Here is a 60,948-nt window from a genome sequence, read left to right on the forward strand (position 1 = left end):
ATGCAGAAATGGTGGATCAAGAATTTTGGGGGATTGGAAAGCTGCATTTCATTGACTCTATAACTTCCTGAGGAAACAATCTACATCTTCCTCACAAGTGTCAGTGGAGGGGCCGTTGCTGATTTCTGCTCTCTGGTTACAGTGACAGGATCTTCCCCCAGAGGGTGCAGGCACTGCCCAGGCTCCCCACGGAAAGGTCACAGCCCCAAGGCTGCCAGAGCTCCAGGAGCATTTGGACAATGTTGTCAGGCACAGGGTGGGATTGTTGGGGTGTCTATGTAGGTCCAGGGGTTGGACTCCATGATCCCTGTGGGTCCCTTCCAGCTCAGGACATTCTGTGATTGCCTAATTCTGTTACTCTTGTTTGCTAATTGAAAAATTTGACTTTGTCATTTGGCTTTGCCTCACTTTGCTACTTTGCTGTCTAGTCTAGGAGCTCTGGGATTCTCTGCAGCTGGAGAAGAAATGTGGATCCCTCCAAATGGAAGGTTCTTTCAGTTCCTTTCAGTACTTTAGATGCTTTTTCAGAGTGGGATGCACTCTCTCTGCCAAGCCCATGATGCCCTTCCAAGAATGCAAACATTGGACTACCTGTGATGCTTCCTAAAACATTCTCATTTTAGAAATAGCTAACTTAATGCCATAGAAATCGCCTGGTCTGTACTGCAAAGGGATGTCATGGATTTTCTTTCTCTCTTGGAGGCAACTGGTATGCTGCAAGAACAAGAACATCATGGGAAAAGCTTGTTTATGGGATTACTGACAGCACAGAATGGTTGTCTGGGATGGGATAAAACCTTATCTAAAGAAAAACACAGACAGATACTTGGTGGTACAGGAAGAAATCAAGCTGGAGGGATGAGGGGTTCACAGGGACTGGAATACAGAAAATCAGGGACACTTCAGTCAACATTTAACGATGGCTTGATATGAGACGTGCAGGCCACTCTGCCAGGATGGAACAGGGAGAATGGGGACTCCTATGAGGGTCCTGGCTTCAGCTGAAACCCAAGAACAGACAGTCACACTGCCACTAGGCTAGACAGGACCTTGACATGCACAAATGGAATATCATGGAGGTGGCACAGCTCCTGTATGTGATTTTAGTGACATCATCAGCAAAATGGCACATTCAGGTCTACTGCTTATGCTTGAGAGTGACACTGAAAACTTGGAAAAGACTCAGGAAAGAATGAGAAAATTATCCTAGGGCTAGAAATCATTCTCAGTGAGAGACAAATGGAACATGATCTGTTTATTTTATCTAGTTTTTAAGAGGTGATTTAATTGTGGTCGGTGAGAACTGATGTGGGGGAACACTTTGAATGCAAAGACTCTTTAAGAGGGCAGACAAAGACAGAAAAAGATCCAGGGATTGGAAAGCAAAGCTGGTGGTTGTTGGGCTTGAAACAAAGGAACTCTTTTTAACAGTGGGAATAACTGACCATTGGAACAAGGAGCTGAGAGATGTGGTAAACCCTTCATTGCATACAGCCTTGGAATGCAGACTGGCCAGTTTTCTGTGGATGTGAACTGAATCATAAGCTGTTGGTCTTGGTGAAGTTAAAAATGTAAATTTTCAGCTAAGAAAACCTGAAATGACCCATGGTGGTATGAGAGAGATATTCTATCTCCATCAGGCTGAGATGGTAGCAGGGCCAGGCTTACCTCCTGCCGACATTGGCAAAGATAAACAAGCACAAAGCTGCTCTTCCTGTGCACCAAAGTCCTGCCTGGTACTGCAAGATGTCTGCTATTGAACCTTCCTTGTAATACTTCCTTCTTTTCCATTAATGCAATGTTCCTGGGTGCTTGTTCAAAACCTGGCAAATGTGAATGAATACCTTTCTGCAGCTGACTGGTATTTTGAGAATATATTTTGGAAATCTATTTTCATTAGGAGAAAACTCCTGGGAAGTTGTATAGAACAAAACTTGGTGAAACAGGAATGCTGTGGCTGGGACTTGTGGCAGTTCAGTTGCTCCTTCTTGCACTCAGCCCAGCTTACAGGAGTGAATTAGTGTTACAAGTCTCAGCCCAGTCTGACAAGGCTGATAACAGGAAGGTATCAAGGGCAGGATTTAATGAATGTACAGAGTGTCACCTTTGGAGAGGATCCTGGCTAATGACACTTGGAAGGGAGAGTTCTCCTTTCCCTCAGCATGCAATACAATTAATTTCCCCAGGCACTTCTGCAAGGCTGCCCCCAGGTTTCATTACTCCCAAACTCCCAGAATTACTCCATTATTCCCAAAGTTGGGTTGCCTCATTAGAAAATGTCTGTAATTCTCCTAAAAGGCAGATCTAGAACAACAGAACCATACCTCATTCTAGGAACACAATAAGTTGGGCTTCTCAGAACAAAACTGAAAATAAATTTTCTTAATGAAAATATTAAATTACTTCAGCCTGAATTTCTCTTCACATTGTCTGCTCAAGGGTCAGCAGAGGGATGTTGGGTCCTGCAGATGCCCAGGACACACTTTGTTCAGGAATTCCCTCTTCCCAGTTTTATTAGAAGGGTTAGTGATATTTTCATTTGGGGACTATGTCCTCCTACCCTTAGAAAGGAAAAATATATCTTTCATGAGTGTGGTGATAAAAACTGCTGGGCTGCAACTGGCACAGCAGAAGCCTTTTATGAGCTGCTTTGGCCCTGGAGGAGTCAGTGAACTCATCACTACTCCAGGCACCTTCTGTGGCATCACAACAAATCAGAGTTTCTGAAATAGGGAGACTGGGAGATACTACAGGAGGTCTCATGCATTACTGGATGATATTACAACAATTACAGCATACAAATAATGTAGCTCTGCTCAGTGGGGATGGGGTCCCTTCTCTGTATCTTATGGTTCTAAGAAGGTTACAGCACTGCCACAAAAAGATATCTTCTGGTCAGTCAGATGAAGGTTTGTATAGGTAATCTTTGCATCTCAGACACCCTTTCTCTGCTGTGGGAGGATTCAGAGAAGCACCATGGCAGGAATGTGGCATCTGACATTAATGTGACTTTATTGCAGGCTCCCCACACAGCAGCCAAGCTGGCCACTTTTCTGGGGCTCTGCCCAGCGTGAAGGCTGATGCAAACAGTAACCGTGGATGCTGGCACTGGCTGGAGGACAGCACAAACACACATCTGTGCTGGCTGCACCCACCCTCCTTCTGTTTGTGAGGATTCAGGCCCATCCAATCCTTGACCAGAAGCCACCGCACGTGGCCAAGCAGCCCAGTCAGGCAGTGTGGTGAATGAACAGTAAATAAGCAACAAATATTCTCACAATAGTTTGAGGCTAGATATTGTTTGTCCAAGTTACTTGACCAAGACTCCTGACTGAGGGAGTCACTGCCAGGAACCGAGATCACCTGGGAAGGATTCAGAAGAGAGGGAAATTCATCAGCAGCTTTGTCTCCCTGAACAGTGGCAGCTTTTATCCCTGACCAATCACGTTTTGAAATGCATCTCATGCCTGAAACCAGAGTGGATGCTTTGGTCAAACTGAAATCCTGGGCTTGAACTGCACCCCTCTGCTCACTGCTGCAGACAAGTTTCACCTAAACATCTTACTGAGGCTGTGAGGAATCCTGAATCCTGATGCAGATGTGAAGAAACACAGCTGTGTCCTTACATACAAGTTTCTGTGGCCTGGGAAGGACTTAAAATCTTCTAAATTTCTCATCTGTGAAACTAGGAATATGCTGGAAACTGAGAGATGAAGACAGAACCTTCTTCCTAATCAAACCAAACCAATAATACCCACCCCTAGTTGCTTCCTACACAACCTTATGAGCACTTTCTTGTCATGGAGCACTTGGAGTGAGACAGGCTTTTGCTTGGCTGGGAAGATGGTTCATTATTATGATGTCCTAGGTCTGTCTGAACATCACACCATGCCTCCTGTTCAGGAGACTCACAAAATCACAGAATGGTGTATGCTGGATGGGACTTTAAAGACCCTCTTATTTCAACCCTCTGCCATGGGCAGGGACAACTTCTACAGACCAGGTTGCTCCAAGTCCCATCCTAAGTAGTCCAAATAATTTAGGAGAAATATATTTGAAAAACAGATTAGTTATTTGCCTCTTCAAAGACCCTGAAGAGAAGAAACTAAAACTGCATAGCCTGCTTGAGTCTGTATGGTATGTGGCACACAGCTCTGCTGGTGGGTGTGCAGGATTTGTGCAACAATGGTATGTCTCCATTGGACCCATACTGGTACAGATCTTGTCTGGACCAGGACAACTTTAACCAGTGCCTGCATTTTCTTTTTCAGGACATGCTTGAGGCTCACCCTGGGCTTAAATCTCCAGAACAGAAGCACAGCAAGGCTCTGGCTCCAGCACAAGGCACAGGCAGTTCAGGGCTGTGCAGGCAAGGTTCGAGCTGCCAAGGGCGTTACGTGTTTTTAGCTGAGTGTGGATGGTCTCACTGCCTGGACACAGGCACAGCACATGCTTCCCATCTGTTCCATCCCTATCAATAGGAGCTTGTCCTCACCATGATGAGGGTGGAGATTATCCCCATAGGCTGGGTCTTGTTGCTGAGATGCCACATTAGCTGAGTGCTAACTAATGGAAAAATCCTGCAAAGAAAGTTGGAACAGGAAAGGGAAGAGGAACCTCGCTGGGTCAGAGCTACAGCTGGTGTTGCCTGCAACTAGCAAAGGCAATAGGAGATGCTGTTTTGGGGGAGCCTTCTGCTGGCCTAAGCACCTCCTACTTCAGCATTCATGGTCACTGGGCTTGGGACAGCAGAAGGCATATGTCTGACTGTTCCCTCTGATATTCCCTTATGGACCAGCTCTTCCTTAGCTGGTCTAATCTCTTTCCACTCGTGCTGACAGTCTCTCATGGCAGCAAATCTTGAAGATTTTACTCACTGCATGAACAAATCTTTCCTTTTCTCTGTTTCAGAGTGATATCCTACCAGTGCCACTGACTGCCCCTAGCTCTTGGCCTTGGGATTGATTTCAATCTCACCCAATTCACTCCCTTTGGTCACTTCAGTCACATCCCTCCCAGTTTTCTTCTCTTCAGATTGATGAATCCCGACCTTTCAGTACTTTTCCCAAGACAACCCCTCCAGCCTCTTGATCATTTAAATTATTAATTAACCACCCTTAGTATATGAAACTTAGAGCCTTCAGGTTTGTTTCTATCCTCTGTTTAACTTCAGAGGTGATCTGGAGGATCTTCTCTTGGGCTCCAACTCTGGTGAGGTGTCTCAGTTTGGAAAGACAGAAGTCTGCTGAGGAAGGCAGGATCCTCCCCTGAAATGGAGAATGTAAACCCTTCCCACGCCTACGAATTCCTATAAATTTTAAATTAAGGGGCTCTCAGAAAAAAATATGGGAGCAGAAAATAACAGTTCTTTAACAGGGAAGAAAAATAAAAAGATAAAATAAACAATGCAGGACTCTAGAACAACACTGACAGAGTCAGAACCCAACCTGACACCCTATGGGTCAGGGTGTTGGCAGCAGTCCCATTGGAATTGTGGCTCAGCCCTCCTGCAGTGTCAGGTGTGGTTCTCTTGGAGCAGGGGTCCTATAGAAAAGGGTGTAGTCTTCTTCTGAAAATCCAGTGGAAGAAGAGACAGCTGCTGTTCCTCTGGGAAATCCAGTGGAGAAGCTGTGCAGTTATTCCAGAACCTCAAGATTATATCTGGGTAGCAATGCTTGGCTCCTCCTTCTGGGCGGAGCATCTCACAATGGGATGTTATAGTTCTTATCAGTCATGCAGTGACATTCAATAGTCTGTTATCAGCAGATGTCCCCTCCCCAGGGAGGAGTGATTGTGATCACTCAGAGAGAGAGATAAGGAAAACTGCCCACTTGACAAAAGACAACTGCCATACAGATGGTAATAGAAAACACCTTGGCTTGCAATCTGGAACATGAATGGACATTCAGCTGCTTGAAAATATTCCTAAAAATATCAAATGTTTGTAGGGTTGGCTATAGTCATTCTGAATTTATAGTTTCTTTATAGGGTATTGCTCTTGCTCCAGAAACCTGCATTAGTAGTTGCAGATGCAAGTGACCCACTGCTACAGCAAATGTCAGGAATTTTCTCAGCTCTGCAGAAAGAAAAGGCTTTTGTGGTTTAACCTCAAGGTGAGAAACAACAAAATTGTGACAGCAACCTTAGATCAAATATCTCACAGGCCAATGTCCCTGATGGTTTACCATAAACATGCATTTATTTAACACTGGGCTGCATGTGGTCTTGGAGCATTTGCAGGAGAATGGTTATATGTCTCACTCTACTTCCAGAGTTGTCTGAAGATCCCAAGACTTTGCTCTGCAGAAGCACTGCTGCAGTTAGGATTCTCAAGGCTCACTACAAAGGTTAAGCTGTATAAAAGGAAGATGCTTTTTCAGGGTCAGGGTTAAAGGACAGAGCTCTGGTTCACCAGCACACTGTAAGTGTGGTTGTGATGGTCCATAAGAAGGGCTTTGGGACAGAGAGGGTGGGCATTTATTTGTAAAGTTTCTCTTCTCCTGAAATGCTCAGTGCCAAGAGAATGAATGAAAACCAGTTCTCTGCCATGTAACATCTGCTTCAGCTTCTGCAAAAGCACAGATGATGGGGTACGGTCATCTTGAGAATGACATCAAGCTAAGCATCTCACTGGCTGTATGTTCATCCCACAGCCCCTACTCTCTCCTGGTCTCATGCCAGTATGGTCCCTCCCCTGTCAAAACCAAGGAGAACTTGCACTTGGCTCCTGAGCCTGGTGTCCACAGTGGCAGCTCTCCAGTGCAGGTTCTGTGGCTGGACACAGATATCCATCAGGCACCTGTCCATTGCACCCACCAGGATACATGCAGGACACCATGGGGCAGGAGGGGGCAGATCAGCTGGCCTGCTCTTTGGAAAAAAACAGGTGTGCAAGCAGCAGAGAGGAACCACTGCAGAGTGCAGGGACCATGGCACAGGGACTGCCATGAAGGGACTCTTCCAATCAAGTGCTCTGTCCTGCAGGCTCCGCTATGGCAGGTAAGCACAGACCTGGTGCTCTCCCCTTCCAGGGCAGAATCACAGAATCACAGAAATTCTAGGCTGGAAGAGACCTTTAAGATCATCGAGTCCAACCCATGTTCTAACACCTCAACTAGATCATGGCACCAAGTGCCACATCCAGTCTTTAAACTCTTCGAGGGATGGTGACTCTACCACCTCCCTTGGTAGATGATTCCAGTATGTCTTGCTCACCAGGGTCACTCCTGCAAAGCCCTTTTGCCACGGCCACTGACCCCATGGAGCACGGCAGCTGAAGAGGTACCCACCTGGCCTGTTCCCCTCCTTGGAGGCTTGTGTGTCCCCTGTGGATAGAGCCAGGCCTGCCCTTGCTGTCCCCATGCAGACCCTGTGCAGCAAAAGCAGTATTCTGGCCTCTCCTTACACAAGGCTGGGCGCAGCCTGTGCTCTGGGACCTGCTGAGTCATGTATCTGACTCACTCCAAGGCTGAATTTCCACTGCCACGAGTTAGTCTGTTCTGCCAACTCAAAAGACCCCCACCCATGGGGATCCTCTCCCTGGGGCAAGGACGCTCAGCCCTGCACAGGTGATCAGCAGGTGCACAAAGGATTACAAAAGTGTCTGACAAATTACAATGAGTTCATGGTTTGGCTGCTGTGTGCTCTGCACACAGGTATAGCCTCTACTGACTACCTGTTCCCTGGGCAGGGCAGGGGAGCTCAAGAGCCCCACTTCAGCCTCCAGTGATGGCTTCCAGGAGGAAGCTGCCTGGGACAGGTGCTGTCTGACTGTTCCCACTTGCAGATGCACAGCCTCAGCCCAGGGCTCCAGTCTGATGTGTGCTCTGCTCCAGGCTGGCCACACACATCAGCAGTGGAGCACCTGGCTGGTTCTGCCTGGTGCTGCAGACTGGCCTTTCTGCTCTCCCCTCTGGAATGGGGCATATGGGGACACAGAGCAACTTGCCTTCCTCCTCAGAGCCTTGCCCAGGTGGTGAAAGGGGCAGAGCTCAGGAATAAAGGAGTGACCAGGATAGGTGTGTGCCAGCCCGGAACTTGCTCTGGCTGCCTGGTAAGTGTGGCTCACCTTGCCTTAGGATTTCCAGTGCACCCTGTGCTCCAAAGTGCATCTCTTGAGAGATCTCTCACCACTTAAGAGATGCACAGTTATCCAGGAAGGTGTCCTTCCAACAGGTTCCTGTGCTTGTTGTGAGAAACAGTTCTTCCCTTGGGATGAAAGAAAAGGATCCACTCCAAGCCAAGAGAATGCAGGATTGGCCTTTCATTTGTCCCTACTGGTCTCAGGAATGGGGTCTCTTCAGCCTATCTGTGTTCTCAGCATTGTTGGAGCGGCAAACCCACTATGCTGAGGAGGGAGGACAGGCTGGCTCATACCGAGCTGATTTGAGTTCAGCAGTGGAATCTCTGGGATGCATGTAGTCCCCTGAGCCCCTTGTGCTGTCCTGGCACCAGCCAGCCCATACTGCCTGTCCTGGATTGCCAAGCAAATTGTATTCTATTTGCCATCTGTATAGCAGTTTTCTTCTGTTCAGTGGGCAGTTTTCCTTATCTCTTCCACAACCGCTCCTCTCTCAGGGGAGACATCTGCTGATAACAGCTATTGAATGTCACTGCATGGCTGATAAGAACTACAGCATCCCATTGGATGCTCCAACCAGAAGGAGGAGCCAAGCATTCCTACCCAGATATAATCTTGAGGTTCTGGAACACCAACAGGGCTTTCTCCACTGGATTTCCCAGAGGAACAGTCGCTGCATCTTCCACTGGTTCTTCAGAGGAAGACTACACCCTTCTCTACAGATCCCTGCTCCAGCAGAACCACCCCTGAGAGGGGTGCAGAGGGAGCCCAGGAGGGCTGCAGCCACAATTCCAATGGGACTGCCACCAACACCCTGACCCACAGGGTGTCAGGTTGAGTTCTGACTCTATCAGTGTTGTTCTAGAGTACTGCATTGTTTATTTTATCTTTTTATTTTCTTTCCTAATAAAGAACTGTTATTCCTGCTCCCATATTTTTGCCTGAGAACCTCTTAATTTCAAATTTATAACAATTCAGAGGGAGGGGATTTACATTTTTCCATTTCAGGGGAGGCTCCTGACTTCCTCAGCAGACACCTGTCTTTCCAAACCAAGACACTGCCTGACACTTTACTGCTCAAAATCCTCACCAGACTGCAGTAACATTGAGAAGCTTGGCACTGCTCCTGGGGACTGGCTAGGCCAGAGGCTCTCCTGGGAGGATGATCAAATGCTCACCATCCATCTGGTCTGTTGTCCCTATGCCTGTCCTCTCCTACAGGTCAGTCCCAGGAAGAAATATCCTCAGCTGCTAGGTCAGGGCAAACAGCAAAACATCTCTCAAAACAAAACATATGTAGAGAGGATGACCTCTGGTTCATAGCACACTCCCAAGCTGGCAAGATAAATGAGCACAGGTTTGGTTTCTTCTTCTGAACCATTATGGTTATCTCTCTAATCTCTATTGTACCCCCAGACAGGGCAGTCTTACCCACATATTTAAGCAATTGATGCTAGAGACATGTCCACTACTGCTTGCTGAGGGATTACATTAATTTGAAATTTTGAAATTGAGTTGAATTTGAAACCATTTTACCATGACTGAACCACTTTCTCTTTCTGGAGGTTCCCATCCCAGGAGATCAAGCTAAATCTAGGTCTCTGCTTTTCACCTGTCACATCCAAGAGCAGTATTCCAGCCTACCAAAACATGTGCCATTCTTCATTCTGGAGTAAAAGACCTGCAGAGGTTGATCCACAGGCTTGATAAGAAATGCTTAATCCACATAACCTGAAGCCTTGCAAGCTTGCTGTAAACCTTTCACCATCCTGAGTCTCCCCTCCATTTTTCCTGGTGCAGGTGCCTGTGAAGTAGAGAGGAGGTGCCAATGGAATTTTTGCCAGAGGATGACTGTTGCTGGGTCTCGCATATTAGAAGACAGCACAGCATACAGCTGGCACATTGTTAGCACTGCCCTGGGCCAGCTGTGCAGGGGTGGGTGGTCATGCACAACCTGTCCCCAATGCATGGGGACAGAGCTAAAACAGCCAGAGGCCTATAAAACTTCCCTTGCAAAGAGCTCTGTGACAGACAGACCTTTTCCACGTCTGCCCTGCTGGGAGAGATCCCAAAATAAATAACTCCGAGGCCTGAAGGCCCAAGGGAGACAAGCAGGAGTAGGGAGTGGGCCCAGACCAGAGCGGACTCAGCCCCACACACAGGGCAGCCATACAAATCTGTGCTGTTGACAGAGCCAAGAATAATTCCAGCATCTCTATTTAATGCTATTTAGAAAAACCTCCACTCCAAAATGGTGAACTTCCCCAAAGACAGGATCAATATTTATAAATGTGGCGACTTCCATGCCCTGGTGATCCATCTCAGACCCAGCTTGGGCAGGGTTGCTGCAGCCCCGACTGGGCCTGTGGGCAGGGACAGTGTCCATCATTTTGGCTGTTCCCAGGGGAGCAGGATGCACTGGGGCAGCCTGAGGAGGAGGTTTGGACTGTTCAGGGAGACTGCTGGGCAGCAGCAGCTCACAGAATTTCCCATATGAAAACATAATGAACTTTTGAAGGAATTCAGTGCCAACCCAGTCAGGATAAAGTTGCCCTGTGAGACTGGCTGGTTTCCCACATCAGAAGGAGCTGGGGGCTCCTCTGTGATAACAGAAGGAGTGGGTGGTAACCGTGGACACAAGAGACTGACTTCATCCTCCCACGTCCAGATTTCAGGTCAGCTTTCCCCTAAACAGGAGCATGTTTTCTTGGGGGACGAAGATGATTTTACTAATTTCTCTCCTCTCTCTCATGCCTTGCCATCCCTGGCACTGCTCCAATCTAGCTGACTGTGACTGCTGTAGAAAGCAGCCAGGGGTTATATTTACTCCTTCCCTGCCCTTAAGTCATCTCTAGGACTCAATCTTTAGCTCAAACAAAGGAGTCATTAGATGGCAGGGACAGCACACTGTGGTTGAGGATGGAGAGATGATCATCAGCAACCCCATAAACTGATTTTTAAATAAAGCTTCCTCTGCAACACCACTTCCCAAAATGTCCAGCCTGGCATTGGGACTGGGATAGGCAAGGGACAATATATGGGGTGCATGTTGCTCTGCCTGCGTCAGTTAGGGATGGATCTCACTTTGCTAGATGCCACCCATCAGGGCCTCTCCCACTTGGCCTCCATTCATCCTATAACAGGACAGTTCCTGGTCCACAAGAAAGGACCCTTGCGAAGTGTTTGAGGCACTACTCCTCTGTGATGGAGGCCTGGAGGCTTAATCTCCCCAAGCAGGTGCACAGGGCACAGATTCACCTGCATGGCTGAGTGACGGAGAACATCTCCCTCGACAGAACAAGAGGGAATGGCTTTAAGCTGAAGGAGCCTAGATTTAGGTTGGACGATAGGAAGAGATTCTTCACTGTAAGAGTGGTGAGGCCCTGGCACTGGGTGCCCAGAGAAGCTGTGGCTGTTCCATCCCTGGAAGTGTTCAAGGCAAGGCTAGACAGAGCCTGAAGCAATGTGGGATAGCTCCCACCCTTGGAAGACAGGTGGAACAGAATGAGATTTAAGGTCCCTTCCAAACCAAACCATTCTGTGATTCCATGATCAAGCCCTTCTGTGTTCTGCAGCTCAACACTGCTTCCAAGAGGAGCTTCTGATCTCAGTCATGGCACTATCTTGGAACCATCAGGGGATTGCAGATGATTCCATCCTCTGCTCCTCCAGCAGAAAAAGCAAAGCATGGTCACAGGCAAGCTGAGCATGCTCTCCACTCCCAGCCAGCAGCCGGCACTGGTGTGTAGCTGCCTCCCTGTGCTGAGGGCCAAAAAGGGGTTGGCAGTGCTCTGTCCCAGTAGGAACATGGTCCATGCAACAACTAAGTTGGGACGTGCAGAGGGACATGTGCCATGGGGGGTAGTTTGGAGGGAGAGCAACTAAATCAGCAAGGGAATGCATGGCTGGAGCCCTGCCAGCACCTGCCACCTCTGGAAATAGCTCTTACAGAGTCCCAGGGTGCAGGCATGAAGTCCCCTTCCCTTGGGTTATTACGCAGGCACAGGATACATGAAATATGTTGGCAGCAGTCAGTCTAGGGAGAGCTAAGCAAGGGAGGGAGGGAGATTATTAGGAAAACAAATCAGCACCTAGAAACAAAGCAAATGAACAACACATAGGGACCCAGACCACCAGGGATGCTGGATCACAGACAAACCCAGGCACATGCATGGAAGGAAACACCGGCTGTGAGAAGAGCTGGCCACCCAGAGCAAAGGCAGGAAAATGAAAACACTTTATTATCTAAATGGGGATATGATTTCTGGAAGAACAGACTCTTCAGTCCAGGAATGATGTTTGAAGCACTAGAACAGCTGAGAGAGGTGTTGATGGGGGCTGTCACCAGAAAAAATGAGTGTACAGAGATACTGTTTTTTACCTAAAGCCAAGGCACGGGAGAAGAAATACATACTTGGTTCTGAAGCAGGGAGTTCTGCAGCAGCAAGGGCCTGCAAAGGGAATAAAGCAGTGGAAGAAGTGCACATGCTCAATGCCCAGGGCAGTCTAAGTCTGCAGCTTGCAGACCTTGGAGCAGGGATCCTGCCAAGCTAGGAGTTTGCTGCTCTACTAACAGCAGCGACAGAGAGGAGGGAGGTTGTGCTCACATAGAACAGGAGCTGTTGACTGCAGCCTCTGGCAGGGGAGAACTGCCCAGCTCATTGCAGCACAGATGCTGAGCCATCCCTGCTCACCATGAAGCCCCTTGTGAGGAGTCTTGGAAAGAGGAAAGAGTTCAAGTTGAGCTGGACATCCCTTTCACCACACACAGACGGATCTTCAGTCTGTTAGCTTGGGATAATAATGGTGTGGCTGGCAGGAGAGGCCCAAGGGATATTTCAAAGATCCAAACAGACACGGGTACTGAGGCAGGACAATAATTCGTACAGCAAGGTTGGGAAGATCACAAAAAAATCAATGTGACAGGTATCAACAGCTGCCAGTAGCAGGTAAGAGGTGAACTCAGTGCCACATTTAAGGTGGGATCTTGCTTAGAAGAGGCCAGGCACTAATAGCACGGGACTGGAGAGCTGACATCATGGACGGATGCCTAAGCATGCTGAGTGGAGGATGAAGGCATGCCTGGAGTGGTGCCAGGACTGGATATTGATGCTTAGCTGAAGACAAGTGCTGTGCCCCATCCTGAAAGAAATCTCTGCAACCTCCTGAAACTCCAACCTGTCTGTGGAAAGACTGGAAGAAACCTGATCGCATTTAGTAATGGACCACTGATATGTGATAGCTGCAATAGCAACCACAGAGCCTGGGAACTAGACTTTCTAGAGGCGAGAGAAGTCAGAATCTGGTGGAGAAGCAGATGATGGCCTTTAGAAAGCCTGATCTCAACTCAAAGCCTGATGTTCTGCTTAAACTGGACCACCACACTCAGCAACAGAGTGAACACAGTTCAGCATCCCGTGGGAAGCTGGACATAAGACTTCTTTCCCCACAGAAAGAAGCAGGAATGGCAAATGCCATGGAGATGCTCTCTCCTCGGAAGCACTGCAATAAAAAGTAATCAAATCAAAATCCAAGGTAGTTGATGGACCAGGAACTACAAGAAGGCATTACAAAGTCAGTCTGGGTGCCAGCAGTCCATCTCTTCAGGGAAACTTCACTTTGGCTGGAGAAACACTGAAGTGAAAAATTTCAAACCCATATACAGACTCTGCTTCTTAATGGGAGCAGGGGCTTCCCTTCCCTAAGACACCATCCAACCCAGTTTTGAGGGCAATTTAGATAGAATAACAGGGCAACACAGTCTCTGAGTGCAAGCCTGGAATGTGCTGGCAAAGGCAAGAGGATGGTGCAAAGGGGGTAGAAACTCCTCTGCCATGAACCAGCTGCTCCAGTGGCAGGAAGGAGGAGGACTGTGGTGGAAGGAAATCTGGTTTGGTACTTGGAGAGTGTGCTTTGCTTGGTAACTCTGAGTGTGTCCTCTGGGACAACTCGAAGGGGTCGAGCATGGTGTTCCGCTCCATTAGCAATTCCTTTATGCCAGCACATGTAAATAATTATTCTGGCACAGGCTCCCAGCAGAGAGCTGTATGAAACCCTTCAGAGCCAGTGCAGCCCTGACCCCCAGCACAGCCTGTGCTGTTGCCTTTCATGGAGACCGGCACCAGGAGAGAGGAGATTTGTGTTCACACATGGACAGGCGGCATGTCCTTGTATCAACAGTGCTTTTGAAAATCAAACCTTCTGTGCAGGTGAAGTATAATTCCATGTGATCAAACTCTCTGCTTCCCCTCAAGAACTCATTGTGCAGCCCAGCCTTTTCCCTGAGATCTGACCCTCATGAGAGAAAGCTTAGGGTTAAAAAGATGGGAGAAATATGTACAGAAAAAAAAAGAAGACAAAAGAAGTCCACAGGACTTGATATTTTCTGTGAAAGGTTTTGCCCAAGATGGAGCATTCAGGGCAAAGCTACAAACCCCTGAGAACAGAAGTCACAAAACTGATGTGCCTCTGCATGGTACCTCACGAAACAAATCTCTCACCCCAGGAATCTGCCTCTTTCCAAACTCCAACAGTGCCCTCAAGTGCTCAAAGGAGAAGCCGCAAGCCAGAGATGGAGCTTGCTACCACCCAGGCTGCGGCACAGAGGAGACTAATGAATGTGGAGGGGAGAGATGAGGTTGCATGACCTCAAGCGTGGCTGACTGCTGTCCCTGCCTGAGCTACGGTGAAATGTCTGTGTCTTTTCCTACTTCTTTTCCTCGAATGGGCAGATCTGTGCTGATAGCCCATCTGTCACCAAGAGATGCTCCAAGAGCATGAGAAACAGATTTAATGTCTGTGTTGCCTGGAAAAGATGCACATGTCATAAGCTTGTGGAAACAGCAGAGTTTGAATTTGGCCACTGGAGTGATACCCCCCAGCCAGACCTCCTGGATCCATTCCTTCAGAAGACATGACCTCTAGAGAGGAGAGGAAGGCATCTCAATGTCCCAGCTCCAGAGGGGAGGTTGGGTTTCACCCCATCTGACTCCCTGCCGTGAGCTTTCCAAGCTGTGTGGAGGCTGTTTTGGCAGAGCTATGCAGGGCTGTTCTCACTTCTTCAGTGAGCTGGGTGTCTCAGCAAGAGGGGCTCTTTCAAGGAACAGGAAATAAGGTCTGTTTGGATCTGTGAGACTTCTGTCTGTGAGAATGGTAGCTGGAGACATGGTACATGGTCACCTGCACTCCTTTGTGGGGGACACACACGTGATTGCTGGCAGGATGCTGAACTCAAAACCAGCTCACCTTGCTCAGGTCTTTTCCTGTGGGTTCCTTGGAGAGTCACCTGGTAGAGCTTTATCCTACAGTCCTACACTTTGGGGAAAGGAAGCACTCAATGGTACAGGTCCACTCACCAGGACTTGCTGTACAACAACTAAGATGTTTTCAAGGGACAACTGAATGTTACTGTGCCAGGAATTGACAAAGCTACACTGGGAACCTCTTCAGGTCCCCTGCTTCCTCACCCTTTTTCATATTTGGGGAGACTTCTGGATCGTGGCATAAGTTTGATTTACGTGGCATGGACACAAATCCCATTGAGTTAAGCAGCAGAGGGCACAGAAACAGGGAGATGTGGACAGGAACTTTGGAGTCTGTTTTTGTCCCTGTAGCCAGAGTGTCATGGTGCCTCTGACCACCTTACCCCAGCCTTTGGAGAAAAGTCTGTGTGGCTTCTGTGAAGGCATGTGTGTTCTCTTCCATTCCTGCTCATGTCACTGTCCTGTCACCTTCACACATCATCATCCATCCCCTCCAAGGTAGAAGACCACAGGTGCTCTTCCAGCAGGCTGCTGTCATCCCATTAGGCCCCTGTGAATCACAGACACCAACCAACAAACACCAATTTCAGTTCCAGAGCTGGTTTGAGCAAAGAGCCATCTTTTTATGACCTTTCGCTGCATTGCCTTGATCTGAGCAGGGACTCTCATCTTTTCTCTAATTTGGGCAACAAGCTGTTCCCACACATGCCTGCTCTAGGTGCTTGTAGGAAGTAGTGTCACAATGCCAGACAGGCAGGCTCACAAACTTGTAGTGAATACTTTACCCATTTCAGTGCCAGAGCCGCAAGTTGCTTGCATAAGAAACAATTCTCAAGGTTTTAGAGACATCAGGACTCTGACATCAAGGATGGCCTTGCAGGAAAAGTCTTGCTTCTGCAGAGAAAGCACCTACTGCCACACAGAGTTCCTGATCTGCTGTGGCTCAGTGTGCCTCACACAGCATGAGAGGCCCTGCAGCAAGTGTAGATCTGACAGTGATGTGAATGCCGCTTCTATTGTAGCAGCAACTGCTCTTAATCTCATCAATACTCTTTGGCAAATGCCAGCCTCTCCCCCTGCAGCCTGGAGCAAGTCATTCTCACAGCTGGGGTGTCATCTCCAGGTCAGCTGCTTTCAGCAGCCATAGAGCACGAGCCACTGGTGACTTCTCAAGCTATCACCTTGCTGGTGATATCACTGGTGACTTCAAGGTATCACCTTGCTTTGATCACCAGCCTGGGGATAAAAGAAAACAGATCTGGGTCCAGATCTCTCACAGGGATCTCTTCAATACATAGAATAGGAGCACTCAGGAGAAAACTCGTGGAGCAGCAATTGACAGCTGTAGTAAAGACAACTCAGTGCAGGAGACTGGCAAAGGACCATAATCTGAGCAGGTCCCCATGAACCTCTCTCCACACCTCCACAAGAAAACAGCATGCCCTGCTTTTTTTGCATTCACCAAAAGTGACCTTGAAACCTGCTGCTGTGATGCCATTTCTATTGTAACAGCAGAATAGCTGCCATGCCACTCTCGGCTGACAGGGTCACCAAGAGGCATTTTCCTGGAAGAGCATAGAGGGCCCAGAGCAGAACAGGTCTCACCATGAAATTGTGGGTTTCTAATTAATACCCATTTGTCTGCAAGCTGACCTGCTTGACTACATGCCAGCCTCAGGATTTCATCTTCTTCCCTGAGGACAGGGCTTGGCAATTGCCAGGAGCCACAGTCCTAGGCCCTACTGCCTGCCTGCTGCTGGTTACAAGGTCACACACAGACCAGGATATCACTCTTCACACGTCTGCACACTTATCTTGCAATTAACACTTGTTTATGCAAATGAGTCCGTTCATTTGCTCTCCTCTGCAATCTATCAATAGATAGAGCAGATCCCTTTCAGGCCTGGGAATGTGAATAGAAACTACCTTGCTACTCCATGGACTGCCTGGTGAGATAGCATGGGTTGGGGTTTTTTTTATTTTTCATATAAATTTCAGCCAAAATCTTTCTGCTTCTCCAATGACACGAGTCAGATAAAACTTCCCCAGAGCTCTGTTAGAGCCAAGCAGAGAGGGACCAGCAGCTTTCAGGTGTGCAACCATACAGAGAGCAGAGAATGCCTGCTCAGCTTTAGCATGTGGGAGAGGGAGTCTCTCTGAGCCGGCCAGGGCACGGTCCCCATGCAATTGCGGCCTAGTAAGGCCACCGGGAACACTCGGTGACCTTCGCTGCACTGGCTGCTGGTAGCAGAGCCAGTCCCACTCACTGGGGCCATCTGGAAGCTCTCAGAGCTGCTGAAAAAATGCCGTCGGAGGCCCTTTGTGAGTCACGGGCTGGGTCAGGTTACCGACAGAGGGACGGGGAACAGAAACACAACAAGTCTCCGGGAGGAGCAAGAAGCTCTCCTGCAACGGTAGAAATACAGATAGGGGTCTCAGAGAGGAACAAGGAGTACCTCTGCCACGGCAGAAATACAGGCTGGGGTCTCGGGGAGGAACAAGGAGCACCCCTGCTATGGCAGAAATATAGACTAGGGTCTTGGGAAGGAACAAGGAGCATCCCTGCTTTGACAGAAATATGGATCAGGGTCTTTTCACCCCTGCCCCAAGAGCAGGATGCCGGCACATGGGCTATGAGAACAGCCTGGTCCTACCGTGCATCCTGTTGCACACAGACTGACACACAGCTGACATGCACAAAACATGGGTAAGCATTCAACATCGGGGAGCTTCTTAGCTATCTGCGTATCCTAGGGGCAGCTACACACCGCAGGGTCCCTGCCTGTGACACACACACCCTTCAGCACCCCAATTCTAGACCTGCTGCCCCAGGTGACCCTGGTGCCTCAGGTGTCCTCCCCAGCACACCATGGTGAGATGCTTGCCAGAAGGCACAGGGAGCTGTGCCTGCAGCATGCAGAGGGAGCCAAAGGCTGGAAACTGGGCAAGCAGGTAATAAAGCAGATCAGGACCAACAGCCAGGGCTGTGTCCACCTTCCCCATGTCCTACAGCCAGCACCCCAAAGTACATTCAGAGTGTGTGCTGTACATTCAGAGTGTGTGCTGGAAGGTCCAGCACTGCTCAAGCATTCCCTTGGCCCAGGCCAAGGGCAGGTGACCCTGAGGTAGACATGTCTCCTGCCACCTCAGCCCCACACGCCCCTCACTGCTGGCTGCTTGCACACAGCCTGCACCCGGCCACGACTACCACCTCCCTCAGGGAATGAACCTCCGCTCTAACACAGGAAGGTGATGTTTTATTACAGAATCACATGCCTCAGAGACCGAGTCCAACCTATGATCTAACACCACCTTGTCAACTAGACCATGACACTAAGCACGATGTCCAGTGTTCCCTTAAATAGCTCCAGAAACAGTGACTCCACCGCCTCCTTGGGCAGCCCCTTCCAGAGTCCGACGGCGGCAGAGTCGTGCGGCCACGAGGTGGGGGTGCGACAGCAGTCACCTTAGCCAGTGGGTCCCTCAGGGCTGCCCGGGGACGGGGTGCCAGTGTTACCGGTTCAAGGAGCTCCCGAAACACAGACACACCGTCTAGTTCAGAAAGGAGACGTCGTTTAATTTGCACATGGTGTAAAGTGGAGGTTTCCACAAATCAAGTACACCAAGGGGTGAAAAGCTGTATCTTTTATGCAGTAACATTCACACGAACCTGCCTATCTAACACATATTCTCCGCCTACCTAATGCATATTTAATTTCGGTGATGTGACCTTGCGCAATGCTCGAAACAAAGTGTTACATTCTTCATTAAGCAACCTCTGTTGTAGAAGCTATCTGACTACATCAGTCACGTTACAAAAGATGAGAAAATTCAGCCAGGGGACATAAAATTCGACTGGAAGACAGCAGGACGGAGGCGGCGAGAGGCGCTGCCGCGGCCCTAAGATGGCGGCGCCGTGAGGGGGGAGCGGGCTGGACAGGGACGGCTGTTGTTAAAGCTTTATTGTTCCCGCTGCCGCCCCCGACCGCCGTGTCCGCCGCGCCGTGCCCAGTAAAGGTAAAACCATGGCGGAGCCGGCCGGGCCCGCTCGACACCGGGGGGTCGGGGCGGCTCGGCTTCCCCCTGACGCCGCCTGACTGGCCCGGCTGCAGCCACCGCTCGCTGCCCCGCCTCGGTGCCAGAGCCGCGGCGGGGATGGGGCGTTTCGCCTCGTGCCGGGGATCCGGGGGACGGGACGGGTGGGTGGCTCCCCCACCCGGCAGAGAGGGACCAGCCCCTACGGAGCCTCTCAGGCGGATGAGGAGGTTGAGGGGGGCCGAAGGATGCCTCTGCCTTCAGCCTGGCCGGGTGCGGGGACCCCCACACTCCAGCCATGTTAAACCGAAGTCAGCCTTGTAGGAGCTCCTCGAGTGCCCATAAAACGCCGTCCTCATTTTAAACACTCCCCATGTCCCGTCTGCCATGGTTGCCTTGTGGCAGGGGCCTTTCCTTTTGCGACCTACACATAAAAGTTGTTTCCTCTGAAATTTTGTCTCTACCAGTGAGCCAAAGCCTGTCTGCTGGGTTCCATTACCCTCCAAAGGTGTTATATTACCTGTGCATTAGGGTTGTGCCCCTGCTTAGGCAGATGTGACCCTCCAGGAAGTTTTTTAAAGGTATGCATGGAAGGAGTTTATCTTGTTCTTTGGTCACAGTAGATTCCTCTCCTTGCTTTGGACCACTAATCACATCTGTTCTTTGAGATGATCCATCAAGACTGACCCATCAAGAGACAAAGGAACAGTTCTTCACTACACCAAAAAAATGAGGAGTCTCATTTGGTTTCCTCTGTGATCTCCAGCTCGATTGAGCTGCTGCAGGGGAGCAGGGAGAAGAGAGCCTCAGGGCTGTCCCTGTCCCCAGGCCAGGTGAGATATGTTACAGAGCTGCTGTGGGGGGTCCTGACCAGGAGCCACCTCCTCCATGCAGAGGGAGAAGCTGCAGTGAGGTGAGGCTTGGGGACAGTTTCCTCTACTGTGCTGGTCAGGAAGGCTGACACACCTGATTTATGGGCTATACATAGCATAAGGCAGAAGGTTTCTGCAGGGTTCTGGTTAAGATATGCCAAGTGTCTCGTGTTGGAAGAGGAATTTGAGTTTACACTCTGGTTCAAAGACAGGATGGTGCAGGAACAACCTGTTGAAATATGGACCAGAACAGAGAGGTCCTTCCCCAGCCTCCGTGCCCTACTTATTCACTCTTGTTTTCTCTCTTTCCATTATATTGTAACTGCCTGGACATACCACTTAAAGAAGGTGCCCAAAATATCCATGTTATCCCTCAAAAATCAGCTCAGCAGTTATAAAATTATTCCAGGAGATGGAAGAGGCATGTTGGCTTTGTGGGCAAACCCTGCTTGGCTTTCACAATGCTACATCTTCCTCTGCTGTTTTGGAGCAGCTGCACTCATGTTTGAAGAGTTGTTGAAAGTCCTTTTGTCTTAGTGGAGTTTTGGGGCTGAGGAGGTGCCTCTCTGACAGCCTCATGCAGGAGGTGACAGTGGTGGAAGTCCCGGTATCTTGATAGACTCAGCTCCCAGTAATTCTGTGTACTTACAGAGAAGTCTGAGGGAATCAGATCCATTTTGGGGTAACCATGCCTGAGAAGTATAATTTTAAAGGTCTTTGCATCAAGGCACCTTAGGGATGACGGAGAGCCATGTCTGCCCTTGGCTGTGGGAGCAAATGGCTCCTGTACTTCTGCTGATGCAAAATGGGTCACAAAAAACTGGTCAAAAACTTTGTTTTTCTTAATAAGTCACAAAGCAATTGCAACACACCATCATCTGTGATGTAAACCTACCTTACAAAAAGCAGTTCAGATGTCCAGCTTTTGTTTTTTTGGGGATGTTAAGAGAACCTGCAAAATATAATTAGCACTTTTGGTGTTCTTGGGCACAATGATCCATGGCTGAGCAGTGACTGGAGCAAACTGGTGGTTTCTTTGGGTTTGTGCAGATTTCCCACTGCATGATTTTGCTTGCTTTTTGGGGCAGCTCTTGGTTTGAAGAAAACTTGCCTTTAAGAGTTGTAGCAGAGCTGTTTGTTTTTTGATCTATTGTATTTCTATTCAGAGCATCAGTGCAGACAGACAACCAAAATGTGTGGGGGTTGAGTGGTATATTCTGCTGCCTTTAGAGACTGTGGAGGGCTGAATTTAGTCAAAATGTTGCTTATTTTCCTCTGTTACTAGTCTGCACTGATGCTCTGAACTGCATCAAAATAGATTGAAAAACAAATTGGTGTGCCCTGGTTCCTTGTGCTGGATTTCACATTATCCTCTGGGTGAGCTGCCTGCTCTGCCCCTTTGGAGCACCCCAGAGACAAGTAATGACCCCTCAGCCTCTTTCAGCACTTCAAAGGCTGAATTACTTTTTGTGGGAGAGGTAAGAAAATTGAATTGCAGTCCTTGATTTTCTGGCTTTCCAATAACCCTCAGTGTAAGATCATCATCTTGGTAACAAGAAAACAGGAAACTGGTAAACAGCCGCAGAAAGTATTCAGATCGTGATTTAAGGCTGTCTCTGCTCTTAACTCCCCAGAGCTAAAAATAGAACATTGCCCCCTCACTCAGAGGCCACTGTCATTCCCAAGGGACTGCGGGCCTGAGCAACACAAGAGATGTATCCCAGCTTTCTATCCTACTTCGTTCACTGATTTCCGTGAAATGAGCCTTTGATTGAGTGCAAATGGGCTGGGATGTGGTGAGCTCTTCTCACCGGGCAGGGAGCCTTCCTGGGCTGGCAACCACTCTCCTGCAACGACCACTTCGGATTGTAGCTCCCCAAGCAGAGAGCTGAGTGTGGGGAACAGGAGGGTTGTGAGAGTGCTCCTGTAAGCCCCTCTGATCAGCTCCGACAGAAAAGCTGGATACTTCATTTTGCTTATCTCTTTCTGTCCACTTTTTTCCCCTGCCTTCTTAGTTGTAGCTTTTTAGATCTTGCATAGGACTCCCTGTCTTATAGTTTTGCACTGGGTGTGCAGGATGATTTTATATAGCTTCATTACCCATGTGAGCACTGCAGGTTCCCTGTCTCTGCATGGCTGCAGCAGAGCAGTAAGCTGTGGGTCTGTGCCACACAGAACTGGTATGCTTGGAGAGCTTCACCATTTGGCAGTGAGGCAATAGGTGTTGGGTTTTTAACCTCCTTTTTTTTCTTTTTTTTTCTTTTCTTTTTTTTTTTTTTTTTTTAAGCTACAAAAAGCCTACTCCATGTGCATCTCTGGTGAGAATTTCAGGCATAGAATACATCCTCAAGCTAGTCACTGAGATGGATACAGGAAGAGCTTTTGTTATGTTACTAATGACAGCAGCTGTGTTGACCACACCTTGTAAAAGTCCTTAATTATATAGCAAGGGATATACAGAATCCTTTTGCTTAAACTTTAGAGGCATTACAATTCTTTCTGTGCCTTGTGATGGATGTTCTGAAGGAGTGGGTAAAGTGGCAGTAGAAACTGTGAGGGAGGGATGGTCTCATCCGTGCACCTTTGGAGCACCTGTCTCTGTAGAGTCTGATTGCTAAAGTGCTTGGTCCTAAATTTCAGTTATCTTTTGATGAACCTGGTGATGTGCATGGCTTTTGAGTCTGTTGGATCTAGATGCAAGTAATTATATGAATAATGAAGAGAAGTGATTTAATTTGGGCACACTTTTCAGTTGTGGATAGAATTTCCTCTTTCATTCTTCCTTCAACTTCCCCCAAGAAAGAAAGGTCATTGATATTGAGAGATCTTTTTCCTGTTCTAATGTAGTTTAAAGAAAACAACATGATAGCCTCAAACTGTGGAGGTGTGGAGGACAAAAATAAGTGGAAAAAAGGCATAAAGAGCTGAAACTGGGCAGTAGAGGGTGATGTTTTCTGCAGACACGTTCTGGACCTCCAGTACTTCTGTGGTTCAGAAGGAAAAGGGTCATCTTTGCTGAAGTGAGTGTCCTGAGAGCAGTCGCAGATGACAACTGTTGCTTAAGGGTGTCAAGGGGATATTTATCAACATGTTGTCAAGTAAAGCCTTAGAAATTGTAGGCACTGTTGAAAATTTGGCTTAAATGGATTGATGTTGCAGTTTCATTGGAAGTCAGTGGAAGGAAAACTCCTAAGCCACCTTGGTGCTTCCCCTGGAAAGCTGACAGGAATGAGGCTTAAGATGTCCCCTCAAAGGATTAACTTTGCAAGGCCTGTTGTGCAGCTCGATTGGGCAAATGCCCTGTCTCCTTTGTCCCCCATCTGACTCCAGTGAGTGGTATTTTGGAAGAGGGCAGTTACCGTGTGGCTAATGTGTGAGACAACCCAGGAACAGTCTGCTTAAGCCATGTTTTACCTTAAGTTTGAAGTCCACAGTGGGGCTGACTCCCAAGAGGAGTCAGAGAAGCAGCTTTAAGCTGAAGAAGTGACAATTGGCTTTTTCCTACCAGTGGAAGGAAGGCAGAGGAAGACAATGCAGGCTCTGTCAGCACTCATCGCTGCTGACGTACCAGTTACCTGCTCTCAGAGAGAGATTCCCAGTTCTGCCCAGTTCCCCAGCCAAATCTCCCAAAAGTAATCTAGAGGATGGCTGGGAGACATAGTCACACAGAATTTAACTGTATGATGGTGGAGGATACTCCACTTAAAAACCAGTTGTCATGACTGGGCTTTTTACTGGAAGAGAGACATTAGTCAAACCCAAGTTACTGAGCCTGGAAATCTGTGAGGCAGTGATGGATGAGCAATCAAATTGCTGATGGTGGTCCCCTCTGGCTCTTGGGTCCTCTGAATAGGGTGCAAATGCCTTGGGGCTGGTCTTGGCCAACACCCCTTGTTATAATGCCTGTTCTTTTTGATGGTACTGGATGATTTGGGTTCCTATAAATAAAGAAATAAAATGTATTTAAACAAATATGTCTGTGCTAATTACTCAGGACACATTTTCCAGTACTCTGAGTTGCTGTAATGAAGAAGGGGACATGCTGGTAGGCTGCTTAGAGCTTTACTGTTTTGAGCTCTCATGAGCAAATATGTCTTCTATATTCCTGCCAGGAATAGAGGGAGCAGACGGTGCTGCTTCTTCCTCCAGCTTGCCACAGTGCAAGCAGTAAGTTTCATGCAGGAGGCTGTTCATGGCAAAGTGAGCAGACGTCTCTTCCAGGACATCGATTTCTCCTGCTTATCATTTTGTAGGAAGAGCCATAGCTATTATTATTTAACCAGCAGACTCAATTTCAACTCAGCTGAAGGACTTCCAGTTGAAATCCTCTGAGGAAGGAGTGGGTGGACTAAAACTGCTATTACATGGAGTCTGGCAAAAGAATCGGTTTTGTCTCTTCTCCCACGACCAGCAGCAACGCTGCTGATGGCAGCTTGGTTCCTTGTGGTTTAAAATGGTGTGGGAGGAAAGCAGAGCCTGCATGTTGGATCGACTGGAAGTACAGGTGGTTGGCCCTGTGCATGGGGGAGGGCGTGGATCTGGTGCTTGGAAAGATGAGCTGCAGATCAGCCAGCCTTTGGCAGTGATGTGCCTGAAGAAGCTGTGGCTTGTTGGGGCGCGGTGGGGCAGGAGGGTGGGCTATCAGCCCCCACAGTTTTTTCTGCCTTACAGAGAAGGACTCACCAGCCCTGTGCTCTTGCTTCAGAAGTACTGAGGAGCATAACACCTCTGCATTGAGGTGATGTCAAAACCATCTGTGATCTTCTCCCGGTGCTTGTAAAACAAGTTTCATAGCACTTCATCTTTAAAGCCTGAGGGAGCTCTTGGCTGCACAGGAGAGCTCTCCTGCATTTCTGGTATCTACCAACATTGTTGTTCAGCCTTCTGTAGCTCTGGGATGAGGTGATGTCTACTCTCTTCTATTCTTCTGTTCTCTGTCTTTCCACAGCCACCAAAGGCAGTGCCGTGCAGAAGGACAGCTGGGGTCCTGCCTGCCTGTGGACAGCTCAAAAGCTGAGCTCCAGAGGAGCTGGTGCTTTCAAGAAGTGAGATGTCAGCTCAGCCTGCCCCCAGCATCTGCTTAGGATGTGATTTGGTACAATCTGAGCCTGATTTCATGCGAGGCAGAGCTTTGAGATTGGTGTATGTCCATTGGCTGTTAAAGCTCGTACCCTGGTGAATGGCTATACTAGTCCTGTTATCTGCAAGAAAGCAGGAAGCTGAGTGCAAAGATGTTAAACGTTGAAGATCATGTAATTCGTGTCCATCCAAGTGCTCTTTCTCTAATGCTCATACTGTTCCTTTTTGCCTAACATGCCACTGTTAGGCATCCTAGTGTGTGGACAAGGCAGTAATATCTTTATCTTGTCTATCTTAGATAAAAATTCCAGATGACCCAATGAAAAAAATTCTGTTAGCAGATGTCCTATCTGCCCTCCATCCTGCAGTGGGGTGGGGAGGCATAGAGGTTAAAGAGGGGCTTTTGGTAGATGGGATTAGGTTTATGGACTTCTACCAAAAATTACATTTTAGGGGAAGAGACTCATAAATCAATGAGCTGAGACCATGGTGTGCTGAGAAAGGGATGCTGAAGGCCCTGGGCTGTGAGCAGAGTCCTGTCTCTAATGTTCACATGGCCCTGCTCATCTTACCTGTGACTTGGGGGAGAAAATGAACTGGGTCCCAAATCACTTAGTGCTTTGCAGGTTCAAACTAACACCTCAGATTCCACTCTGTGGTCTGAACAGGTGTTCATGCCCTGCTTCCTATTGCGGCACATGTCCGACCACCAGTGATCTCTCTGACCCGGCTGGCAGCAGAGTGGCTGGAGACGGGCTGCAACACGTGCTGGAGGATGCAGGCACCCAGTGTGGGGCACTGAGGAGCGCCAGCCCCCCAGTGAACGTGGGGTACTGAGGACAGCTCAGAGAGACCACCCATGGGAGGCCCTAGAACACCGCGGGCTTTGGTACTCGGGAGCGAGGTTTCGCGAGGAGCAGCAGAGAAGAGAGGGGATCTAAGCTTTCATTTTTAAGTCTTGCTTTCATTTAAAAGCTGCCAAAGAAGAACCTAAAACCATTACATAAACACTTTAAGATAAAAATAATCAACCCCCACTCCCCTCTAGAATTTTTCTTAAATTTAATTGATTTCTTTTGAGATGCATTTATTGTGTTGTTGTTTTGTTACACGATCGGGATGCTAAGAGATTATTTTTCATTTCAATAAGGTAATCATTTAAATTTTAGTTTTGATTGTGCAATATTTAACAGACTTCCTTTCCTGGTTTTTGCATTATGCCCCCCATGTCCCTGAACCCACTGACCCTGAGAACAGAATGGGAGGTGGAATCTGCCATCTCCCCTCCTTTTTGTTGCCTACCCAGGACAGCACTGGCCATGCTGTCCTGGGTAGGGGACAGAAAAGGAGGGGAAATTGGCCATTCTACCCTAACCGCTTTCCATCAGCCCTCAACCCTACCCCCATTTTCCTATTATATTTAATTGGCAGTTCCTGATTTTTGTTATAATTCATTTGCAGAGATTGCTGTTATTTCCTGTTTAGTTATGTGGGTGACCCTCGGAGTTAGACCAGTTGACCCATTTGTTTATTTATTTAACTTTGCAGCATGAGCCCACCTGTTTAGTTGTAAACTTTATTTACAGTATTCTATGTATTTTTGTTCTTGATTTAGTTAAATTGATTATATAGCCCATTAAGTAGACAGTCATTTTAGTTCAAATAAGACTGTTATACTTTTTATTTTAAATGAAAGAAGAGGGGGGAGTTGTGTAAGTTTGTCCTGGAAGGGATGGGCTAGGGACTGGCCACACAGCCCCAACCCAACATCTGGCCTCAAGAAAGAAGAAACCACAACTGATGACATCCAAGCAGCTTATGGTGAGGAGAAAAGGACTTGCAAAGGACTCTGGGACCAGTTGGGAGTGGCCATGCAGATCAACAGCCCATGACTGGCCAGAAGGCTTCTAGAACATTCTGAGAGACTACATTCTATGAGAGACTATACATATACATGTTGGCCTCACTTCGATGTCTTCTGAAGTAGCCCTTTTATGTTTTGTTTTGCACCCATGTTTCCGCCCTTTTATTTATTTAATAAATATCTTCAGTTTTGGCATTTCAGCTGTACCTGTTCCTTCCTTGTTGCTGTGCCACTTGACCACACCATCGTCGAGCTCCTGGGACCAGAGGGTTTCCCCACATGCCCCACAGATCCCTGGGGGAGTTGTTGCCAGCCCGTCTCCAGCCGCTCCTCTGCTAGCTGGGTCAGGGAACACTGGCGGTCTGACACGCACCACAACAGCTTCCCTGCCTGCCCTTTCAGAAACCAGATGTTGAATTCAGCATCAGCTCCAGCCCCTGGCTGTAGGCACAGCCTGGCACTGCAGTGCCTGCTCTGATGGGCACTCACACCTCCATGAGATGTATGGCACATCAGGGAGTCTCTACTCCTTTTTTATAGCTCCTGGGACTCAGTGCTCAGTCCATATCTGCTCATTTAGTTTTGAACACTATCTAGACTCTTCATGTGTCAGAGTAAGTTGCTGAATTTGAGGAGTGTGAGTTCAGAATGAGGATCTTGCCGTAATCAAAGAATTGAAGCATCGTAAACTACTAAAATGTGTAAACTGAAAAGTAATTTTCTTACTCTGTCTTGTAGAGAGAAATGCTACCAGGATCCATTTCCTTTTCATTATTTGAGCTTTGTAAAAGCAGTGTGGAGACCAAGACAAGAGGAGGCCAGTAGGAGCTTCCCAGTTATGGCTGGAGTTGCTGCCCTGGTTGTACACTCTCTGCAAGGAGCAGTCCTTCTGTGACTGCACCATCTTCATTGGTAATGTGCATTTTAGAATGCACAAGGTGGTTTTGGCTCCTGCCAGCCTGCTGTTTAAATCCATGTTGGACAGCACAGACACCATCTCCAATTGATGCTTCCGTGGTAACACCTTAGGAGTTTCCACTCTTACTTGAGATTATGTACAATGGCAAACTCCCACTGAGGAAACACAATTTCACCAAAGTAATCTCTGTGGCAGATAGTCTGCAGATGTTTGATGTGGCTGTTAGTTGCAAAAACCTCCTTAGGGATCTCATAAGTTCTGCTCAGGACCAGCCAGGAAGCAGATTCATCTGGAAACCAAGCTGAAGCTAATTACCTGCCCCAGTCTGGAAGACCTGATGAAGAAAGAACATTTATCATCCTCATTCAGAGAGTTTCTCCTTTACCCTGTAGAAGCAGAAATGGAAGCAGGTGTTTCTCCTCCTGGCTAGGAACTTACCGTGAATCACACCTGGGTTCATCAGGACACAATGTCAAGTGAGTCCAGGTCCCTGCGGAGGATTCAGGCTCTGGCCCTGACCAGCCTGCCCAAGCTGAGTGCAGTGGCTCTATGGAACAGGAGCTTGCTGAGCTGCCAGAGGGGAAAGGGCGATCGAGGGATTTAGGTGAGATGTCATGGGTCTGGACACACCATTGCCTCTTATTTGCAACACATTGGCTCACATTTGCCTGTTTTGGGGTAATTTTTACTCTCTGTTTAATATTTTTAGTTTGTCCTGGGTTGGGAGCTACAGCAACATATCCTGTTCTGCAGAGATTTTCTTCCTTTGGCTTTTGTAGTTGCTTCATGCTCATTGTTTTGCCACAGCTGTAGTGAGCAAAACTTTTATTGGCCAGACAAGTGATTGCCACACAGTGGGATCTGTGTTACTGCAGGACATAGGGCTGATTAGACAATCTGTCTAACAGCAAGTGAACAGAGTTGCTTGCTAATGCTACCTTATCCTTTAAACTCCTATTCAGAATGGGAGGAAAACAGAGGCTGTACTGGGTTTAAAATAAATGTTCCATTTATAACTGGTGTTAAATAAACTGTTGGTTTTCCCTCCAGGCTGTGTCATGTCTTCAGAAGGGATTTATAAGTCACAGTTTTCCTTTTATAGCCAATGTGCTGGTTACAAACTGATGCCTTTCAATCACATCATGCTTTCTGTGAATCCATTCAATTAGCAAATAACTAATCTTGTTTCTCTCGCACAGCAGCAGAAAGCAAAAGCTGTAAAATGGATTTCTTTGTTTGATCTGAAAATGTTTTCTCTGATGCTCCTTCTGATGCCCAGGCTGTGCTGAAAAGACTCCAAGAGTGCAGAGAAATTGATGCCTCTCAAAAGGAGGTAGGTGTGTTTACTCCAAAAATCATGCAAGTTTTTTCTTCACCCTGTGAAGGGCTGTAATATTTTGTGCCTTGTTTAGGAAATTGTTTCATGGGAAACTGCTGCCTGGTTGTTTGAAGGGCAACATGTGCTCACCTGAGAGAAGCATCTGTAAATGCAAGTTGCTCAGGCATGCAGGTAAAGAAGTATGTCCTGCCCTGAAGACATCCTTGTCTTGTAGGAGAGCTCCAGCACACATTTCTCTTCTCCCGTTTTTGGCATATGCTTCAGGAATTGTATCGACTTGTAAGTGGCTGACATATGAGATCCTAAAATAGATTTCCTGAGCCCTCGGCACTGTCTTGCTGTAAAGCATCTGCTGCTCTCTGCACGGCAGAGCTGCTGAGGGAGGAGTGGGACAGGGTGTGACAGGGGGAGCTGGGAGCTGCCCCGTGGTGCTTCTCCTGCCAGTGTGCTGATTTAAGAGCAGTCAGAGTTGGTAAACCCTGCTTGATTCCTGTTGGAGGGGTTAACTGAGCTGGGCGTATGCTGAGGGGTTCTCTGGGCTCTGAGCTATGGTAGCCAGGTGCCACTCATTGTCCCAGCTCCAGGGCAGCACAGAAGCAGAACGTGATGTCTGTATTGGTGTGACAGTGGAGCAGGAGGACACAGAGCTTGTGAATGATTGTGGTGAGTCTAGGGGGGCACTTGTGCTGGCTGCACACTGCTGTGCAGTGGCAGGGGCTGCAGAAAAGCTGTGGCCAGTGTAGAGCGAGGATGGGACTGTGCTTGCTGTTCTCAACCCAGCCATTTCTGGTAGTGCGTTTTTCTACCAAGCTGCATGAACTGTCCTGCACACCTTTCTGAAGGGGAAAAAGTATTCCTGTTTCACTTTACCATGGTTCCCTGGTTATTCAGCCTTTGGAACAGTGCTGTTCTGTAGGCTGGGGGTTGCCATGCTCTCTGGGTTCCCATGTGGTTGCTGGCTGGAAGCTGTCTGGATTCAAGTCCCTCCAGCAGCAGTGTGTGATCACAGGACATGATATGTTTTTACCATTGTGCATTCTGCTTATAAAAGCCCAAGATCACATCTTTATTAGAAAAAAACCCCAAACTTGTGACAGCAGGGAGGAAAATCCCCTTGAGTTGGGGAGTGCAGGATTGTTTTCTGCTGAGCCCTTAAATGTTCATGAAGGGAATCTCGTGTTCCCTACACAGCTGGTTCTCCTGATTACATATTAGGGGCTTTAGGAGAGAGGTGTGGGTCCTAATCCATATTTGTAGTAGCAAGCACAAGCCCAGCTGGGCAGACAAGCACCTCCGAGTGCCTTCGAAGAGAAGGATTAGATTTTGGTATGTTTGTTTTCCACCATGATCAGATAAGTGTGTCAGGTTTAGAGTTTTACCTGTTGTGCACTTTTATGAATGGACCGAACTGGGGTGGGTGCTGTGGATCAGTGCTGCCAGAAAGGATCTGGCAGCTCCATGCCCCCATGCCAGCTGGCCCGGGCCCTGTTCCTGCCTCCCCTTTCTGCTGGTGCCAGGGCAGAGCTGTGCTGGCAGAGTGCCCGGGCAGGTGTGCTGCAGCTTCTGCACTGCACAACAGTCCTGTTTGCTATTGCTTTGTCGCTGCAGTTTCGTGTTCCTTCACCACTTCAGATCCATTAGGGAAGGTTTACAGATCCATTCCTGGCCTTTTGTGCTCCCAAATGAGCTGTTACAGCAGAAGCCAAGGGAGAGGTTGTGAAGCTCAGAGCCAGTTTGGATGTCTGACTGCAGAGTGGTAGCTGGACAATTTTTCTGCAGCTATAAATAAGTGTTGAATAAATGAAAAATGGATTTTCTTTAAGGCTTCCTGAAAAATCACTTTTCAACTGTGACAAGCATGAAGTGTCAGCCCCAGGGCAGTGGGAGAACAGGCTGCAGCCTGTTATAAGCAAGGGCTCAGCCAGACCTGTCCCTCTCTGAGCTTCCCTCTGGGACCAGCAGGACCTATGGACCTTAGCACTGAGTCTGTTTCCAGCGCACAGAGCAGCTTTTCCCCACAAGTGCCTGGTTTATCCTTTGGGGGAAATCACAGCAGTGTATTTTTAAAGTCATGCTTGAAGTGCAAGTTCAGCTCCAAAGAGCTGAACTGGGATGTGTAACTCAGGCCGAGGTTGTGCCAGGGGTAGATTTTTCTTCTCTCATTTTTTCCCCCCTCTCTTTCTTTGTATTCTTTTGCTAGTCATTTGTTTGAAGTGTGAGTGCCTTGGGGCAAGTAAAAGTGTGTCTGGAAGCCGGTGAGACACTGTTTCTGTGTAGAAGGCATTCTTGCTGGGTGTGCTTGCCCTCCTGCAGGGGAGATCTCCCGTTCCGCCGCAGTATTCTCTCGGGAGCCTTTTGAAAGCAGCTGATCTCTATGAAAGCACCAGTTATTTTGGGCAGTAAAGCCTGGGCAGCACCGAATTTTAGGGGAGTTTTGTCAGACTGCCTGTTGGCACCAAGGCTGTCCTGGTGTTCAGGCTCCTGTGGTTTTAGTGGAATTTGGCCTTGGATGCTTCTTTATTTATTGTCCTTTGCTGGTGAACTCATCCCTACATGGTATCTTGTTCTGTGCAGCACTCTGGTCTGCTCCCCTCTACTGTTCCTGCCTATTTCCTCCTACCTCCAATGGAGACTCATTTGGTTGTGAGGTTTTTCCCCAACAAAGTTTGTGGTGCGGGGCTGGCTTTTGTGAGAACTATTGCTTCTCTCTGAGTTTGATATTCTGTTCTGCTCCCCAGACTGAAAAATGCAGATGAATTGCTTTTCAGTTTAGGGAGATGTGATTTTTGGGGTTGTTTCTGTTTTATACTTTCTCTGTATATTTCACATAAACTATTCCTATCTAATTTGGTTTTGGCTTGGATGAAACCTGCTTGGAAACGAGAACAAGACTGAAATTGCAGTAATTTAGGGAAGCGTAGAAGAGCTTTGCTGATGTCAAGTCTTATCTTCCTGTGCTCTCTTAGAGAAACTCAATTCAAATTATTGCACAGCTCATTTGTTCCCTCTACTACCAGGTTTAGATGAAGAGGGGAGCGTTGATTCTCCCAGGTAGAATAAATGTCACTGTGTTTGTGGATCATTTCCATTGCCTGTGGGACTGTCCAGTCATTGTCGCCCTTCATTTGCAGCTGCAGAGATTTCTGGATGAGGCAGAAGAAAGAAGTTTCCTGTTACCTTCTGCATCCTGATTAGGGGAGAGAGCTTGTGATGATTTGGTGGTTTTTTTCATGGTGGCAGAGCTAGAGAACTTATTTTTCCTGTTTTATGGTATATTTTTGTAGAAGTTTGGGCTGAGCTTTTGTTCTTGTTGTGTGGATCAAGCAGGGGGTCAGTGTTTTCCACAGAGCCTTCCTGGGATCTCCCTCATGAGTCATGTACAGATGCAGGCCTGAAAAAAATCCCTTTAGGTTTCTGAAGGAAAAACATGAACATAGTTTTTCTCTGATTATTGTATGCACAATACAATAGTTGATTGATGGTTGACTGACTTAATGGTGGGGTCGCAGCCAGGGGGCTTCTCTGAGGGTGAGGTGTGTGGAGCCAGTCCTGAAGTTGTCCATGCTACTGACCCTGTGAGCAGCAGCAGCCTATGGAACAGGGCTGCTCAACTTCCAAAGGTTGGATAACCATGGAGCCACAGAAGAGCCAGCAGTGAAACAGTCCCTAACCCTGCAGATTTCCAATCGCTTTTTTATATTTTCATCACCACCTGTACATCAAAACCCAAAGCAGTGTGCATTTACAGAGGAGTGATGATTATGGCTATGGAAGTTTCCCCACAGTGCCTGACCTCCTGCAGTGTACCTGAGTGTCCCTCAGGTCTGAAGGGAGTCAGCTTTTTCTGCCACCCTGAGCTGGTGCTTCCCAATCTGTCTCTTGCAGATCCCTACCCACCATCCTCTGGATGCTTGCATTCACTCTAAAGCTGATGTTTGAAGGAGATCACTCAGAAATAGTCAATAAAGTGGCTTTTTGCTGGGATGTGCTCTCATGGTGGGAGCAGGAGCATGGATAAGACATGAAAAGCCATAACTGTGCTCACCCACCTGCAGAGAAGAGTTAATGGCCAGCTGGGCTAATGACTGCTGCATGTCCTCCCTCTCTCCTCACATCCCTCTTTAGTCTCAGTTATGGGCCACTGCACATTGCTCAGGGGGGGTGTACATTATTTGCACATGTGGTTGAGATCTCTGGAAAAACATGGAAGAGTAGGAGACCTATCTCCTGGATCCTTAACCTGCAGAGGTTAACCTGTTCAGAGCTTGCCATGGGGCTGCTGGGGTCATGGGCATGTTTGAGATGAGCTGGGAAGGCTGTTGCATGGTGTGTGATGTGTTCCATGGTGCTGAGGTGGGAGTGTTTTGGCCACCAGAACTGATATCCTCAATGGGGACCAAACCTCTGGAGTGCCATGGAATCTGTCTGGTGGCACAGCTCTGACCATGCTTAAGCCAGGTCTTGGTGATGCATTTTCCTGGTGCAGAAGGCAGTCTCTTCCTCCCAAGTGGAAGCTGGATGTTTGTTAATTTGTGCCAACTTGGCCCTGAAGAGTTTTGCAGTGTCCCAGGCAGTGAAAGCCTGGTGGATCAGGCTGTAATGTGGAGGCACATCACTAAGTGGATTCCTGCTGGTATCAGTATTTCTCCATTTTTTCCCAGGATCTTTGGGAATTGTTCGTGCTTCGATGTAATTCTGAAGTAAACTGTGTGCTCTTTCATAACAATGCTAACAGGCTGTTGTTCCCACTGAGCAACTTGTCTAAGGAAATGTCTTCTGGCAAGACCCTAAGAACAGCAGAATATTTCAGTTACTGAAAACTCATTTCTATTAACCAAATCCATGCGCTGAGGAAGGGATGTTACCTGGGGCTCGGGGTAGCAATGCTGTGCTGATTTTAATTAAAAATCCCTAAAATTGAAAAATATATTGCAACAATGCAAGTTACTTTTCATCCATATTAGTGCAAACATGGATTTGGCAGGATATGAACACCTTTAAGGTGGTGAGAACGGAGATACTTTGTGTTTTACATGCTCATTTTGATCTGGAAGGGGCCAGGCACGCTAACCTTGAGAACAAACATGATCTGGTTATCAAGTCTTATTACAAATTAATGTTGCATTTAAAAAATAACTTTACGTTTGTTCTTCAGCACATCTGTGTTTTCTTTACACCAGAGCCCTTCACGTCCACACTCTGTTTGGCAGGCAGGCAAGCTGCTGTGTGTGGGAAGAGCTGGGACTGCTGCAGTTTCGCCTCTGTGGAATCATTGCAATAGGTCATTGCACTGCCACACTGCCCTAATGTGTGACCATTTACACCTGCTAGGAAAAGCCAGCCCACCGGCCCTGGTGTGGCCACAAGCAGTTGCATACAGGCTTTTTATCATCAGAATAAAAATGACAATGACAGCAGAAAATGGCCATTCTCCCTGGAGCGGAGCTGAACTTCCCACTTCAAAGGTACCTTTATCGAATCCCTGGAGTCTCCAATAAAGGCTGCCTGCTCCAAAAGGCTGGCATCTCTCCTGGAGAGCTGGGGAGCGTGAGTCTTCGGGGGCAATATTTACAGCATTAAAGGACTCTGGGGAAATGGGAGTAAGAGTTCCAGCTTATTTCTTTGCCTTCTATTTCCGTAGCTGTACAAGCACGTCTGCCTCTGATTGCTGTTTCAGGTCACTGAAGTAGATTTTGGAGCTCTGGGTTTGATTGCCAGGTGTGCTGAGAGCCCACAGCACTCAGAGTTTATGTGCCTCCTCTCCAGAGTTTTCTCTAGGAGACAGAATTCCATTGTGCTTGAGAATGGAGATTCCTGAAAGTTCTGCTTTAAATGGCCTCTGCTTTCTGTCCTAGCTTTGCCTTCCAAAGTGGCAGTGTTAAATTCATGCTTTATCAGGTCTTTTGCACTTAGTGGTCTTTGGCTAGTTGGACATGAAGAAACGTTTGGTGCTGGAACCAGCTCCGGTTTATGTGATTTTCTATATGGATAAGGGCTGGCAGCAGGGCTTGTTGCCCTGCTTCCCAGGGTGAGTGGCCACAGGCCAGAGTTTGCATTCAGTGGTATGTGTGTGTGGTTATTTTTTGTTCTGTTTAATTTTTTGTCCCCTGACCTAAACTCCAGGGTTCTGCCTGTTGTGTCTGTCTGTATAGGGCAGTTGACTCTGCTCTCTAAATCTTCCTGCATTTCTGTTCTGCTGTAGGCTCTGGCTGCTCTGGCCAAGGCAGAGGATCATTCAGTGTTCAGGAAGCTGCTGGGCAAAGTTAAGGATGCTTACACCCAGGATAGTGACACTTGGGATGCTCAGCCCCTGGACACTCAGACCCTTTTGTCTTTTCTGAATCTGTTTCAAGATACAAATCCTGAGCTGAGGGTGGCTTTGCTGGAGAGGGAACAGGGCAGTGCAGAAGCCCCACAGTAAGCAGGTAGGAAACTGGGTGCAGGTAACACCCAAGCAGGTAGGAAATTGTGAAAGTGAGGAGGTAACATTACAGAGAAACCCTGTATCTGGATGTGGGAGGTTTATTATGTGCTGGCCAAGATCCTGGAGCATTTCTGCCTGTAGCAGGAGGTGTAGCTGCGCAGGGCTCTCCCCACTGCTGCCTGGAGTGCTGGATCAATGGCTGGCAGCCAGTGTGAGTACAGCTGAGGCTTGGGGTTGGAAACTTCTTTTTTACTCGAGTTTGACACAAAACAGTGGCCTTGCAAACCTGGTGTTAACTTCCAGCTTGCTTTATGGCTTTGTGCTCTGTTAGATAAATGAGACATTTTCCTTTCACAGAGTTTAAAGAGAATAGTAAAGTGATTTTCCTCTGCTGCTTGTGCTTGGGATGAGCTTTGCTATTCACTTAGATCTTTCAGAAAGTCTCCCTTGCTTCAGGAACCTGTCAGTTTCTTCAGACAGACTTATTTCTTCTCTTGTGTTTCTGAATCTTTTTCCCCCCAGAGAGCATAGCTGATGAAGAGACGCTGACCGCTCGCTTGCTGTGCTGCAGGGAGGAGCTGATCTGGAGCGTGGCACAGCTGAGCCCCATCAGAGAGTTTTGGAGACAGTAGAAGAGGATTTCTGACTACCTCAGAGAAGCAGGTAAAAAAATCTGAAATAGGCAAACTGTGTGGACAGGGTGGGCTGTGTGTGTCTTCAAGGTAGCATCATACACATAGTTTACCAGATGATGGGCAAGCCTCACCTGGCACTTCTCCCTGCCTTCTGCACAGCATGGACTGCATGTGTGTGTTCTCAGGTCCTTCTGTGCTGGACTGTGGGAATAGTGACAACTGAGTGGTGAAGGCAACCTGGAGAGCAGGATGAGTGTCAGACTACCCCTGCAAGGGGAGCCAGGGCCAGAGGAGGTACCTAGTACTCCTCATACCCTGAAAAAGCCTTTTTGGGAGCAAGGACAAGGTTCTATAGGGGAGTTTGACCAGAACCACTAACCACCTCTCTGCTACCTGCTTGTCAGTTCCTGGTCATCAGCTTCCCTTTCAGCTGTCTCCCAGCTTTCTGTCATTTTTGCAACTCTTACCACACAGTTGCCTGTAACATCTACTAGAGCATCTACTAAATAATTTGGTTTTATTTCTTATGTGTTGCAGGCAGCAGTTGGTGGGGAGGACTGTTGCTTTCCTTTTCTGTAAGCAACTGCACTCTGTATGCTGATTTCCAGAAGTCATAAAGGACAAAATGCTGTTTATAACCTGTTCTCCTTTGTATTTGAGGGGAGCTAGCTGTACCCTGTGCAGCTGGAAATTACAGGTTGCCCTCACAAGCTGTGATCAGGATGCAGCTTGACCTCCTGTCCTAGTTTGTCACATCATTCAGCTCCCCTGACACAGGATTATAGTAAGTGGAAACTTGTGCTCAGTGGCATGAATGATCTCTGCTTTCTGTCTGAGTAAGCCTGACCAGAGCCACAACAGGTGGGCTGAGAACTTCGGCCCAGCTCATAAGCCCCTCAATTAAGGTCTCATGGTCCCTCACTACATCCAGCATGGAGAATCCCTGAGAAAAGGCACAGATTGGAATAGGGTACCTAAAAAGGTATTGCCAACAGAGGCACCTGTCCTATCTTTGTGGGCTGGGGTATGACTGGTGTGACTGGGATGTGACCGGTGTCTGATGAACTTTTGCCTCTGAAAGCACACAGCTGAGTTTGGAATGGAGATGTTAGAAGAGAGAGCAGGGTGTAAGTATAGCAAAGGAGTTGGCATCTGCTGGGGGCATTGTGGCTGTCAGCAGAGACCCGTGTTGGGGGCCTGGAGCTGAAGCTTCATCGGCAGTGGGGAGATTAGGATCTTCATATATGCCTGTTCCTGTTGCAGTGCAGCCTTTCTTTTAAAGGCTTCACTTTTTCCCTGCTCACTTCTCTTTGTCTTCATAGAATTAGGTGGTTAAAATTCAGCAATTCTTTTTCTCCCTTCACATTGAAAAAACCAAACACAACACCCCAATAGTAAATCAAAACCATTCTGCAATCATAATTCTGCTTCTTGGGAACAGGATACAGCCTGTAACTGCATCATCATGTACTGCTGAGCTCCTGCTTCGTTTGGTGGAGCAGCAGTGTTTCTTTTCCTTCTCACCAGTCGCTGTCTGCTCCGTTTGCTACAGAGTGCCCAAACCCTGCTCCGAATATGAAATTCTGCTCCTCTCTATGGGATCCCTTCATGCTCTTGTTTCAGCCCACAGTTTCCATGAAATGACAGATCTGTTTGGGAAGCACTCCAGTGAGGCTGTGGGCAGAGCTCCGTCCTGCTGCAGCACAAGAAAACAAGGCAGAAATTGCCAAGCGTAGACTGACCTTGGGGGGTTTATTTGTTTAATTCCACCCCTTCTTCCCCAGACAAGTGGGAAAGTGTTTAATTATTCCAGAAGTTAAACTGATAAAAAAAATGGGCCCGTGGCATGTATGCAAGTGGAATCCCCAGTGTCTCAGATGTAGGACTGGGAAAGCAAACATGGAATTAGCAGCCACCTCTGAAGGTTTTGTCTTATCTGGTTCATCCAGTGTTGCACTGGAGCTCTGGGCTGGCAGGGATGGGGTCTAGTTCTCCAGAGGTTCATAAAGATGAGGCTTTCCTTTTTCTTCTCACTATCACTGTGTCATTAGCTACACACTTACTCAGCAAGACAAGTAGAGTTTCTCATGGAACAGCCTTTTTCATAGCAACAGGGTTCTTTCTGTACCTGGTCCGAGCTGTGCAATGGAGCAAGTTTGATTTTCTTTGCTGGAAAACCAGTACATGATATTTTATGAAGCATCTTTGTAAATCTCTGGTTTTTTTCTGGATAACTTTTGAATTTAGCCTTTCTCTTTTTTGAGTGCTTAACTTCTGTGGCTTTTTTGATGTTTCTGTAATTGGGAAGGGACAGACGATTTGGATACAGGTTATCACTTAAGAGAAATGAAGCGGATACAGAGTGGGTAACTTCTCCTGCATGGTGCACCCCACCACTTAGTTTGTTTCAGAATTCAGTGATCATTCCACAATACAGCACTGAACCCAGAAAATCAGAGTAGGTAGTAGAAACATCAGCCTTTTCCTTCTGTTTAGGCTGTCTTCTAGAAGGCACCTGGGTATTCTGAGCTATGTGGTTTCTCTCCCTTTTGACTCCAGGGCCTGCAGACCTTGATGCTCAAACCAAGCTGCTTCAGAGCTCAGACAGGTATTAGGGATAGTGCAAGCAGGTTGTTGGCCACTGCAGGAATTTTAACTAGTTACACTGGGAATGGAAAAATCCTACTGCAAGCAGAATTGGGGGCTGTTTTCTAATTGTCTCACCTGGTGGTGTCAAAATAAGTCTTAAAATGTCACTGCTGCATCACCCACTGCCAGGGACATTTCTTCTGCTTGGGAGCAGTGGTAGGTTACTGCAGGAGCTCCCTGAAGGATGCTGCTCTTGTACCTCTTCTTGTGTTTTCTCAGAAGAGGACTTCAGACTAAGGGATCTAGAGGCAGGTCAGTGTGAATTAAAGAGGAAAATACATCAGCAGGTTCACTAGCAGAGTTTGGTCTATAAAAGGACAGATCTTTAGAAATGAGAGAAACTAATTAAGGAGTTCAGGTGCTCATTAGAGCGCAGGAGGAGCTGTTGGATTAGTTTCTTTTATGTTTAAGGTAGGGGAACTGTCTGAAGTTTGCATCCTGAATGAGAGAGAAGATCTTATATGAGAGGTTATATACCTGAGTGAGTGAATAACTTGAGGAAGAGCTTTAGGAAGTTCAGGGAATGGCTGAAATGTCTGACAGGCAAACAAATGTACTGTGGAGCTATAGAGAAGCTTGTGGCACATCAGGCTGCTGGACATCACAGCAGATATTGTCTGACCAAGAAAAAAATAAAGAGAGGAGATGACCTTGGAAATTCATGGTTTAGCTTGGAGCCTGATCTAGGAGAAACACAGAAACACAAATTTCCTGCAGGTAAAGGAAAATCACAACTCAAATGACATCCCTCAACAATCCATTAGGACCAATCTGAAAGCCTTCTATGATGGCAAGGCAGGATGGGTTGACGAGGGGAGAACAGCGGATGGTGTCTACCTCAGCTTCATCAAGGCTTTTGATACTACAACATCCTCATAGGTATGCTCAGGCAATGTGGGTTAGGTAAATGGACTGTGAGATGGATCAAGAACTGGCTGAATGGCAGAGAGTTGTGAACAGTGGAATAGAATCCAGCTGGGGGTCTCTAGTGAGTGGCATTCCCCAGGGATCAATACTTATTCAACTTATTTATCAATGCCCTGGATGAAGGGATAGCCTGAGCAGGTTTGGTGATGATACAGAACTGGAGGGAGTGACTGATATACCTGAAGGCTGAGCTGCCATTTGGCAGGACCTTAATAGGCTGGAGAACTGGGTGGAGAGAAACTGAACGAGGTTCAGTAAGGGCAGTGCAGCGTCCGGCACCCGGGGAGGGATAATCCCTAGTACCCAGAACAGCTTGGGAGCTGAGTAACTGGAGAGCATCTCTGCTGAAAAGGCCCTGGGATCTTGGTGCGTGACAAGCTGTCCATGAGCTGGCAGTGTGTCCTCTCAGCCAGGAGGGTCAGTTGGATCCTGGGGGGCACTGGGAAGACTGTGACCAGGTCAAGGGAGGTCGTCCTGCCCTTCCACTTGTTCCTGGTGAGGAGCACCTGGAATGCTGTGTCTGGTTCTGCCCAAGAAGGACAAGGGCTACTGGAGAGGGTCCAGCAGAAGCTACAAAGGTGATGAGTGGCCTGCAGCATTTCTCTTTTGAGGAGAGACTGTAGGAGATGGACCTGGATAGTCTGGAGAAGACTGAGAATGGATCATTAATGCATACAAATATCTCAAAGGAAGATGCCAAGAGGATGGTGCCAGACTGTTCAGTGCTGCCCAGTGACAGAGCAAGTAGCAATGGCCAGAAAATAAAACATAAGAAGCTCCACCTCAACATGAGGAAGAACTTCTTTTCATTGAGGGTGGCAGACAACTGGAACGGGCTGCCCAGGGAGGGTGTGGAGTCTCCCTCTCTCTGGAGACAGTCCAAATCCCCCTGGACGAGTTCCTGTGTCACCTACTGTGGGTGATCCTGCCATGACAGGGGCATTGAACTAAATGATCTCCAGAGGTCACTTCCAACAATAACTATTCTGTGATTCTGTGAACAGATGGGAAGAACTGACACCTGTGCTATGCAAGTGACAGAAGGCTTCTTATTGTTCTCCAAGCTCAGAGTGGTCCCAACAGTTGATGAGCAGGACCAGACATTTTGGAGAGAAAGGCAGTGATCTGAGCTCTTTGGTACAGGCAGGAGAGCACATGTAGGTGAAACTTGTAAGGAAAAAAAGAAAAAAAAAAGAAGGAGAAAATGCAGTAAAGGATATCGTCCTGTTCTGCTATAAAAGCGGGAGGATTCTTCTGATAGATTTCTTGGACTAAAATAAAGTACAAATGCAACAGTATATCTGAGAACTGTTTATTGATAAAAAAGGTTTAGTGTTCCTACTGAGGGGGATAGGAAAAGGAGCAGAGAGAGGAAAAGAGAGAAGGAGAAAGAAACAGAAGACAGGGACAGCATTACCACAAGAACCCAGGTGGTCTGTCGGCATCAGCTTAGCAGGCAGAGCGTGTGTGCTGTGAACCGCGTTGCGTCTCCGCAGCTCCTCTGGTGGGCCCGGCACGATTTCCAAACAGTAGCAGACTGCGTGTTCCTTCCCTCGGGGAGAGCGGGCTGCCGCGGCCACGGGCGCGGCCCTGGAGCAGCCGCGGTTGTTGGGGGTCGGGACGCGGCGGCTGTGGGCGATGGTTGCGGCCGAGTGCAGGCGCCAGGCCGGGCACCGGCCACAAGCACAGCCGGGCTGGCGCTGCAGGGCAGGTCTGTGCGGCGGCGCCAGGCCGGGCACCGGGCACTGGCACAGCCGGGCTGAAGCTGAGGCAGGGCAGGTCCGTGCGGCGGCGCCAGGCCGGGCACCGGGCACTGGCACAGCCGGGCTGGCGCTGCAGGACAGGTCTGTGCGGCGGCAGCGCCCCAAACACAGCGGCAAGCAATCTGGGGCTGCGGGCGCGGCTGGTCAGGCTGGCGGCGGCCGTGCCTGGGAAGCATGAAGGCCGGCTGGCTGCAGCAGCGCCTGCTTCACTGGGGAGGCAGCAGAGCACCAGGTCGTCGCGATGGCGAGCTGGGTTTTCGGGAACGGTGAAGCAGGGAATCAGGACCGCAGGGAGGAAAAGGCCAGAAGGAGGGAGAAGGCTGGGCAGACCGTACAGGCAAACCCCCCTCCCTCCAAGGTACCCAAAGCAAATGGGAGCTGAATAACTGGAGAGCATCTCCAGTTGTGTCTGGGGGAGGGCCTGTTGTGCTGCATTTAGCTGCTTTCGTGTGCTAACGTTCCTCCCACGGTCTCATTTCCTGGGCATTCGTCGCCGGCACCCGGGCATTTGCCTCACTGGCAAAATGGCGGAGGGTGTGTGTGGGTCTGTGTGTGTGTGTGCGTGTGCGCGTGTGGGTGTGTCTGTGGGTGTGTGTATGTGTGCGTGTGTGTGTGCGTGTGGGTGCGCGTGTTTCTGTGGGCCTGTGTATGGGTGTGTGTGGGTGTGTATCTGTGCATGTGTGTGGGTGTGCGTGTGTGTGTCTGTGTGTGGGTGTGTGGGTCTGTGTGTGTGTATGTGCATGTGTGTGTCTGTGTGGTTGTGGGTGTGTCTGTGTGCGTGTATGGGGTGGGTGGGTGGGGGTGTGCGTGTGGATGTTTATGTGTATGTGTGGGTGTGTGTGTGTGTGTGGGTGTGTGTGTGTGTGTGATTCACAGCCCTACCGTGGAGGCTTTCTCTGCCTTGATTGGCTGCCAGGCGAAGCCTTCCTGGGGTCAGGGTTGCCAGCACATGTACAGCCCCTATAAGAACATAATATATGTTGTGGCATAAGTAAAAATCAGATTGGTCCCTCTCAGGTGTTAATTAAATTGCTTCTGCTTGACCTGGGTTCTTTATTTCATGAGATAAAAATGGGGGTTTTTTCCTGCCTTCGTCTAGATCTAGAGCAAAGCATTTGAATTTCATGTAAGGAAGTTGTTAAACTAGGAGAAACAGGGATACTAAAAAGGATGCATTTCTTTGGGAGACAACCACAGATTGTGTTGAAGGCAGGACTCACAACTTGTAGCAAGGTCACTAGTGGGATTCTTGGTACTTACTTAATATTAATTAATATTATTACTTACTTCATATTAACATTACGATGTTATGGACACAAAAACACCAAGGCATGTTTAGCAAATCTTGATGATGAGCACAATCAAAATCTTTTGTCCACACAGAGGAGGATCTGCAAGAGAGAGAAGAATGAACTGTGTTCAGTTTTGAGCCCCTTATGACAAAAAAGTCACTGAAGAGCTGAAGTGTCCAGAGAAGGAGCACAAGGAGTGGCCGAGGGAGCTGGGGCAACTCAGCCTGGAGAAAAGGAGGCTCAGGAGGGACCTTCTCTCTATAGCTCCCTGAAAGGAGGTCCAAGCCAGGTGTGAGTTGGCTTTTTCTCCTATGTAAAAAGTAACAGGATAAGATGAAACAGCCTCAAGTTGTGCCAGGAGAGGTTTACATTGGATATTAGGAAAAATTTCTTCACTGTGAAGGTTATTAAGCGCTGGCATAGGCTGCCCAAGGCAGGGATGGTGGAGTCATCATCCCTGGAGAGGTTTAAAAGATATGTGGATGTGGTACTTAAGGACATGGGTTAGTGGTGAACATGGTGGTGGTGCTAGTTGATGGGTGATCTTGATGATCCTAGAGGGCTTTTCCAGCCTAAATGATTCTATGGTTCTATATTCCATGAATTCAGTTCTTCAGTTCTGTGGTGGGAGAACCGAGTACTGGGAACTGACTGATGTGGCAGTATGAAGGGAAGGGTGGGCGTTGGGTGCGGTAATGAGAACTAAGAGTAAAGACCTCATCCAGAATTTCTCTTCCAGTCTGGTTCAAAAAAGGTGAATTCATACTGGAACTTGACAGATATGCAGTGGGAAGGCTAGGGGAGTGTAGAAGCTGCTTTATAAGAGGACTTGCCTAATTTAGATAAGGGGAATGAAGACTGAGAGGGAATATGATCATGCTCTTATAATGAAATCAAAGAGGAAGGGTAGGGTAAACACCTCAGAGAGTTTAAAAGGCTTTTAAAACTAAAAGATAGTATTGGCACATGAACAAACAGACAAACACTGGCCATGAATAAATTTCAGCTGAAAATTAGAAAAATCAGTGGGGGAGTGAGGCTGTGGAAGATCTTACCAACCAGGGAAAAGGGAGCAAAAATGTTTTAGGACAGATATTAATAATTTTATAATTTAATTGATAGGACTCTGTAGTGCTTATTGACATCAGGGAGCTGGGCTGGTGCCCTGCAAAGGTTCTGCTCAGGAGCACAGTGCTGGTGGAAAGGAGGTCACTTGTATTTGCCAAGTGCCTCTCCCTCGTAGGAGCCTTAGAGGTATTTTGCTGGCATCCTAGAGCTTTTCCAAACTACCGCGGTTGCATCTCACATAAGAGATGTTTCACGTGGCCTTGTCACAGAAATAATATTTCAGTTAATAGCTAGCTGCTTATTTAAATAATCAGAGTATTTTCTTCTGGCTATCAATTTTTTGATGGCAAGCAGAAAAATTGCGGAGACAAGCGAAACGAGACTGACAGTTTTAAAAAGTACTCACTAAAAACATTACATGAAATGTTGCTTTGAACACTCTCTTTAGGTCTACTTTTGTTTTTTTTTTTTAAAGTAGTTTTTTTGCTCGTCAGCCACTTCCAAGAGCTGGACTTGGTGGAAGATCCCACCAGGTTTGTTTTCAAGGTGACATATCTGTTACACCTCGGCCACGTTTGGGTGTTCCTGTAACTGCTCCCCTATAACCCATTTCAGTTAAATTGTGTAAGCAGTGGGTAGGGATCTAGTGCAGTTTTGTGGTACTGTTGCTGTTTTTCTGATCTCTGTCCAGATCCAGGAGGTTGTAGGAAGTTGTCACAGTTTTGTGGCTGTTTCTTTGTTACAGGTAGCTTTAGATTGCTGTGAAGGCAGCTCTCAGAGGGAAGCCATGGACAATCTGATCAGGAAGGTGGATGAAGAGAAAAACCTGAAAGTGGAAACTTCTGGAGGCTGTAAAAGCATCCTTCCCTGGACTCCAGCTTCTGCCAGACAACTTGGTGGCAAGAGCAAACATCTCTGATGGTAAAGGTATGAGTAAACTAAAGTTCCATTGGTGACTTTACTCTATGGTAGTGACTGCCTTTGAAAACAAATACCTAAAACTTCCCCTAAGCTGGAGATGTCTTGACATTAAATACAGTGTCTTACTTGGAATTCCATGTGATTGGGGAAGATGGGGGGGGGGGGGAAATTTATTTGGGCTGTGCTTCTTTCCTTGATCCAGGTGGCATTTCTGCTTATGTTGGTCACTGACTCGTGGTCTCCTGTGTGGTGCAGAGTGTGCTGATGGGAATCCTACACTTAGTGTCCCCATCATACATCATTCTGTTGGGTGGCCAGGCCACTCCTCTTACTCATTTTGGTGGGAATTCATCATTTGCTGCCTGCCTGTGATGGTTCAGGGATTCAGGAGCCCCTATCTTTTGCCTGGTGGGACAACCTTCCAAGTTTAGGTGGGTTTAGGCACACTCTGAACAATTCAAATCGAGAGACTCTGAAGTCATATAAAATTTAAAACTAAATTAACATGCAGTGAAATGTAAATGAAGAATTAATAGAAAGCAAAACTGCACTCATAGTGCTGATAATTTCCTCTGTAGCAAACATTCCCAACAGGCGCTTGGCTTTGTCATTTGTTAAGCATGACTGCTTTCTCAAAACACCAGATTCCCAGCATGGTTAATTATCTCATGGTAATACCCATTCCAAGGAGGGGCATTACTTAATTACACAGAACTGAATTTCCTCAAATTGCAGCTTGAACAAACAGAAGCACAGATATTTCTTACGATGAAAATGAAGAGGGAGGGGATGATTTGAGTCTGCTGGCAACTGATGAATTAACTGGTGGTACCTTTGGTGTCCCATGCTGTACAGCTAATAGGGAGCAGGAGGTCCTGCACTGTGGCACATGGCATGTGCTGGTTCTCAAGATCACCCTGGCATGGTGGCAGAGCAGTGAGTGCATTCATAACAACTCAATTTTATGTCATAAAATCAGAAACATTCTGATGGGAGCAGAAGGAAAATATTGCATCTGTGAATTTCCCTTTGCTTTCCTGGGGATCAGATTGATGTCTCCAAGAAGTCTTTTTTCAGGGAGCTGTTCATAGTAGCTCAGAATCTTCCACTGCATATCCCCCCAGCTGTTGCTGTTGCTTCCTTCCTATCCCAGAGAGTTTTCTCTTCTTACACAGCACTGTGTATTTTCTGGGTCCCAGAGACTTTACCTTTTTTTCCCAAGCTGTGCTTCCTGCTTTTCTACCAGGTAGTGCTGTGGGAATGATGGATTGTTCTTATTGATACTGAACCAGAATGATTAAAAGACACAAGCACAAAAATCATGCATGGATGTCTGGGATAAACTGCAGGTTTTGGGTTTGATTTCTCCCACTGAAGTATAACTGTGCCTCTTCTTCAACATAGTAACTGCAATGGGGGTGAAAAAATCCTTTTCAGATTAATATATTTGCCAATTTCCAGTTTTATTCATCAAGTGACAAGTACAATCCTAGATTACTTTTGGGACACAGTAGATTTTGCCCAAGTCTCTTCATTATCCTGAATAAACACTGTTCCTCTTCCTGACTTAGTCTATCATATCCTGATGCTGGGGTGTCTTTAAAGGGTTGGGGTTTTACTCTGGAGTCATCATTTTTCTGATTCATCAAGGCAAACTCAGCAGATCCAGCTTAGAATTGGACAGGAGAAAGGAATGAGGGTAAAGTTACATTTTTTTTTATGTCAGAAGGAGAAGAAGGTGCTACAGCTGCTCTGCAATTGCAAGTCTGGTTTGTGTGCCTTTAACATTTTCACCAAGTGCAACTCAGTCCACTGAGTTCTTGATTACCTTGGACCACCTGAGTGTGAAATGTTGGTGTGTTTGATAGTCAAACAAGGGCATGAGAGGGACATGAACCAGGGCATTTCCAAGCTCCTTCTTGGTGGAGTGGATCAAACACTGACTTACAGACCCCTCACAATGAAGCTCTAGTTAAGAGTCAGTAATGGGGTCTTTGTGATTCCAGGGCATCAGAAGAGGCTTGAAAACATCTTGAGGTGTTGACAGCGTTGCCTTCACAGACAAGGCCCCATGTTCATCTGCTAAACACTGAGATTTTCTTCCTCTGGGCTCAGACTGGGACTGATACTCAGGAGACATTTGGGTGCCAAAGATGCATTTCTTTGCACCCAAATTTCTGTTTGCACATGAGTGTAGAAGATAGTCTGTATTGTCTCTGCATTGGAGAAGTTCTGATTTGTCATGTTCATCCTCTGCTGGAATGTGAATCTGAGTGTGCTGAGCATAAGGCCTTGAGCATTAGTGACCTGGGGAGGACTGAGTGCCTGGGCCTTTCCTGTCTCCCCTGCCTTTGAAGCTCTTTGGGATGATGCTGCAAGCTGAGCTGTTTGTTTTTCCATTCATTGAATTCAGGCAAATGGAGCCCAGAGGATTATAGGGCCAAACTGTTGTGACAATACCGAGAGAACTTTGTGGAGCTCCTGACAGACACCCAGGTGCTGCTGCAGGACATCTCTGCTGCATGGAGCCTGGCTCCTGCAGAGAGAGATATGAACAGGCTCCTACACCTGTGCAAGCAGATACAGAGTTTTCATCCCCATCTGGGGGGAAATACTGGAATTCCTAAGGACTTGATTTGCTACCTGCCATTCTGGGTTTCGGGCAGTCTTCCAGCAGGACTTGGTTTAATGATTCCTTAGTATTCTGTAGTGGGAGTGGGGCAGGCTAATGTATATGAAGCTGAAGATTAGCAACTAAGAGTGGCTGATTTGAGCTCTGAGGAGAGATGTTTGTTCACAGCAAGCTGAGGGAATGGCTGATGTGTTCAGGTTCTAAGTGGTCCCCACTTCAGCTGCACTGTGAGCCAAGTGTGCAGCAGGTAGGACCAAGGACGGGCTGGGTCTGGGTGAGCCTCAGTCATGCCCTTGTTCCTTTCAAGTCAGAATATTCTATACTTCTAGGGGGTTCTGTGTCTGAGTGTGATGCAGGAGGCAGGTGGAAGGGGTCCCTGTTAGTGCCTCCCTGAGGGTGTCTCCAAGGTGATGGAGCAGGTTGTGAGTAGGAGGCAGTGGTTTCACCTGCCTTGTGTTGGCAGTGCTGGAGCAGCAGTCCTTGTCTGTCTCTGCTGTTTGGCAGCTGCTGATGACTGTGCAGGAATCTGCATCCCCAAAACTGTTCATCAAGGATATCTAGAAACAACCCAGCTCAGAATTTTTCTTCCTCACAAGTGTCCTCCTACTCTTTCCCTGAGTTTCTCCTGCTGCTGGCAGCAGCTGCTTTCTAACTCCTCATCCCTCCCTGGCCAGTAACCTCTTTTCTTCTCAACACCCATGTCCCTGGTGAAACAGTTATAGCTGGAAAAGCACTTTGGAAAACACAGCTGCGTTGCTTGTGGCTCTGTGCATGCAGGTTTTATAATGAGCAAACCTTTGAGAGCTGGCCACCATTCTGTGGTAACAGTCAGCTGGAGGCACATCAGTCTGAGAGCCCAGGGCAGCCACCATCCTCTCCTCTCCATAGCCTTGGCTTTCAGTTTTCCTGCTTTAAAACCTAAACCATGCTTGTACCTCTAAATTGTTGTCAAACTCTTACACAAGTGGGAGGAGTAGTCAGCTTTGTGGTGCCTGACTTTGTGTGCTGGCCCTGTGGGCACAGAGCTGGGGTTCACCTGCAGCCAGGTGCCTCCATCTGATCTCCCCCATCCCCTCTGTGTTCTGACTGGCAAAACCAGTGCCTCTGGTCCCTGGTGCATCCAGCCAATTTTCATGTGGCTGTCCTGAGATGAGGCAAATTGTGCCTAGGAATGCCTGTTCTTTGCAGAAGTTGGAATTGCCCAAAGTTGGACAAGCAGTGAGAAGGGAGGTCTGCAAGGACCTCATGCTGGATGTCAGTGCTGCAATTAGTACAACCAGAGCTTGAATGTGGTAGTTTGGTGTTTTCTGTGCCATGAAGAAGTCACTTTTGTTAACAGCTCAGCTTCAGGTTCTTCTTGTTTGTATTCTTAATACCTTTGTTTTTTATTTTCACCTTCAGTGGCTATCAGTGAGAACACAGCCTTGAGATCCTGCAGCATGGCAAGCTGATCTCCAAACTGTCCAGCAAAGAGAAGACCTGAAGGGCTTGGCTTTGGGGTAGGCAGGGCTCAGGGAAGCAGTGAAAGAGGTATGATGGGATGTTCTCATAGCAGGCATGATTTGAGGCTCAAAGGGTGGGCAGGTCCCAATGTGCCCTGAGATCAAGGGTCATTGCCTAAGTAGGGAAGCCATCCAAAGTTGGAAGTGCCCTTTTGCTGAAGTGAGAGTGTGCTGGATATTTTATTGGGTGTTTTATAAAAATGAGGGCCTACAGGAAGGCTGGAGAGGGACTTTTTGTAGGGGCAAGCAGTAACAAAACCAGGCCAAATGGCCTTAAGCTGATGGAAGGCAGATTCAGATTAGATGTGTGGAGGAAAGGTCATGACAGAGCACACTTGCCTAGTGCAAAGATGACCATAACAATGCAGTTTGTAGTCCCAGACTACTTTCTGAGTTAATTTTCTTAGAATGTTTCAATTTAGTCTTGCTCTGTATGCACTTTACAGATAAATACCTCCCTGTGAGGGTCTGACAGCAGTAGGACAATGTTACCTGCTATACTAGTTTGGCAAAGTTGTGGACAATACACATGCAGACAGCAATTTGTTAACTCCAGAACAAATGCAGAGCAATAACCACATGTGAGTCCTGCCCTGAGCTGTTTGAGGCTTTCCAGCTGAGCCCAATTGTAACTTTGCATCCATCATTTGAAAGAAAATGCTTAACTGAATTTGGTGCTTTAATGACAAGGATACCAGAGGGTCATGAAGGTAATTGCAGGTGTGTATTCTCCTGGAAAGGATGCAAATGTGACTTGCTTATTCTGTTTGCTTACATATATTTTCATCTGTTTCCCAGCATATTGAGATTATTTGGACTGCAGAGTCCTCTGGGATGTGCTGAGTGTGGTTTTTAGCCAAGTACAGGCCCAATCCATTCCTATTTTCTTATGGTGCCAGAGCTGCTTAGCTGACAAGCAGTGTGGAAATACCATCAGATTGCTGGGGAGTTACAGGAAAAGCAGTTTGCTGTTAATATGTCGGGGTTTTTAGGGATAGAAGGTTTGATTACTTCATATGCAAGTTTGGGTCAAGGCTGTCGGTCTTTATGAATGAACACAAGCCTCATGGCTTTGACACTGGCCATCGTTTCATGTGTGGCAGGGACAGGCAAAGCCTGTCCCCCATGTGCTGGGGGCAGGTCAGCCTCTGAAACCTGGGCTTGTTGGCCTGCCTATGGTCTTGAGCAATGAGGAAATGCTGCTGGGGTGGAAGGTGGGAGTGGGTGACTGGGAGCAGGGCACAGGTAGAAGAAACCAAGGATCTCGATTATACAAGCAACATGATGCAGAGTCCCCAGGCAGGTGCAAAGGAGAGCTGCTTCATTGCAAAAATCAGGCCTTTTTAAGCAGTTAGGACATTATCAGTTACATTCCATTGAAGTATAACAAATATAATTCAACGAACGACCATAAACCACAATGTGAGCACATAATGGTTATATGCTTGTTTTTCTACCTCCAATTCAGCTGAGTCACTTTCCTACAGCCCCCTTCTGCATAGCCAAAATAGCAGACCTGAGCCATGATTCTGCAAGGGTAACAAAGCCCTTATTTTATAAGGTTTTACCTATATTCAACACGTGATGACTGATGTAGTTGTAGGGCCTGGAGGATGACAGCACATGCTCCACTCCCATTCCTTGCCTCAGTGGTCTCCTGAGAGAGGTCCTATGCTGCAAATCCAATATTCATTCTCAGTTCAGATCTACATTATCTCTTATAGCTGTAGCAAGAGCTGCCACCAATCCAGCTGGCATTTTCACCTGGTCATGGCTTTGATTTCTAGAGAAAGGGTGATTCTTTCTTATCTGCCATTGATTCTGTCACCTTCGGATGCTGCAGGCACTTGTCCCACTTCCCCTGACTCTTGTGTCCGTGGGATGGGCAAGGGCTGATGCCCTGATGACTCTGGAGCAGATGAGCCAACAATTCCTGTGTCTGTGAATGTGCAGCCTGAGTGAACTCCTGGACACCTCGGCGTGTGTAGCAGAGGGGCCTGGGGAGTCAGTGTGGCTGCTCTGGCAGCTGCTGCCTCTCTGGCAGCAATATCGAAGAGAGCAGACTGCTGCCACTGAGTGGCTTCTCAGGGCTTCAAGCCAAGGTTGAGATGAAATCAAGCAAGAAGCATCATCAAAAACAAAAGCCATGGAAAATGTTATTTACTTGGCAAAAACATCTATTCTAGATGAAGTGTCCAGAGGAGGATTGTCAGATACCAGCTTCTTGCTGGCATCCTACAGATCTTTGCACTGAATTTCCATATCTTAATTTTGAGGCCAGGCCAGTCTACTCAGCTCTGACATCACTGCTTACCAGGCCCACATATTGCAAGTGACTTTATGGACCTTGTAGCTTTTGGCATGAGATATGAGTGATAACTGCAGGCCTCATGTCAGGGAGGTGTGAGCTTCCTATTATAAAACTGAGGACACCTTACATTTCTGGGAATGTTTGTGCTGCATGGGAGATCCATTCTGTTTGCACATCCACAGGAAAACAACAGTTTTTGCATCTCTACTGCAAAAAAACCCCAAAAAATTCTGGTAATTAAGTTAGGCGAACCAAAGGCAGGAGGTGCCAGTGCCAAAGAAGCAAAGGAATCCCAAGACAAAGCTTCTTCCAAGAGTTTTGTCTGCAAAGCCTGTTGCAAAGACTGTGATAAGGTCTTTCACTTCTACTGCCACCTGAAGGTACAAATAAAAGGCTGTCAGGTCGCCAGAGAAAAGCAGATCCAGCATAAAGAGTGTGGCGAGGTCAAGTCGACAAAGAATGAGCTGGAGAAGCATCAGTTGGAGGTCTACAGGATGGTGGGGATGGCCAAGAAGAAAAAGAAGAGGAAGAGGCTCCCCATGGCATGTGACATCTGGAAGAGAGTTTGCTCATACCTCAGGTAGGGTTGCTGGGAGCATGGGTGTTTAGATGCAAGTTTGGACAATATAGTAAAGTAATAGTCTGAAATGTTGCCCTCTTCTTCCCTTCAGCTCTTAGTGAGAGAAATGTGTGAGAAACATGTGCTCCATATGTGAGAAACACAGCTCAGCTCATTTTTCCTGCCCCACTGAGCACAACCACTTACTGAGTAGTTCTTCCCTAATTGGTTTTCCACATAGCTCATCAAGGAAAAGTAGGGCTACGGGCAAATTTGAAAGTCTCCAAAAATAACCAAGCTGTTCTAGTTCCTGGCTGCTTTAGCAGGATGCATGTGAGGAACCAAATCTCTTTGCCCTTCCTGGGGCAGCTCACAGTGTTGTGGCAGACCTCCACATTGCTGCAAGGGAACAAGAATTCACACCAAAAGGAGATCTGCAGTGAATGAGACAAGGATCAGGGATTCAGCTGTATTCAGCTCATCAGGGACAATGGAGAAACAGAGTGAGGTGTTAGTGCTTATCCAGTGGGAGGACAAGCCGGTCTTGTACCTGCTGAGCACAACTCCCCTGTTCTGTTGTTTTCTACATGGCTTCTGATTGTCATTCTGTCCCTGCAACAGAATCATAGAATGTCCGAGGGGTTGGGTTGGAAAGGACCTTAAAGCTCATCTTGTTCCACTCCCTGCCATGGACAGGGACACAGCCCAGGTTGCTCCAAGCCCCATCCCGCCTGGTATTGGACACTTCCAGGGGTGGGGCAGTCACAGGTTCTCTGGGCACCCTGTGCCAGGGCCTCACCACCATCCCAGGGAAGAATTCCTTCCCAATATTCCATCTAAACCTGCTTTCTTTCGGTTTAAAGCCAACAGCTTTGGATGGTAACCATGGTCGTTGCAGCAGTTGTCAGGACTATGTTATCACAACAGGACCCACCACTCTGATGTCTTTGCAGCTCAGAATCACTGCTCCTCCAGGTTCTCCTCCCTGCGGTGCAGCTGCTGTGACAAAACCTTCACCAGCACTGCTGCTCACCAAAAGCACATCAAGGCAGAGCACACAGGTAAGAACCCATTGTAAGTGATATAGTGACTGCTTGGAGAGAGAGAATCACAGAATCATTTAGGTTGAAAAACTCTCCAGGATCTAGTCCAACCATTAACCCAACACTGCCATGTTCACTAGCAAACCCTATCCCTAAGTGCCACATCCACACATTTTTGAATGCTTCCAGGGATGATGACTCCACCATTGCCCTGGGCAGTTTGTTCCAATGCCAGACCATACTTTTCATGAAGAAATTTTCCCTGATAACAGAATATGCTGAGTTGGAAGGGACCCACAAGGATCATTGGGTCCTGTTTCCTGGCCCTGCACAGCACCATCTCCAAGAGTGTCCAAGGGTATTTTCCAAATGCTTCTTGATCACTGCCAGGTTTGGTGCTGGAACCACTTCTTTGGGGAGCCTGTTCCAGTGCCCGACTACTTTCTGGGTGAAAAGACTATTTCCTGATATCCAACCTAAATCTCCCCTGACACAGCTTCAGGCCATTCCCTCAAGTCCTGTCACTGGTCACCACAGAGAAAAGATCAATATCTGCCCCTCCTCTTCCATTCATGAGGAAGTGGTAGATGTGATGAGGTCTGACCTCAGTCTTCTCCAGGATGAACAGACCAAGTGCCCTCAGCAGCTCCTTACACAGCTTCTGCTCAAGGCCCTCCACCATTGCCATGGCCCTCCTTTGGACACACTCTAATAGTTATCTTTCTTACTTTGTGGTGCCCAAATCTGCTCCAGCACTTGAGGTGAGGCTGTCCCAGTGCAGAGCACAGCAGGACAATTCCCTCCCTTGCCTGGCTGGCCATGCTCTCCCTGATGTCCCCCAGGACACGGGTGGCCCTCCTGGCTGCCAGGGCACTGCTGACTCAGATCCATTGACCAGGACCCCAGGTCCCTTCCTGCAGCTGCTCTCCAGCCTCTTGTTGCCTGCTCCACCCACACACCCAGGGCTGCCCCATCCCCAGTAAAGAATCTGGCACTTTCTCTTGTTGAACTTCACATGGTTGGTGATGGCTCATCCTCTGTTTTGTTCAGGTCTCTCTGCAGGGCCTCCCTGCCTTTGAGGGAGGCAACAGCTCTTCCCGGTTTCGTATCCTCTGTGAACTTGCCTCATATTCCTTCCAGTCCTGTGTCCAAGTCACTTATGAAAATGTGGAAGAGCACAGAGTCTAATTCTCCCCTGGTGCTATTTGTGACTATTTCCTCTTGTCCCATCACTTGTTGTGTGGGAGAAGAGACTGATGCAGTTATAACTCTGATAGCACAAGGCTGCACATCCTGCTTTCCTGAAAGTCACAGTAGATTCTTGTGAACTGTAGTAGTCTCTTCTGGCTCTTGCATCTTGCTCAGCATCTCAGCATCTTGCAGCTCGCTTGCTCCCCGCTGCTCCTCTGAGGATGCTCCTCATGCCTGTGTGCAGGTGTGGTGGTGATGAAATACTAGAGAGCTGTGGTCTAGAAGATCTATAAAAGACCCTGAGAGCATGTTTTTGTATTCTTGGCTTTGTTTGCAGACGTGAAGTTCCATGAGTGTGAGTCATGCATGGAGCTGTTACCCATGCTGGCTCTCCTGTAGGTGTTGCAGATATCTTTTCATTAAAATCCTTTCTTAGGATTTTTCCTGCTGGAGCTGAGACATTTCAGCAACAAAGTGTAAACAATGGTTATCTGCTGCTGTGGAATGCAACAGGTGGATCCGTGATTGGTCTCGGGTGGATGTTTGGATTTGCTGACCACTCACGGCAGAGCTGCTCCCGCTCTCTGCTGGGACACAGACCTTTGTTATCATTCTTTTCTATTCTATTCTTAGCTTAGCCAGCTTCTGAAGAAGCCATTTCTTTTCTATTTCTTTTTAGTATCGTTATAATGTTATATATATATATATATATATCATAAAATAATAAATCAAGCCTTCTGATAATGGAATCAACATTCTCGCCTCTCTCTTTACCTGCAAACCCTTGTGACCACGGTCACATGCAGGTTCAGTGAAGTGCAGGCACTCAGGTCTGTCACCTTTGCTGCTGTTCAGGTTACCTGTTGAACAGTGATGGTTCCTCTTGGTGATGTCTGAAATGTAAACAGGAGGGTGAAGAGGGACATGGTAAGGAAAAAGTGTGAAGAAACAGAAAGTAAGGATGAAATGGAAAAACACTGGGTGAGGCTGGGACATGTTAAGCTTTTGGACCTACTGGAATCATGGAAAGTTATGGATTTGATTGTTACAGTAGAGAAGAGAGCTAAGTGTAGGTGAGGACACAACAGCATGAGGAGATGATGGATGGAACCCCAAGCTCTGGGTTTGTCTACACAGCTAGTGGGAGACTGAAGAAAAAGTGAGTGTAGCACTAGAAAGATGAGCGACAAACCTGGGCTTCGGGACACCATGTCAAGGACCCTTTGAATCATAGAATTGTAGAATGGTTTGGGTGTGAAGGGACTTCAAAAATCATCCAGTTCCATGCTTTGGTAAGTTTGCAAGCTGTAAGGGCAGAGTGAACTGGCAGACCAGGCTATGACAAATGGTGGGTCCCCACAGAGCATGGGATAGCAGGAGAGAATATAAATCAGGAAACATTGGAGGAGACTGTGGAGAGCCTGGTTCAAGCATGGCTTAAAGAAAGAGGCCATGAAGGTATACAGCTGATGGGAAAGTAAAAGGCAGCTGTAAAGCAGCAGTTTCCAGGCTTGATTTTGTAAATAACTAGGTTCTCAGGCACCTTTTCTATAAACAGCAGGATTCTCAGACAGTCTTCTCATAACAGTCCTTGGCTGCTCTGGGAACAGATATGAAGGTTTTGAGAACTTTTCATATCACAGTGAGAACACTAATTTTGGTTTCAATAAACAACCACGGGTATTGTAAACAAAAGGAGGGGTTAGAGTTTTCTCTGTAACCTCTCGTGAGCTCGGATTTTGCAATATGCATGAAGTTAATTAACACTATTATAAAAGGTGACTGATTTGATCAATAAATTGGAGTCGATGCTGATCAACAAAGATGGGTCGTCTCCCTTTGCTTTCAACAGGAGACAGCCAACAGCAGCCTAGAGAATGAGGAAGACCTAGAAAAAGCTCTCCCTGAAAGTGGAGAACCGCTGAGTTGGGTAATGATTTTGGAATAGCTGGATAGGAGATGCAAGCTAGGCCAGCAAGGAACAGTGCTGGATGGTATGAGGGAACAGGAAGAAGGGATTCCTGTGAGCAGGGTCAGCTACAGTTGCAGGTAAACCAGCTGGGCTTCTTAATGCAGGTGCTGCAGGAAGCCAAAATGAACCCAAGCAGCCGCAAACTGACGGCCAGTGGTGCAGGCAGGAGGAGGGACACTGAAACGCAGTTCCTCCTGGGTTTCAGCCATGTGTGCCCTGCCCATTGCAGCTCCCTGTGCTCTCAGGCTGGCCCTGGTTGTCGCAGGCCAGACTCGGACAGTGCTTCTCCCACAGCTTCCCAACTGTTGTGCTGCTTGTGCTGCTTCATGAGGGCCCTGCAGAGCCACGTCACCAGCCAGCACTTCACACAGAAGATAGCACCTTCATGGGTGAGCTCTTCCCCTCCCAGGGCAAGCTGGAGGGCACCTCAGCACTGAACATCCCAAGGTGACCTCCTCCCAAGCCACCACTGCCCAGATTGTGCATATAAGAAGTGTTCTGTGTCACATTGTTCACCCATCCTTCTCTCCTACGCTTTTATTCTTCCCAAATCCACTCTGTGGGCCCTGTTGCCCCTTCTGCTCCATGATTTCCCATTCTTGGAGGGGTCTATGATGCAAACCCCAGCCCACAGTACTCTGGGATTTCTGTGCTGGCATGAAGCAGGTTTGCTGGAGGGAAAGCTGCTCAGTCATGACTTTAAGGAGCTGAGGAGGAGGATTGGCAGTGTGTGTGGAAGTGCCTGGTTACTCAGAGGTTATTAACACCTTGATGATACCCTGTGACACTGCAGCTGTTTTGTTGGAGGCCCAGTGCTAGGTTTGAACCCATCCTCATCCTCTTCAATATCTCATCCATCAGTCAAGAAGAGTTCCTTGGATGAGGGAGTCCAGTGTGCAAGAATCCGTGGGATGGCATTCCTCCAGTGGATAATCACGGAATGTTTACTGTCTACGACTGCTTGTGGAGCTAAATTATAGCAATTTGTGGAGAGAAATATTTAAATTACTCTCCTGTCTTCTTCTTTTGCATCTTTGGTGTGTGTAGTTTGATGTTCCCTATTAGTCTCATGCCTGTTGTAATTGCAGAGGCCGTAGTGTGAAGCTAAATGTTATTACCTGAACTGAGGCTGGGAAATGTGTGAGCAGCAAAGGGGTCCAGGGGAAAGTGGTGCCTTACATGTCTGACTCTTGGGTCATCTTCCTTCCACACAGGTGACTCAGACATCACAGCAAGGAGCAGCAGAGCACATAAACTCTTTCGATGATGCCAAACTTGTGACGTTGCCCAAATCCCAAGTGAGACAAACTGGCTCTGAGGTGGTGACTGTGGAGAATTTGTTTGATAACAGTCACTCTGATGTGTGAAGAAATCAAGTGAGGGACACGGGACGTTGCCTGTGCCTGGCACCTGGTATCCACTAGGCTTGTTCAGGACCTCAGTGTGCTGCTTCACCTGGGAGATTTGGGGCTTCTTTGGGAAAACAATCCCAGGCATGCAGCAAGCACAGCATAACCACGGACAGGGGAGGTTCATGGACATTTACTGCCTGAGAAGTGTCCCTGCAGTCAGCCACTGGTAGAACACTCGTCTCCTCCAACACATGAGAAATAAGGCAGCAGAGGAAAAGATGGGAATCAAGTGCGATGCTCCACTGCTGTGAACAGAGAGCAGAGGACTGGTACAGGACAAAGCTGGGGCTTATGGATAAGGGAAACAAAAAAAAAACTGTCCTGAGAATTTAGGTTGGAGATTTTTATGGCTGAATCAGTGATGTGCTCACAGGTATCTTCTGCAAGGTGTAAGGGCTGCTTTGTTCCTTCTTCTCTCACCTGTATTGCTGTGCAGCTGGAGAACTTCTCCAGAGAAAACAGAGCTGGAGAGCTGACCTTTGAGCCTCTCTTCTCCAGTAGACACTTCCTGGGAGTTGTGCTAAATTACTTCAGCACTGTTTGGATGGCACCTTGTGCCACACAGGTCTAATCCCATCCATGTTTTTGCTGTGGTCTATTAGGAAGGAGGCTCTCAGGCATGGCTGGGCATATCCATCCTTTCTGTGAGCAAACAGCCCTAAGATCTGCCTCTAATTCACCAGGGACATTCTGAAAAAAGGGAAGGAGCTGTGCTTGTGTGCCAGTGTCCCTTGTGGCATGGCACTAATGAAGGTGTTGGAGTGTGGGGTAGCTGCTGTGACTGCACATGAACCTTCCCCTGGCACATGGGACACTGCCTTGTAAAATGCACTCAGTACCTGCTGTAAAGTTTGCTTCTCTGGTGCTGGCATAATGCAACAGCTTCATTGTGCACACGAGTTCCTTTGAGACTAAATTTCATAAAGCTTTTTTATCTGCAGCTTCCTAAAATATAATCTGATAATTAATGGCTTGCTGAATCCATTATGAAGTGCAATTAGATGCAGGGTTCCTGTGGCTCCGAGGGGACTGGTAGCATTTATCTTCCTTTTCCTCATGCCAAAAGGTTGAGCCTGCCACTGCGATATTTACACACAGAGGGGTGATCCTGCTGGATCCTGGAGCCTGGGAGCACACTGTGAGCAGTGCCTGTTGTATCCTGCTGCCCAGAGCCACAGCAGCACCAGAGGGGGACACATTGGAGCTTTCCAGAAGCATCTTGCACCGGCTGCTCAGGGTCACCAGGCAGAGATGGTGGCACAGGAGCGTGCCAATGTGGCTGTGCCAGTGTGAGAGTTTGTTCCTGTTAAAACTTGAAGGAAGAAGAGAGCAGCAGAGCTCTCAGGAGAGGGGCTGGGGGAGCTCATGGCATTTTGTGTGCGTGGCAGCAAGCTTATAAGTAATCCTGCTGAAGCGTCTTGAAGGGCTCCCATGTATGGTCCCCCCCAAGCTTTGTGGGGATGGTGACATGGAGGAAGCAATGAGGTTAAGTTGCCACTAAATCCATGAATGACCAGGAGATGGTGCTCAAGGCCTTGAGGATTAGCGCTAGTGCCCAGGTGCACCTTTGTGGAAGCCCCTCTGAGCCTTCCCAGGCCTTCCCCAGCTCCTGGGCTGCCACCTGTGCAGAAATCTTGAGCTACTGTCAGGATGAAGGAAAACTCCAAGCCCTGGACAGGTCGCCTTGAAACCCTGAATATATCACTGCTTAAAGAGCCTGAAACTGGGCCTTGGCCACCTCTGGAGAGAGTGAAATGCACCTGTTACTGAGGTGAAGAGGTGAAAAACCTGGGATGCCCCTTGGCCAGGAGGAGAGGGGCCAGAGGGTGAACTGCTGGAGCCCATCTCTTGCCTGCCTGGGCACTGTGCACAGCACTTTGGATGAGCAACGGGGATAATGACAGAACAAGCAACTATGGCTTGGTGGTTTCAGAACAGATGTGTTGGGAGGAAAGCAGTGGATTTTGTCCCACAGGCTGGTGAAGCTGGAAGCTGTTCCCCATTTTCTGAATTTGTGGGGGCTGGGAGTTGTGGAAAGCGTGCACAAGCTGTGGGAGTGCTCTGGCGTGGGAAATGGGTTAAACAGTGCTTTACAGGTGTCCTGGCTTCTATGTGTGAGCAGGGAGCACTGCAGTGAATCTGATCTCTCTTTGTTCCTGGAAAACTGTGGAGGGAGGAAAAAGGTTCAGCAGGGCTTGAGGAGAAGTTGTTTTATTTCTAGTCCTGTCCTAGGGCAGAGGCAGCTCAGACAGGGCAGAGCATGAGCATGGGGCCTGTTGGCTGTGCCCTTTGGGCCTTGTTGCTGGAGTGTTACCACAGCCAAAAGAGGACAATGTAGGTGTTACATCAGGAGTGGTTCAGGCTCACCTGTCCTGTTTGGGGCCATCTCTCCTGCCTTCCTGCCCAGCAGGATCCTCTGTGGATGTATCCTCAGCAGAGTCCTGACAGCAGCACACACCCAGCAAGAGCTCTGCAGTTTTACAGAGTCCATTGAGCATCTCCCATATTATTATGAGGAGATAATAACTCACATCCCCCCACTCCTGTTCCTTCTTGATGGATGAGATATGCACAGCAGAGCAAATTGCAGTGTTAGCAACACCTATGTTTTACCTGGGAGGGAGATGAATTTCCCAGGACATGTCCTGGTCTGGTGTGTACCACACTGGAGATACTGATTGCTGGCGATTTCTTGTTACACTATGATTTTTTTTTTTCCTCTGTAAAAATAAAATATGGAGAAGGAGAGATGTGGCTGTGGAGTTTCATGTGAAGCAATTCTCTGGAAGGAAAAATCCTTCATTTTTCAAAACATGATTTTGTCAAAACTTGTCCTGGGTGCTGGGTGACCTGTTGAGTTTTGGGGGGGTCCTGTGCCCCTCTTGACCCTGGTGCCATCCTCCAGGGAAGCAGAGAATCTGTTTTAAGGTCAGGCTAGATCATGAGACCATCCTGCCCTTCACTGTGTCCTGTTGCAGCTGCCGATGCATTTGGGGAAATGGCAGAGTGCCTGTAACAAACTGGGAAGTGACATCCCATGGAGGATGTGAGATCAGGTAATGGTGGAGTGACAGGACAAAGGGGAATGACTTTAAGCTGAAAGAAGGTAGATTTAGAATGGAAATTAGGAAGGACTTCTTCCCTGTGAGGGTGGGCAGGCCCTGGCACAGGGTGCCCAGAGCAGCTGTGGCTGCCCC

General features: G+C 47.8%; 1 protein-coding gene across 1 annotated transcript; it reads left to right on the forward strand.

Annotated features, from left to right (window-relative positions):
- The first annotated feature begins 24,425 nt into the window (after positions 1-24,425).
- On the forward strand, positions 24,426-57,719 carry ZBTB40 (zinc finger and BTB domain containing 40). The gene is given in 34 exon segments (XM_058818535.1): positions 24,426-24,498; positions 25,198-25,294; positions 25,997-26,158; positions 26,635-26,659; positions 27,987-28,193; positions 28,195-28,382; positions 28,384-28,494; positions 28,496-28,602; positions 28,605-28,715; positions 29,311-29,444; positions 35,653-35,875; positions 36,397-36,499; positions 36,501-36,537; positions 44,954-45,042; positions 45,044-45,135; positions 47,543-47,716; positions 48,192-48,356; positions 49,163-49,186; positions 49,189-49,218; positions 49,221-49,291; positions 50,732-50,800; positions 51,817-52,127; positions 52,129-52,154; positions 52,246-52,262; positions 53,032-53,194; positions 54,705-54,762; positions 55,276-55,294; positions 56,220-56,297; positions 56,444-56,495; positions 56,634-56,708; positions 56,711-56,755; positions 56,758-56,823; positions 57,552-57,687; positions 57,689-57,719. Coding segments are annotated over 34 exon segments (3,369 nt in total).
- The last annotated feature ends 3,229 nt before the right edge of the window (positions 57,720-60,948 follow it).

Source organism: Ammospiza caudacuta, chromosome 22 (genome assembly GCF_027887145.1).
Source record: "Ammospiza caudacuta isolate bAmmCau1 chromosome 22, bAmmCau1.pri, whole genome shotgun sequence".
NCBI lineage: Eukaryota > Metazoa > Chordata > Aves > Passeriformes > Passerellidae > Ammospiza > Ammospiza caudacuta.